Consider the following 72,089-nt stretch of genomic DNA (forward strand, 5'->3'; position numbering starts at 1 on the left):
AGAATTCCATTGTGTATATATACCACATTTTCTGTATCCATTCATCTGCAGTAGGGCATCTGGATTGTTTTCATCGCCTGGCTATTGTGAATAGTGCAGAGATGAACATAGCTGAACAGGTGTCCTTATAATATCTTGGGTCATGATGTTCAGGATAGATGCCCAGAAGTGGTATGGCGGGATCATAGGGAAGGTCTATTTTCAGTTCTTTCCAGAGTGACTGAACTAGTCTGCATTCCCACCAGCAGTGTAGTAGGGTTCCTTTTTCTCCACAACCCCGCCAGCAGCTGTCATTGTCTGAGTTCAAAATCTTGGCCATTCTTGTTGGGGTAAGGTGGTATCTCAGGGTTGTTTTTATTTGCATTTCCTTTATGACCATAGATGATGAACATTTTCTCATATGCTTCAATTTAATACTATTTTTGAGATGGAGACTAGTAAACTTTCAATTCTTGGGCTGGCTTTAAACCTCAGTCTTTTGGATCTCAGCGTCCTGATCAGAGACAGGAGCCTCTCATGCCTGGCTGTGTGAGATGCCTGTCCAGATCTACATCTGGTCTCTTCATCTTCCAATGTGTCTAACCATCCTTCCTTGATGACTGCAGGTGGTTCAAGCTCCTTGTTCTTTTCACAATTATTTTGAAGTTCTAGTTTCTTAGCCCAGCTGCCTCCTCAGGCACTCAGGAGCTCAGCCCTGCTGCCTGCTGAGAGAGAGCCTATGAGAGTCTGCCATGGCCTACCAGCTCATTCCTCCAAATTTCAGCCTCCTCACTAGGTATGATTGCAGCAATGAATCACCAGAACCTGCCCTTCATGGGAAATTCTTCAGATAGGTTTTGTTTGGGACAAGTTCAAATTTCAGAACCAATCTAAACCCAGGTCTTTGGGTTTCTAAGGTATGTTTTATGTGTACCACATTGCCTAACTTGATACCTATTTCTTTAGGCATTCTCCATACTATCAAATAAAAATCCTCTTTTCTCAATTAATATGTACAACATTCATGTGTAATTAAAATTCTCTGCTTTTATTATGCTCATATAAACAATGTAGCACGCTCTTATACAACTAGCATTTAGCTTCTGTGTAAATTGCCTTTGGGAGGGATTGAAAGCTATATAAAACCCCTGTGTGTGAATTCAGCTTGAATGGAGGTGTGTCTCAGAGCAGAAATCTCTTAGAGCACACCTTGTTATGTTTTTTTTGACCTCAAATTGTATGGGCCCTTGTAATAATTAATAGCTAGTGTCACTTCTCTATTCCTGGTCTCTATCATTGCCTCTCTGAGGAGAGGTTTATAGTCTATAATCTTTGCTGTTGTCTTCTCACTGATGTTTTATACCTCAGTGATTCTGTGTTAGAACTGTTTTTCATTTGCTTACTCATCCATGGTGACCTCGTTGGGCTTTGATTAGTTTATTTGTTGCCTGATGATACTTACAAAGCCTTACAGGGACCATTTGACTTTATTTATTGACTTTAGTTGTCATTGCTTCTGAACAGAACCTCTCAAAACAATACCCTTAAAAAGTTGTACCACTAAAAGGTGTAAACTTTCTCACTGATTTCTTCTTTTAGAGCTTTAGAGATTCAAATCTGTCCCCAGTTCTACCCCTTGCCATTAGCAGAGTGCCTTTTTTTTCTTTCTTCAGTAACCTGCATTGATATACATAATAATTTCAGACTGAGGATGTACAACCATGGGAATTCAGCTGGGTTCACCTGCTTGTGATTAGATCAGTTGCTACCAACTTTTGCATCATTTCTTTGTCCTATACTCATCCATTTAAATATGGTAGAGTTTGATGCCAGTTATATAGTAAGTGTCAGATTGGTAATTGCAGAAAACATTTGATGAGTTTATAGACTTATTTAAGAATGTAGCATCCCTATTAAGAAACCATCTCATATTTGTAATTCCTAAGGAATAGTAGGTTACTTCAGTAATGTTTTTAGTATAGAGTTATGAAGCAAATAACTTACATTCCAAGCATATTAGAAAACATGGGGATGTGTTATCTATATATACACACCATAAAACCTTCTCAGAATCTTTTAAATAATACAGCAGAAAAATATTTATTTTGATATTTTAAAAGAGTTGGGGTTGTGTGAAGATGTAGTTGGTGGTTATGCATGAACCTTGGGGTCAGTCTTTATATCCAGGCAAATTCTATTTTAGAAATTGTACTGAGTTTTAACAAATGAGAAGATTTGATAATGACTTCAACTCCACTACTAGTGTATCTTGGGTAAATTCACCCTGTCTGAGTATCTCCTGACCACCTCATACCATGATCAGTGAGATATTGTACTTCAAGGAAAATGAGAACATTGTCACCTAGTACTGCACAGTGATGTCCATAGCATACAAACTACCTACCCATGGTTTACTGTCTCAGGAACTTCTACCTTCTCACTCCCCATTAGGTCTGGTATCCACAGAGTCTATTGTGATGCTGTCAGATGTGTCATTGAAATGATAGAATTTGTAAGCTGTTCAATGAAAATAAGAGTGTTCTTTGTTCCTACAGACATGAATTGATAGCTATGAAACTATGAAAAAGGTGCTTTTGGAAGATGGATTAGGTGTGAATTGGATGAGACTAAGTGAAATGAACTCCAGGATATGGAAACAAAAGGTTTACCATTGTGATTGTTGTTCTTAATGTACTATGTGAAGTTATTTCTTTTTTCTTTTATTCTCCTTGTGGTTTATCTCATGTTGTTATTGCTTCTGTCTTTCGTACCAGGGATATTGTATATACATTTATTTGTTTATTTGAAATAGGGAAAGGAAGGGAAAAACAAGATAATTGGGAGGGGTGGGGGAAGGGAAATTGGGGTATCAGTGTTCAAGAAATAATGTTTCTACTATCTGATGAATACAACTGTAACCCCTCTATATACAATACAATAAAAATTTAAAAAAAGAATTCAGTTTATAGATACTTCAGCCTCTACCTATCTAGACCATTATCTAGAAAATTAAAGACATGAAATTTTGGCATGGAGTGAATTTTGTGATGGAGTGAATTTGGGATGGAAATTGGCTTGAGGAATAGCTTGTGGCTGATTTTCATAGGTGCTTACCTTTTTTTTTTGCCAGTCTTGGGCTTGGGCTCAGGGCTCAGGGCCTGAGCACTGTCCTTGGACTTTCTCAAGGCTAGAGCTCTACCACTTGAGCCTCAGCACCACTTCCAGCTTTTTGTCTATGTATGTGGTACCGAGGAATCAAACCCGGGTCTTCATGCATGCTAGGCAAGCACTTTAACCACTAACTAGGCCAAACTCCTGGCCCAGGTGCTTAGCTTTTATTTCTTCATTTCCCACTTCTCTGCTCATTTCTCCCTATGGATAATCTCCATATGCTTAGGGTGCTGTCCTTTGAGTTCTGGTCTTCTCATTTTGAGAAATTTGACTCGGTTAATTAGGTCCTGAGATTTTATATCAGTTCTGTGTGGAAATTCAGTCCAGACAGAATTTGACTTCTCTCAAGTGAGCAAATAATCTCAGTTCAAGTGTAGTTCTTCACTGTGCTTACTTCTCAGTTGTCCAACTTTCCCTTTGACTCTGGCCTGAGGATTCCTTTTTACAGTTTCAGTTCATTGATGCTATTCAGACAATTTAAAAATAAATTTCAATAAGCACGTTTATTTTTCAGTAGAACTGTTTACAATTATAATCTTCTAAATGTCACATGCTGTGACCTTTCTAGAGGTCACCTACATGTGATTCTTGCTAAGAAGCCTAACTGCCTTTGAAACTAACTTGTCTTGATGGAAATGGCTTGTGTCGATCAAAGCTAAGAATGACATACTTAATCTTTTCCTTAAAACTAAACCTCTGGTCTCCTTTGCATCATTAGTTTGCCTTTAGTACATGAAAAGAGCTTGTATATTTTAGGTGGACAAATAGCTGGTAGGTCATGATTTCGTATCTCTTCTACTTCAAAATTTTCTTTATACCTTATACATTTTTGAGGATACATTTATATATCTGTATGAATACATAAATTTATATATGTAAATACATCATATGCAGACATATTACATAATATACATTTGTATTTTATATAATATATATTTATATATAAATTCGTAAGTCTGAGCTGGGTGCCAGTGGCTCATGCCTGTAATCCTAGCTACTCAGCAGGCTGAGCTGTGAGCAGTGAGGTTCAAAGCCAGCCTGGACACTAAAGTATATGAGACTCTTATCTCCAATTAACCACCAGAAAACCAGAAGTGGTGCTTGGCTCAAGGTGTAGGGCAGTAGCTGGGAGCTAAAGAGCTCAGGGACAGCGCCCAGGTCCAGAGTTTAAGTCCCACGACTGGCAAAAAATATCATAAATCTATCATTGAATATAGTACTTTCCAGTAAATCTTTGAGTAATCTGTAAATTGTCCATAAAATCGCACCTGGCTAGCATAATTTTTCCACTCATTTCAAATAATTTATATATCTGCATGTGACTAGTGCCTCCGTATTGAATCTTGCACATTCTGTGACAAACAGCTTTTTTTTTAAAGCTATGTATGTACGTAGATTATTAAACCAAAGTAGATGTAAATGTTTCAGTTATTTTTCTTCCTGCTGTGATAAATAATCTGACATAAAAAACTTAAAGGCTGGCTCCCAGGTCCAGTATTTCCAGCGTTCTTTTGATTCTGGACCTGTGGTGAGGCAGATTATAGTGTCTAGAGTGTGGGAAGGAGGAAGCTATGGTGAACAGAGAGAGAGAGAGAGACAGACAGACAGACACAGAGAGACAGACAGAGAGAGACAGAGATAGAGAGATAGAGACAGAGAGACAGAGACAGAGACAGACAGAGAGAGACAGAGAGAGAGAGACAGAGACAGAGACAGAGAGAGAGACAGAGACAGAGAGACAGAGAGAGACAGAGAGGAAGAGAGAGAGAGGAAGAGGCAGAAGAGGCAGAGAGGGAGAGATAGAGAGAAGAGATAAGACACTGCCCAAGTGGGCTCAGTTTTTGCTTTTCAATCATCTGGGTCTCACCACAATCAGGGCAAATCCTGTCAGCCTCTAATTATTATTCCTTTCTGGAAATACCCTAACAGACAAACCTAGACATTTGACTTACAAATCTCTAGGTGCTTATCAATCAATCAAGATGATAATCAAGATTAACCATGACAGCTTAAAACAAAATAATAAATACAACAGAATATTAATTCAACAAATATTTGTTGAGCCCAAATTATAAATTAGGTACTATTGAAGGCACAGAAAATAATGCCCTATGCCTGGATATTCTTTTACTTTCTGTATATATTCTGAGTGATAGATGATTCTATTAACAGCTTTCAGTGCAAATTACAACTTCCATTGCTTAAACTCTCCCTGGGTAATTTATTTAAAAATATATAAATAGAGTCAACATTAGTTGTATAAATGCTCGGAAGATGAGAAAAGACAAATATATCATTGGTCAAATTACATGCACACAAAAAGTCTCAGAATTCAGAACAAAAATTTCTTAATTTTTAAAATTCCATGTCTACCAAAAAATGAGCACAAAAGTCCAATTTATCTTTTCTACCTTTTCCCTACTACACAATGCTTTTTATCACAAATTCTGTGGAACACATTTGGTGGCATTATAGATTATATTAGAGAACTTTACAAGGCCTCAGAAACCAAAAGCATTGGACAATCTAAAATAATGTTTCTCCAAATAGCACTGGTGAATTTTCTCAGCAGTCCATATGGAGAATTTTGATATGATGTGACTTGAATTATATGATACCCTTACAATACTACTATAAGCATGTTCTGGATCATGGTAAACATGTGGGATATTGCCAGACAATTTGCTCTTAAGATTGACCCATAGCTGAGTGTGGTGGTATATACTTGTAACCTCAGCACTGGTGGACTGAGGCAGAAGAATCACAAGTTCCTGTCTAGCCAGTTTGGACTAGCAAGACAAATAAAGACTTTCCTGTAATTGTCTTGGGTTAGGGTTTTTGAAAAGCAGAGATGATCTTATGTTATAATGCACACCAAGTGTAGGTTAAATAATGGTGAAGCAGACTGTACTGAAAGTCATTCATAAATAAATATATAAATTTGGACACTAATAATTGAATTTTCCATTATGCATAGATTGTGGATATTTAATATTTATTGTAATTCTTTTCATGACTTAACACGTTTATTAGGTAATGTAATTTTTTTTTTTTTGCCAGTCGTGGGCTTGAGCTCAGAGCCTGAGCACTGTCCTTGGACTTTCTCGAGGTTAGAGCTCTACCACTTGAGCCTCAGCACCATTTCTGGCTTTTTTCTATGTCTGTGGTACCAAGGAATTGAACCAGGGTCTTCATGCATGCTAGGCAAGCACTCTACCACTAGGCCAAACTCCCGGCTCTAGGTAATGTAATTTTAACATGATGTGTCTACGCATTTGATATGTGGACACAACAAATGTAAACACTTGTCATAAAAATTTGCAGCTTTTTAATGTTTTAACATGCTTTTCTATTTGTTTTTATCTCAGTTACCAGAATTACAAAAAATATGTTTTATTGTTACTGTTTTAGGGTTTCAGCATTCAATTTATCTTGTTGTAAAGTAGGAAAACAGAGAAGTCATATTTTGAAGGATCAAGTTTTGGGGTCTTTATTAGAAGGACTGTGACTGTGTGGTGGACGCTTGTCTAAAGGTCAGCAGTTAGAAAATACTTAACACTGGTAGGAAACTGTGCCATGAAGCCACAGAGGAACAAAAGAACAAAAACAGTACCAACAAACCAATTCAGCTCTAGTGGAGAGCTGGATTGGGACTCCTTGGTGACCAGAATAGAACCAGGAGCCAGGAGCCAGGATGAAAGCAAGGAAACACATGGCATGTAGTAATGGTGCCTGAGCTGATCTGGGCCTAAATATGGTCAGGTCAGGGGGCAGGGTCACAGGAATCTCCCAGTCCTAGATTCTGGACTGACAAGATTTAATAACTTATCATCAGTAAAGTGCCCACCGCTGCCTCCAGGAATTAAGGCACACCCATCACTTGGGAGGCAGGGGCTTTACTTTCTCCCACCATGAAGACAAGATGCCAGATCCTTACCATCCACCATGGGGCCATATCTGATCTCCCTATTTCAATCTCAAGTATATTAATATAATAAAATAATCACCACAGAAAGCTTCATAGGGAAGTTGTCAAATAATTGAGCCACTCAGGATAGTAGTAAAAGCATATTTTGTTTCAAAAATTGAATTATTTGGCAAATATTTTCATGTTTAGTTTGAGCATCAATTTCAAGAGAATATCTTTTGCATTACCATTTTTTTTAAGTTTACTAAATGTTCTTGAAAATGCTTTGATTGGTTTTATGGATGTATGTAGTTAAGCTTAAGAATTTCTATGTAGCTTTATGTTTAGAACATTTCAACTCTTATAGGCATATGTGAAATTATGATCAAAACAATTTAAGATAAAACTAGAGGTACAAAAAATTATTTGGGTGGAAACAGTGTACTGGGATATTCCCATTACATTTGTGAATGCATTGTATAGCATTCTCTTTGAATATTTAGCCAATATTTAAAATTGGTTTGCATTTCAAGGCTATGTATCATCTTTTAAATTTCTTATATGGCCAGAGAAAATCTGGGAAGTATTAAAAAGTCATCATGGACAATCATGAGTTGAGTGTATTCAATATCACTGCAGATAAATAATAGCTTTATTGCCATATTGAAGTATGGCAAGGTCAGGAATATTTTTCCTCTCCTATCTCTATTTCCAAAGAAATTTGTATCAGCATATGTATTACACAAGGCACGGTTTGAACTATGTTCTTAAAAATCACTAATACCAGCTGGGAACTGGTGGTTTACACCTATAATTCTAGCTATTCAGGGGGCTGAGATCTGAGAATTCTGGTTCAAAGCCAGCCTAGGCAGGAAAGACTCTGAGACTCTTATCTCTAATTAAATACCAAAAAAAAAAAAGCCAGAAGTGGAGCTGTAGTTCAAGTGGTAGAGCATTAGCCTTAAGTATAAAGGCTCAAGGACAGCACCAAAGCCCTGAATTCAAGCCCCAGAACAGGGACAAAAAAAGTAAAAGAAAATGAAATCAGTAATTACAGATCTCTTTTTGTAGTCTCATTCTTACTACTCTAGTACATGTTCTACCTAATTGTTTAAAATATTTTGAACTCAAAACTTCCAAGCCATCCACCTTTTCACCAACCTCACATCAGTGGTCAAGAAGCTTTGATAATTCTCCCCCTCTTCCTATTGTCTGAGTTCGTGCATACACTATGCCATTTTTCATCTGACTACTGTAATAATTGCCTACCTAGATTCCCTGCCACTGGTTGACTTTCACAATACTCTAAGTTAAATTAGAATATAGCTGACCTCATTGAGAGTTCTAAGTTGACTTGTGTCTGTCTACATGGGCTGGTCTTCTGTGGTTTACTGAGACTTCTGATATACTAGGCTGTTACTTCCTTGATGGTAAGAGGACTGACTCATTCATCTTTGTAGAGCACTAATGAATGGCTAAGGACACAGGAATCAGTATAGCATAGACTTAGGTCACCTCCTCTGTTGCATATTTAGTTGCCAAGTAACCTCAAACAAATTAAGGGGAAACCTGTGATTCCCAAACCTGGCTGCATTAGAACTACTATATGACGACATCAAGATTATACAAGGTACCTACTAAAAAAGAGCCCCAGTCCTGTTTTCAGCTCTATTAAATCAGAATATAGAGAGGGCGGATCACACATCTGGATGTATATAGCATATGCATTATTTTAATAGATTTATGGTAATATATACATCCAGGGTTGAGGATAATCACTTTTTGCCTTAGTCTCTTATCTGCTATTTGATATCCATATCCAAAGGGTATAGACACATGAAGTAAAAATAAATTGTGCACAGTACTTGCAGAGGATAAATGGTCAAGCAAGATATTAACACAGAACCTCTATTTGTAAATTTTTCCGTCTCAATTGCTTACCTCTATGCCTATAGTTAATGAGAATACTTTCCTTTAAATTGCTGGCAGGCACCAAGTTTTTGTTTTGTGCCTTCATACTTGCTCTTCATTCTGCCCTTAGCAGATTCCTCTCAATATGCAAGTCACCCTTGGAAGTATACATGGTATTATCTCCCTCCATCTACCGTTTCAGTATGGAGATGCTGCATCTTCATAGCACTTGTCTCAATGTGTCTGTATATACTCTATAGTATTTCCCCATGAGGCTACAAGCCTCACAAAAGAAGAGGCTTGTCCATTGAGCTTTCTCTAAGGTTGAGTGCCTCGTGTCTGTTGCCAACTAGATTCTTAAAACAGTGCTGAAAGAATGAATAGATTGATAAATGACCCATCTTATAATCTGCAACAGGGACAGTTCCCTTTATGGCATTTCTTGATTATATGTATCTGTCTTAGTCTGTTTTGTGTTGTTGTCATAAAATACCCAAAGCTGGGTATGTTTGGAATAAGAGATTTATTTAGCTTAATTTTGGATACTGGTCAGGTGGCACCATTGTTTATCCCTTGATGAGGAACTTTGCCTATACAAAACCCTTGTTGCCATGTGCCGGAGGCTCACACCTGTAATCCTAGCTACTCAGGAGGTGGAGATCTGACCATCATGGTTCAAAGCCAGGCCAGGTATGAAAGCCCACAAAACTCTAATCTCCAATTAACCTCCCAAAAACTGGAAGTGGAGATGTGGCTCAAAGTGGTAGAGCAGTAGCCTTGAGCTGAAGAGCTCAGGGACAGCACCCAGGCCCAGAGTTCAAGTCCCACGACAAACAAAACAAGACAACAAACAAAAAATCGCCATTGTGCATATCATTATGTGGGTAGCTCATGTGACAAAGAAAGGTTACAAAAAAAAGGCCAGGGAGGGTGCCAAGATTTCTTTTATACAACAACCTGTTCTACTGGGAATGAATGCAATCCTATCAAATCCAGAACAAATTACTCTGAACAACACTGAAACCTCCACAAGGGTGGAACCCCCATGACCTTTAGTCTCCATTCCTTAAAAGTTTCACCTCTTCAACATTACTATAAAGGCATCAAGCTTCCAACAAGTCAACTTTGGAGGCCAAACAGCAGCAGATTGCACATAAAAACCTAATAAAACCAGAAGTAAAAAAAGTAGGACTTTTTTTTCAGTGTTTTTAATTCAATTCCTACTCAATTATTGAGTAGGAAACTTTTCAAAATTTTCATTCAAAAATCTTTTAGATGTTTTTAGTTTGATAAGGTTTTCAAAGCTCAGTTCTTAGAAATTTATTATAAGTATTAGTATGGCATTCAACCTTTGGGAGTCATTGGTGTTAGTCTCACAATACCTTCCTCTAACAAGTCAAACTTTGTTGATGTATTAGTTCTCTACAGAAGATTTTTCTTTCTTTGTAACTTTCCTTTTCATCTGTTCAGTTGAGAAACCAAACAACATACAAAGATAGTGGAAAAAAGTCACAGGATTGACAAATCACTGATATTTCTGCTAGGAAAGAGGACCTTAGTAATGATCTAAACTAATATTTCATTTTACAGAGAAGAGAAAAGCCCAGAAAACCAAATTTATTGGATATGATTACATACAGGCTGTCACAGTGCCAAAACACAATTCAGTTTTCAAGAATCCTTCACCAACCAAACTACTTCTTTTAAAGTTATCAGTTATTAGGACTTCTGAAAGTTTTAAATTTATATCCTGGAATCAAGTAGTTTAATAATTTAATGTTCTAGAAATAAGAGAAATTTAGTCAAAATTTATGAGCTGACATCCAATCTTACATGTCTCATCAAATATGTTTTCTCATGCAGGCTCTGTAATCCATATTTTCCAACTCTGATCTCATAGCATCACTACTATATATACATATATATATATATATATATATATATATATGAATTCAATGACCAGCATTGAAGGGCCATATCTCTTCCAAGAAAAGAATCCTGACACTGAAGCAAAGACAAAGGATCTTTGTTTTTCCTCAGTATTTTATATTCTCCTTTGTAGTACAATAAAGGTAACTTCGTTGGATGTTAACACCCATGAACTGCTGCCACGTAGCTCTTGCTTTCCAAGTCCTAACCCTCTTTGCAATTAATAAATTTCAATCTAAAATAAGTTTCCATTATGGTTTTCTCTTCCAGTTATGATTTTCCTTGAGGTAGTTTTACAGGGCTTGAAAATGATGGATTGGAATAAGCATGAGAGTAACATGTAGGACTCACTGTTGTTTTATACGTCATGGAAGGCTAGGGTTGGGGCTTGCCGACCGTGTACAAAGAAGTCTGGGTTTGAGCTCCATCACTAAAAACTCATCTCACTTCGGGGGGTCCTTTTCTCTTTAAAAATCCCTCACGTATTTAGTATAATAAACCCAGGTCGTCATTTACTAGTAAAAACCCACAAAAATTAAAGTTAAGAGATAGAGAAAACAAAGTTCTTGTAAATTTTGCGGCAAATTTTACCTTCTCCTTCACCTTTTAGAAGTGAATGTGATGAGAAGACCAGAGACATTTAAAATCCATTTTCATCATTTACCAAAGTAAAATCAAACAAAGTAGTTTAACCAACTAATACCCTCTTACGAAACTTTTGGGCGCATAATTTTACGTTCCATAGTTCATCTACTAAAACTTTCCTTAAAATAACCCTGTACTCTGGCCTCCTTCGTGATTCATTTCGGAAAAGGTGATATGAGACAGTCCTGCCACATAATGTAGGAGGAATTCAGCTTTTAGAAACCAAAGCGAGGGAACGAACGCTTTCTAGCGTTTCCCTGTGGCCTGTCAGCTCACGGATTGTGCCATTTTCGTTCAAAAGTTCACCTGCGCGGTCTAGAAGTGTGGTTATTGATTTATTCACGTATTGATTGTTTTGATGTCAACGGAAGCAAGACGTGTGACAAACCGGGGCGGAGGGGCGGGGGGGGGGGGGGTCCGGACCTTCCAGAGGCCTGGTCCGCAGACGGCAGCCGCTCCGCCGCGGCGCGCGCCCGTCCCCGGGAGGGACGGACGGCAGCTGCGGGGTTGGGGTGACGCAGGGGACGGGGCCGCGGTGCGCTCCCGCACGGACCCGCCGGCCAAGCTGGATCGAAGCCCCGCCCGCGTCCCTGGAGGGGAGGAGGAGCTGGCCACCCGCGCTCCGGAGCCCGCAATCTTCCTCCGGCACCCCGGAGGCGCGGAGGGCGGCGCCACTCCGCCTGTGTGTGTGTGTGTGTGTGTGTGTGTGTGTGTGTGTATGTCTGCGTGAGTCCTCGCACGGCTCCCCACCTCCTCCGCGTCGGGCCTCCCGTCACAACCCTAGACTCGCCGGGTCAGCAAACGGCGGCTGCTCCAGCAGCGTCCTACCACCAACCACGGCCACGCCCCCTACTCCCACCCCCATCTCCAGCAGACCGGAAGCTCTGTTGCCCCGGCTCACACATAGGCTAAACGGGAGCCAGCGAGAACCGGAAGTTTCTCTGCCCCGACCGCCTGCGTGGTGCACGTCCGCTGCGCATGCGTAGTGAAGCCCGGGCGGATTTGTGGGAGGGGAGGAGGAAGAGGTGGAGCGAGGGGGGGGCAAGGGGGCAGGTCCCAGAAGATGGCGGAGGCGGGGGTGAGTTGGGGAGTCACCCAGCATAGCTCAGGTGACGTGGTGCCGTGGCGAGCAGCCTAAAGAGGGTAGCCCTTGGGAAGAGGAAGTACTTATGCTGTTTTGCAGGCTGGGATTCCTGGTGGCAGGTGTGGGGGACCGAGGAGCGCAGGTGGGGCCTGCAGATGGAGGGGTTCCTCTCACCTGAGCGAGGTCTAGGGGGGACTTCCGGTTGGAGAAGGCCGCAGGGGAGGCCGAGGCTCCCCGAGCAGTGTGGCCTGGGGGGCCTGCGGGGAAGGGCGACCCTGGGGGGTGACGAGGGTGGAGGTCGGCGAGCTGTCAAACAGAGCTGTCAGGACTCGGGTGGCTGGTCGTCTGGGAGAAGGACAGACTCGGGTTTGAGAGGGAAATGGACCAGAATTAGACCGGTATCAAAGTAAACTTAGTATCCACCGCAACGATGTGGCATGGGGTGGAGAAGTGGGACTTTGGCTGTTTGGATTGGGACTTGCGTACATTGGGAGTCGATCTTGTGGGTACAGCCAAGGAGAACTCTTGCCAGGGCCTAGAGGAAGTCGGTTGGGGATAATTGCTTGGATTTCAATGTCGGTCTGTGGGATGTGACCATCTGGGAAAGAAAGCAGTGTCCAAGATAGAGGTGAGGCGTAAAACTTACACAGTAATAGTGACCCGTGCCCAGTTAATGATGAAAAAAGTTTTAAAATAGTCCTGACTAGATAGTCTAGGAAAATCCTACTGTAAGGGGCTTGATGTTTTTTGTAGGATGGATGATTCAAGAAGGAATCCATGGACTTGGTAGCTGGGTACCTGAAATTGCCTAGCAGCAGCAGCAGCAGCAACAGCATTGTAATGGTATCTAAGACTGCAGGGAAAACAAGCTCCAGTATTAGGTGTAGAAAAATGAAGGCAGTTGAGCAGTGGCTAGATTGTGTTTTCTAACTCTGAGGTTTGACCCTGATAGTGAACCAAAGATGAAAGAGATGCCTTCACTAATCAGGGTCCCATAAAGAGAAAAAATAGCCAATTACTCTTCCCGTCCTGTGGCTTCTCCCCAGCCCCATCCCCCAGCCCCAATTCTTTCTCTAGACATTGTGTTCAGCTCTGTGTTTTGACAGTGTGTTGTGACATACTGAGTTTCCATACCCAGGTTCATATCTAGTGTAAAGTGACCAATCTTTGTATTTGGGAAAAAGGCAGATTCTTTTTAAACTTGACAGTAGTTGCATTTACACACAGTTGCATCGAAAAGGAAAGAATAACATGCAATTCCATCATTCAAAAAGTTTCCTTTCATTGTTAACAGAAAATTAGCCCTAAATGGTAGGGAAACTTTTGTTTTTTTTTTTAGAGACTGACATTGATATTTAAAAGTAGTAGAGGGCTGGGAAGGTGGCTCCGTGGTGGAGTGCTCACCTCACTTGCATGAAACCCTGGGCTCATTAGTAACACACACACACACACACACACACAGGCACAAAAGCAGTAGAGGAATTTAAATGTTTCTTGCTTAACATCTTGGATTTTAGCGTTGAGGAAAAAGATCTTTTCAATGCAAACATTTTTCTTCTTAGAAGTTTAAATGTATTTAGCTTGTGCTTCCTCCATCCATGCTTTTAAGGAAAGCTAAACTATTATGTTGATTTGTGTATGTGTCTTTCTAACCTTACTGCTTATTCTGGTTTGTGGACAATATTATAAATTAAGGGAACATAGGATGAAAAAGAAGTAGTTGTTTGACTATTTGAAAAAAAATGAGACCTGTTTGGAAAATAACCACCCGTGTTTGAGTCTAGGGGTTATTACAGTTGTTAAAATGCAATTAGTTCTCTAGGGGGTATTTCTTAAAATGCAACTGATTCTTAAGGTTGCTATTTTATGTTTGTTTTCAAATGACTATTGACTTTAAGTTGACTCTGTGATCGACATAAACTTCAGTTTTCATCATCAGAAAGACCAGTTTCATTTACATCCCTTTTTTATTTACCATGAAGTAATAATACTGATTCATTACCAGGCAGACATACATAACACTTTTTTCAGTTTTTGTGATTGTCATTGCTCTATCTATGGTATGCGAAGTATTTTCTTCAGTCATGGACTTTATTGCAATTATAGGCAGGTGTGTAGCTATAATTTTTCATGTCCCATAGAAAGGGTTTTGTTGAACATACTGCTTTGGAATGTATAGTAGTTTACCAGTATGACTTAAGGAAAGTTTCTTGTGTGATACTTAACTTTTTTTTTTTTTGGTAGTATTTGCAGAAAAGGCAATGTGGTGAAGTAGAAGGAAGTCTAGAGTTAGAGTGGTTGTGCCTACTGGGAAGAAATTTTGTGTTCTTCAAAAGTTGTACTTGACTTTGTAAAGTGGGAATTTAAAGCATCAACTTTTGTGAAAATTATCAGGAACCATTGTGATACTATCCTTTAAGTGGTGTTTCATCTGAAACTTCTTCCCTGATCAGTATTTTTTTTCAAATAGTCAATTGTAGAATCAAATTTTGTATTGTTGTTAGCAGTATTTAAATGTATAAATATACTTTAAGAAAATGATGCCAATAATTATCAAAACAAATTTAAGCTACATTTGTTCTTCAAAATTTTTTTTTCCCTTTTTTGGGCCAGTATTGGGAATGAACTCAGGGTCTAGGTACAATCCCTGAGCTTCTTTTGCTCAAGGCTAGTACTCTACCTCTTAAGCAACAGTTCTACTTCCAGCTTCTTAGTAGTCTATTGGAGATAAGAGTCTCATATGCTTTTCTGCCTGGGCTGGCTTTGAACTGTGATCCTCAGATTTCAGCCTCCTGAGTAGCTAGAATTATAGATGTGAGCTGCTGTTACCCACCTACTCTTCAGATCTTTTAAAATAATGTCACTAGGGAGTATCACACATTTCTTTTAGTGTGTAATAGATGATGACTTTTTAAAGCAGCTTCATGGTTTCGTTGTATATTCTTGTGGAATTTCCTATCCCTTTGATGATTCTGATCATTACCAGGTGTCTACTGTGCATGCTCATGATGGGAAGATCCAATATATGCACCCCTCCTACCTGCCCACACCTCCAGAAAAAGGAAGTATCATAATGATCCAGTAGTATAGTCTGGGATTTGTCATTTCACTTCATGTGATATTCTCCGTACTGGTAAAGTGACAGAACTCTTAGAACGTTGATTCTTAAACTTTGTTTGGATCCTGGAGCTTTTTTTTTGCCAGTTCTGGGGCTTGAACTCAGAGCCTGAGAACTGTCCTTGGATTTTTCTCAAAGCTAGAGCTCTACCACTTGAGACACAACACCACCTCTGGCTTTTTTCTATGTATGTGGTACTGAGGAATCAAACTTGGGTCTTCGTGCATGGTAGGCAAGCACTCTAAGCACTCTACCACTAGGCCAAACTCCTGGCCCCTGGAGCTTTTTTTTTTTTTTTTTTTGAGTACTTGATATAAGTTGTTATACTCTCTTTTCTGGAAAATACACACATACACACCATTTTTGTTGACTTTGCACAAGGCTCAAAAACAAACCTCTCTGTAATAGATGATCTCCTGGTTCTCTTCCATTTTTTAAATTTTAGGATACAATGGTTCTTAAGCCCTGTAACTGCTATTTTTGTCCCCAGTAATTATACCATTGTGTAGACAAAAAGTTGACTTTGGATCTCATTCAAGTAAATGTCAAACAAATGTTATTTTAAAAGATAATTTGTGGGGTAAAGTAGGCAATTGCAAAGAAGCACTGCCGGGAAAGGTGGAGTAAATAGTGGTAACAAGAAACAAAAATAGCTTAGAAAGTCTTTACTAGCCTTGAAGTAGAATGAGGAAAGACAGCTCTGGCCATGGACAGCTCTGGCCATCAGTGGCTCTCACGGTGAAGACAGTGCTTCCCTTGAGGCATTTGGAAGTATTTTGAGGACAATTTTGGTTATCACAAATAGGGAGGCTAGCATTTAGTGGGCAGGAACTAAGCATGCTAAATGATAAGCAAGGCTTAGATCAGTTACACGCATTAAAGTATTATCTGCTCCAAATGACAGTAGTCTGACAAATCCTGGCAAGTGATGATGGATTGGGGCTATACAACTGAAATAGCTTAAAAACTGAAGTTATTTTGTTTCCTTAGAAAGTACTGTTAAACATAAAGTATCCATTGCTGTTAATTCCCTTTTGAAATAATTGACACATGGAAGCAAGTGATTTGCTAAGTTCATTTTCTTTGACTCCATTGGTCATAAAGTGGGTGCAGTGCCTTCTGCAATGTGCAGTTTCTGAAGGGCATTCTCTTAACAGTGTTTATGGGAACCATTTGATTTTTAAAAATTATCTTTTCCACCAGGTGCCAGTAGCTTATACCTAAAATCCTAGCTACTCAGGAGGCTGAGATCTGAGTATCACGGTTCAAAGCTAGCCTGGGTGGAAAACCTGGTGAGATTCTTATCTTCAATAAAATGCCAAAAAGTTGGAAGTGGGACTGTGACTCAAATGGCAGAGCCATAGCAAAAGCAGCTCAGGGACAGCACCCAGGTCCTGAGTTTTAAGTCATAAAAAGATCCTTTTCTCTTTAAGCTAGTACACTTGTTAAAGTATATTTCAAGGTGACATATATTTATTCTCATCATTTGTGTTACCAGATAGTTTCTTGCTTATATTGGTATTCGTACTTTGAGACTATGTTGAATGTAATGTATTCAGTAACTATTGATTTTATATAGACCTATTTTAATTTAAGAAAAAATTTTAAGTAGTCAAGGAGGGTAGAGTTGCCCTTTGGGCACTAGAGAAATAGAATGGGTTTGAGAATCAGACCTGAGCCAACATTCCAGTTCTGATCCTACGTGTTCTGTGTTCAATTGCTAAATCCCTTTCATGTAGTTTTCTCGTCAGTAACATGAGAGTGGTAGTTCCTCCCATTAGGATTATTCTGAGGATAAGTTACTCTATGTCTGGCAGAGAGTAAGCTCTCAATACACTACGCTTGTCAACAATGATGATGAGGGTTCTATAAGCTGGTAAAGTTCACTCAATATCCAGAACACATAAAAGGCTGATTATATTGATTCCATACCAGGTTACATGGTGTTTTTCTGGGCATTTTCGGAGTTTGTTTCCCTACACATTGCCTCTAATGTACACCATTTTCCCCATTCTAGAAAGCTGTGGAGCTCAGTTATGCTATGAACTACATAGGTTTTAAGGTCTGGCTTGGAAATGGTACTCTCTGTTAAGTGTCTGTCACATAGGATTGATAGGCTATGAAAGTTGGGAGCATTTGGTATATTCTCTTTTACATAATTGTTATTTCTACTAGCCCCATTCATTGCATATAAGTTCCACGATTTATTTGTAAAGTGGCTTGAAAACTAGAAACTCAGTGAATATTAAATGATGATTAGGATCTAAATTTGACTTCTACAAGGCCTTCTGAATCCAGAAGAGTGAGCCCAGTTTAATTAAACAGCTAGGACTGTGTGGAGTTCCTCTGTGGTCTCAGCAGAAGCTCTGTGGGAGATGTGATAGTGAATAAGACCTACATAAAAAGTTTATCATCTGTAAAGCAACTATACATATAATTACCAGGTGGCAAGTAGAAGTACTGTTGGTGGTTTTCAATAAATTGCTTTGAGAATCAAAGGCAATATCACTTATGTACTGACTTGTAAAGATGTCCAAGCTGGATCATAATTGGGTAGGATGAAAGTACTTTCCCAAAAGTAGCCCGTGTGGTAGTTTCCCATTTCAAAACTGCTAGTATTGAGAGTTTGGAAAGGTGAATGTCGTAAGAACAAGGGCTTCGAGGTCAGGCTGCATGGGTTTGAATTCCAGCTCCTCTTACTAGATTGTGTTCCTGATGACCTAACCTTTAATATTTTGACTTACAGTGGTAGTCCTAGACAAAACTTTGCTTATCTCTTAGGGCTTGGTGTTTTTATTTTTATCTTTCGAGTCAGGGTCTAATTATGTGGCTGGTTACTTCAAACTCTCAATCCTCTTGCCTCAGCCTTCCAAGTGCTGAGATTACAAGAGTATGCTAACATACCTGACTCTCTTAGGATGAGGCTTTTATGTAAGTTACCTTATGTCAATGCTTAGAATGACATATATAAAAGCTTTCCATGATGTCTTAAACACACATGCACAGATTACTACATTTGTATGGTTTGTATTACTACATTTGTATGTATTTGTATAATGAAATACTAGGGCAGGCTAATTATAAAGAAAAGCGCTTTATTTCATCATTGTTTCAGAGATTCCAGGATATCATACCAGCATCAGTTCTGCTCTGGTGGCTACACAGTAGAGGCTAGAATACTGGTGAGAGGGAAGATCACATTAGCAAACAGGAAGCATAGAGGCTGGGGTCTCAAGGTGCTTGCGCAGAGCTCCACCTCCCACCATTACCACAGTGAGGACCAACCCCAAACATGTGAATCTCTGGGGGGTAAAAAAACCTTCAAACTCTGATAGTCACTTTACCTAGACTGATTATGCTAGAATGTTTTTGGGTTTTGGGAATCAGGTCATGAGGATAAAACTTCTGAAAGAGTATTGTCATTAAGTTACTCATAGGCCTCCTTTTTCTCTGCTTCCTCTTTTGGCTTGCTTACCATCAATACCATGATTGCACCATTTGGCAGCCTGTGGGAAAGTAGTGTGGGTCACAGCTGTGACCCTGGGGAGAGTGGGGTCAGGTTTTACTTCTCTGATTGTATGTATCAGTAAGTGTTTGCTGCTCTGGTATTTATAGAATGCTTTTATGGAGAAATTAAATATATACATACATGCATTAAAACATTCAAATGGTCATTTTGTTCGTCTGTGAAGGACAGCCTCATGGACAAAGTCGCATTTTGTTGTGAAAAGTACCATATTTTTAGTCAGAATATGTTGCTTTTCTGTAAAGTATGAAATACTGTGCTGTAAGTGATGCGTATGAGTCAGGTAGAAGACACCTTGAGTTTCCGTCTTCCAGATCTTTTTTTTTTTGCTAGTCCTGGGGCTTGAAGTCAGAGGCTGGGCACTGTCCCTGAGCCTTTCTGTGCTCAAGATTAGTGCTCTACCACTTCAGCCAAACACCACTTCTGACCTTTTTTTGTTTCTGTGGTACTGAGGAATTGAATGCAGGGCTTCATGCATGCTGAACAAGCACTCTGCCACTAAGCTATATTCCCAGGCCTGTTTACTAGATATTTTTGCAAGTATTTAAGGTTAGTTTTTTTTTCCTGGAGGAGGGGCTATTTTTTCCATATATTTTTTATTGTAATTAATAGAAGGATTACATTATATTTGCCAGATAGAAGGTGCATTACTTCACATACATTGATACCCTTTCTCATGTCTCATGTCAAGTATTTTTTAAAAACTGTGATTCTAATCTTTCTGTCTCTTACATTACTTGTTCTAGACTAGTAAATATAAATGTGATACTTAATAAAAGTTATGACATATGTATTACAAAAGTACTGTTAAAATCTGTCCTTATTCAGCAAATAGCTAATTTAAATTATGCATACTTATATTTTATTATGTATGTGTTTAAATGAGCTATTGCTGAAATCAGAAAAAGCATATAATCATGTATGAGATGCATATTGATTTCTTTTTTTCTTTTCACTTACAGGATCTCTGGTAGGTCCTACTTCAGGACAAAGATGTACCATTGAAATATTGGTCTGCTTTGCTTCACAGACAACTGGACTTGTCCGCTGGCGAGCTTCTTTTTAATTTCATTTTGTTTTCTTTTTTTTTAAACGGCTTGAACTTATGAAACTATGGCAGAAGGAGAGACGGAGTCACCTGGACCCCAAAAGTGTGGCCCATATATCTCATCTGTCACTAGCCAGAGTGTGAACTTGATGATTAGAGGAGTAGTGCTGTTTTTCATTGGAGTATTTCTGGCATTCGTGTTAAATTTGCTTCAGATTCAGAGAAATGTGACACTTTTCCCACCCGGTGTGATTGCAAGCATCTTTTCCTCTGCGTGGTGGGTTAGCCCGTGCTGTGGCGCAGCTTCAGGTATGTGGAGGCGGTTTCTGCAGTGCACAGGAAGGAAGCAGGACCAATGAGTGCATGTGGTTTGGATGATAACTGAAAGAAATCAATCAGCTTGGGCCTAATTTTAATACACCATTATAGGTGTATTAAATTCACCATTATAGGTGAAAACTTTGCTGTCCCGAGGCTCGTGGATACGGTCATGTAATTATGGCCACAATCCAGCTACAGCACAGGTGTCTCATCCCTCAAACTCCTTAATGCCATCTTTCATCGCTTACCTACCTTACCCTCAGGCTATCCTGATCTGCTTTTCTGCATCAAAGTCCAAAAATGTCAATAGAATCATAGAGTACTTACTCTTTGGTGTCTGATTTCTATCTGACCTGTGAACTTCTACATTTTTATCTTTAAAAAAATCTTGACTCTATTTAGGGTAAAACATTTAGGCCTATTTCACTTAAGTTGTATTTTAAGTTATTGTGATAATAGCCACCACAGTTTGGTTTTAAGTGTTTGATGGGTGTTTCTATGATCTTGTTTTCAGAAGTAATAGAATTTTGAAAAATGGAAAAAATTATTAGCGTTTAAAGCTTCATGTTTAGGCATGAACTCAGAGCCTATGCACTGTCCTTGAGCTTTTCTCAAGGTTAGCACTCTACCACTTGAGCCACAGCACCACTTTCGACTTTTTCTGTGTATATGGTATCAAGGGATCAAATCCAGATCTTCGTGCATGTTAGCCAAACAGTCTATGACTAGGCCAAACTCCCAGCCCCATTTTTGGATTTTTGTATATGCCTTTCTCCTTTACATCTAGTTTTGAAATGTATCTTGAGAATAACAAATGTTATAGAAATCAATAAGGCTTACTTTCTTTCCTTAAAATCATCATTATGCTTACTCTGGCTTATGTTTTGGTTGTAGATAGTGTGCACTGAATAAAGTGGAACATGATCTTCCATAATGAACATCTCTTTCTCTAATGAATCAAACAAATAAGTTAATATAATTTTATAAGATAAAGTCATAGAGCATAGGCTCAATGGTTTCCCTTATTTGTCATAATTAGTATAAAGCTTGCACTCTCCTAGCAGAGGTTTACAATAGGGCAAAACCTAGACGCTAAATGAAAGGACCTCTAGGATATAGAAATAAGAGCCATATAAAGTGTGATTGTTGTTCTTAATGTACTATGTTATTTCTCATCTTACCTTGTTATCTGATATATCATTTATTTGTTTATTTGAAATAGGATAGGGAAGGTGGAAAACAAGATGAGGGGAGGGAAATGGGGACAAAAACATGAGAAGGGGTAGCAATGAAATATACCTTCTATCTGGTGAATATAATGTAACCCTTTTTAATTACAATAAAAAATGAGCCAAAAAAAGGATAAAGTCATAGACGCCAGCCATAAACATGTGGCAGAATATAATCTGGTTCAGAGAGAAAAACTGCATTTTTGAGTTGACATACTTAATATATATATGCATATAATATATACACATTACCACCTTGCACTGGAAGTAGGTCCTTTTATCTTTCATCCAAATGTAGAAGTCCAAAGGTGTGTCCAAAGGTGAGGCTGGTTTGTGAGATATATTTAAATGATCTCATGAAACCTGCTAAACAATCATGTAATTCTGTTGCCTGGGAAGAAAGACATTGTTGTGGTAATGTTTAGTGTGACTTTTATAATGAAATCTAAATGTTACAGTATTCACTTTAAAAAAGAAGCCATAAAGTTATCAACTCTTAGTTTCTCCAGGATTATCATTTTCTAAGAGAAACAGTTCAAATAGACAAAGGAGAAGAAAGCATAAGTTATGTTTGTGTCACTATTAATATCTGCTGGTGTTGATTCATTTGCATTCAGAAAAGAAAAATCAATAGCTTTTTCTAGTTTTGTTATTTTCCTTAAAGGTGCGGCTCTGGCTGGCTGCCAGTAGAAGTCTTTTTAGATTTGGGAGAATGTGCCTTTCAGGACGTATAAGGGGAAGGTTAGTGTTGGGCAAGATTACTTAACTACAGGTCTGCTAATGTGGCAGCACATCCTTTTACCCCAGGGCTCTATAGGGCAACTTTGGGAGAGAGGTGCTGGTATTGTGTCTGGTTTAGGGGATTAAAACTCTGGGCAAAGACAGGAAATCAATGAGGTGAGCGCCCTAGACCAGGGCCAGTATTTGGTAGTGCCGTATACTGGGGAACAGAACAGAGGGAGCTGGTCACATTTTTTTGTATTAACATCATCTCTTTTTAAGCCTTCAGTCAAGATGGCAGGCCTGGATGGAATCTTCTGGTGTGTGGTGTTGAGAAGTTTGAGGTTTCCTCATACCTCAAAGAGTGATGGGGTACATCTGCTGTTGCTTTGCCCCTGTCACAAGGACTCTTTTTCAATAAACTCAAATTTAGGAAGTAAGGTTCCAAATCTTCCTACTGCCACTTTGTCCCTGCTGCGCTTCTAAGCTTGTTAGACTTACAGACTTGACCTCACACCTTTTCACTTAATAGATCTGTATTTACATTTCTTGCTTGAATGTTTCCCCTGTAAATGTGTGCTATACTTGGGCAAAAAATAGTAGAAGCATTCTCAAGTCTAAATTCCAGTTCACCATGCTGCTGGTTTTGTTGGGAGGTCACAATGTTGAATGGATGAGAGTAAAGATTTATGAATGTTTCCAAAGGTAGGAAATGGATTTTTGCCTACTGTCTGCTTCCTCCAGTCTTCATTGCCATTTTAGGACAATATGATGAGGGGAAAGAAGAAGTGATATAAGAAATAGTGTGTGTGTGTGTGTGTGTGTGTGTGTGTGTGTGTAAGAAGAAAGAGAGAGAGTGGAGAGGGAGAGAAAGAGAAACTAATGGTTATCTTTTGATGACATTCTTAGACCAAGTAGCTACCATTTGGAAGGTCTCCAGACTCAGAATTTTCTTCCCATAAGTAAGAACCTCTGGTTCTTTCTACTTACCTATGGCACAGTCCTCAACAGAGCAGATGATGCATCTCCTCAGGACTGTTAGAGAACCTGATAAACTTCTTTTGATGCCCTTTCCATTTCCCAAATACCTATTGTTCGTGTAATGTTCCTGATATTACAAGTTGATTACCTCCATATGTGTGCAGAAAAAAAGAGAATTAGAAAACTTGTTCTTTCCTAAGGCCATGAAGGAATCTTCTAGAGATTTCTAGAGAAGTTGCCACAAAAAACACAAGTAGCAAAGTGGAGCCCCTTGCTGAATGCTGATGCCTCCAGGATCGCCTCTTCTGGGAAGCTCTCTAACAGTCACCACCCTGCCTCCCAGCAGTGCCCAAGAGAAGAGAGTCTGGAACACTCAGAGTCCTGTCAGTGCTTACCACAGCGTTATATTTAATAGTGCCCACTTAGCCACTGGGATCATGTCTTTCTCTTTTTTTCTTTATATTTCCCTACCAAACACAAAAACTAGATACATTGTGAGGTATATTTGCTGAATAAAAAGATAACCTTATCTGTCCTCATTTTTCATAGTTTTCCTTTAATGGCAACTGATAGAGTGGCTCATTTTTCCCAGCCCTTCTTGCAAATACTTAACTGTTCCTTTTAGTGCCCCTCCCCCTTACATTAAGCACAATGCAAGGAAGACGTGATGGTTTACTATTAAACAAACTTCTTTTGTTTTTGGTCTTGTCAGACTATAATGAGTCACTAGGAAAGCATTTAAAAATATCACAAGAAATGTGAATTTGTGCCAGCAAACTATCTGATTAAGCCGGACAGTATTTGTCTATGACTTTACACAGGCATGATTTTTAAGTCTCTCTTTAAAAAAGACAAAAAAATTGCAGGAAATAGAAAAGAAGCCCAGACATATTTTACTGAGCTTTCCAACAGTATCACCTCACTGTGCCTTTATTGAAAGGAAAGAAAGAAGACATTTAATGGGAAGTGACAAGCTTTTTCGAATTCTCCCTCTCAGTGAGCAACCAAGAACCATGCATACTCAATGGATTTGATCTTTATTGGCAAATCCCAAGATTAGCAGTGTGGCAATTTAAATTCCTTTTTTGTGGCTTTGCTTTCTCTCTTCAGTTGTCTCTTACTTATGAGTCTGACATCACATGAATAAGAAGATAGTCGATTTTACTGATTTATATTTTTGCACACATATGTCAGTATTTTCTATGTTATAATTCTTTACCTGTGGCATCAACTGCTGAGCAAAATTGACTTGGAATGCTTTCTCTTAGCAAGATGTAGATAGATAGATACAGATTATATTGAGATATCTGCAGTTATATTGATCTGTGTATCTACCTATATATGTTTTATAGAGAGAAAGAGTTGACATATGGGATCTTGGTTTTATAACCACAGTAAGGAGAAAAGAAATAATGTTTAGATATTTGTATTACTGAGTATGGCTCTTGTCATTTTGATAGTTTACAAATTCAGAAACACTACAAATCACACAAGATTTTAGAAAACTGTCCTTTTAAAAAATCATCAACTTAAATTTTCCAATAGCTGCTGGAGATCTGCATCACTATGATTTGTCTCTTGATTATCTGAGCCATCCAAATTCAGCAAAGGCTTAAGTGAAAAGTATTATGGATAAGAAAATGTGTATAGTATTATAGCACCTCCTTTCTAGATAGAGCTGGTTAGGCAGTTCTTTCCAGTACTGTCCTATTGGTCTATTTCATTTCTGGTTCTTTGATGAAGAATTCAGCACATATAGGATGTAGCTAGCCAATTCCATGCTGGGGGTAGGTGGGGGGGAGAAACATATTTGACCTTTGTGCACTTAGCTTTTGGTATAATTTCATTAGACATCATCGGTACTGTTGGACATTTTCAACATGCTGGTCAATTGAAGTGGCTCGTGTTTATTACAGAATGAATACCAATACCATTCCATTTTGAGAAAGATTAGGAAATCATATCACTCAAGCTATTTCCTGTTAAATTTTATCTGTAGAGGGGTATTATCTTCATAAATTGTTAAATAAGGTTTTGGTTCATTAGTATTTTTGATAACAACTAGCATTCTATATTTTTCTTCTTAAAATGTTAAGATTTGACAAGTATTTGAGGTGAGGATTGGATGAGACTACTTTGGATGACCTTAATTGTAGATATTTTGTATATAGTTAATGTATGTATAATTACATTAGATAGCTTTCAGGGTGCTCTTTCCCAAACTAAGAAATATACCGAGATATTTTCGTCATAACTTTTAATGGTGAACTGAAATTCTCTCTATATATTTGTATTGCTAAATGCCAGGGGCCCTACATTTTTTTCTGTATGCAGAATGAAACATAAACATAGATTTCTGTTGCAAGTTTTCCTGCTTTAACGATATGACCTCAGTCTTACAAGAGGAATGGAGTGTGAGTGTCAGAAAAAGGGGGAAGATACAGAAGACTGAGACAAGAAGCTGGGAGGGACAAAACTAACGTACATAGCAGGACAGCCAGGAGCATTCACACATTGTGTATATGATAAATTGCTTGTACCTGTTTATGCTTCTATCTTCTCTTTAGATGGGTTGCATCTAATAGCGTATCTCAGGGTTGTAGAAATTTCAGAGGGTATTGTTTAACTGTTAAGTGGTTTGGTGCCTTCCAAGTCTCACAGACATTCAGAGCAGAAATGTAGCATTTGTCAATCTCATCCATTTTGCTCGATTGTGAACCACACACTTCAGCGATCTATTCTCATTTTTTGTTTTGGGAGGTAATTTAATTATGTCAGTGACTGTTGTTAAGTAACTTGATTTTCTATAGCAGTATTTAAGGTGGTGGTTATAGTGATTTTTGTACCTTAATTGTTGCCAGGACAATATTGGAGATAACTTAATTTTTTTTTCTTTTCTTCCACAGCTGTGATTGGGTTATTATACCCTTGCATCGACAGGCATCTAGGAGAACCACATAAATTTAAAAGAGAGTGGTCCAGTGTTATGCGGTGTGTGGCTGTCTTTGTTGGTATAAATCATGCCAGTGCTGTATCCTTTACACTATAATGAAATGTGCAATAATAAAGCAGTTTGCAGCAAACCCCAGGTTAAACAGCCCCTTGCAACTTCACTGTAGTTAATTGTGATGTGCCCATGTAGTCATAAAAACAATGTGGACTACCTAATGAATGTAACTGTAACCCCTCTGTACATCACCCTAGCAATAAAATAAAATTAAAAAAAATATGAACTATATAGATAGGCATTAGAGTGGTGGTTGTGCAGTTATAGTTGAGGGTATGGGCTTTATTAAATATTTTTCAGTATCACGTAGAAATTTCACACATTAAAAAATATGTGTTTGGTCTCAATTAGCTTACTTAATTACTTCCATGTAGTTTTGGTAATTCTAAGATTTAAACGTACGTTTTCTTTTTTTTTTTTTTTTTTTTTTTGCCAGTCCTGGGGTTAGGCTCAGGGCTTGACTGTCATTGGACTTTCTCAAGGCTAGCACTCTACCACTTGAGCCTCAGCACCACTTCTGGCTTTTATCTATGTATGTGGTACCAAGGAATCAAACCTGGGTCTTCGTGCATGCTAGGCAAGCACTCTACCACTAGGCCAAACTCCCAGCCCTAAACATATATTTTCAAAGGATTTTTTTCCCCCGTTTTTTGTTTCCACTTAGGATTTACTAATAAATGTATGTGGTTGTTTCAGGTACTATTTTATTTTTACTTTTATATTTTTTTGTAAGTTAAAAACATTGTAACTTTTAAGAAGGCAAACTAATTTACTGATTTTAATCAAGACCAGAAAGCTGCCTAAGTAGTTTTTATTTTGTCTTGTTTCACTTTACTGGTACTAGAGTTTTGACTCAGGATTTCATGTGTTTTTGGCAGCCATGACACCACTGGAGCCATACTTCTAGCCTGACATTTTTGCTTTTTACTTTTGGAGATAGAGTCCTAAAGACTTTTCCAGGTTGGCTAGAACTGTGATCCTCAAGATCTTGCTTGCCTGAGTAGCTAGGAGTGTAATAAGCACGAGCCACCTGTGCCCAGCTTTGTTTTGATACAGGGTCTCACTGTGTTGCTCAGGTGATCCTTCTACCTCTGCCTCCAGGTTACTGCACATTACTGACTTAAAGGTGACATAAGTAGAAATAACCAGTATAGACTAGACCCAAAGTAAGTACTTTACTCTTTCTTTTAATATGTATATGTTTATATACATACACCATTTAAATGTATATATATATATATACACACACACAGTTTTATCATTCAAGAATTCTGATATTTCATGGTTAGGTTTTTATTATGTCTTCAAAAGATAAGGTAGCTACCATTTTCCTTTATCTTCTGCCTCTGCCCATAAAATAAGAAAAAGTCCACCCTAAAGCATATATCCTGCTCTCAGAAGGTTTTAGTTCTATTATTGTTTTTACTTCTCCTCTCTACCTTCTTCCACCCCATGACTTTCTTTTGTATAGCAAAATCTGGGAACTGCTAGTTCTGACCTTGTTCTTCTAGAAGAACAGTTTAGTTTAGACAGTGAGGATAGCAGGACCTTTGGGAATGGAACAGAGAAAGGAGTGGAACTCTGGTTGTCCCCCAAAAAGGGGCCCCTGCACTGGGCACAGGGCTCCAGTGTGAGTCTGAGGTGGGTCGTGTTGCAAGTTCATTCTTGTATTCCTCATCCAAACTTTCAAGCTGTTTTGGAGATGCTCAGGCAAAGAAACTGTGGAAGGAGTCAGGAACCTGGGTTCTAAAGAGTTCCTGAGCCCTGTTTCACTCTTTCCCATAATAAATTTAAAATTTTGTTCCAGGGTTGTTAGGATTTGATGTTTCATTTCCTGTTGTATTAAAAAAAATTTCCAACCTGGTCAACTTTTTGAAGTTTAGGATTTTCTAAAAACAAATATTATGGTTAGGAGAGCTTAAAAAGAGAAACATTATAGGCTATACTATCTAGAAGGGAACTTGTAAGTTCCCTGTTTTTGTTATGAAGATTGTGAGATAGACAGTAGAGGGGCTGGGTAATGAGCCAAAGCCCCTCTGCCCCAGTGCAGCAGAGCAGAGACCAGATTCTAGGTCATTGGGCTCAAAAATGTCTCACTCTCCTCCCTTTAAGCCATTCTACCCTAACTATTCTACCCTAGTAAACACTCCCACACATTTTCACTGTGATTTCTGTTCTTAAGATTTCTGTTTTAAATAGAAATTTATGTTTGAAATCTTAGCATTATGGAATTCCTTCTTTTGCTTTATTCACTTTTTTCTTCATTCTTACTCAGTGAAATACTTAGAGCAAACTTAGCTGTCTTCTATTTTTTAAGCATAATCTGTTTACAACAATTTGTAGCATTTAGGTCATATTGGGTTACTTAGACTTTAGAGCATCACAATATACTACTTTTAAGATTGATATATTTTACTTGTTTTCCCTGGAAGCTTCCCTTGTTTAATCAAGTTGACTGAGCAGAGGTACACCCCATTAGTATCAAATTTCACTCTTTCTATAAATGTTTATTGTACAAAGATTTCAGCTCTAAAGACGTTTCCTTGGAGTTTAAACTAAATCACAAAAAAATGCTTGCTTAGAATCCATACCCACATGAATTGTTGGTTTCTTGATAAATAAGCCTAAACAGACATTAACCTTGACTGAGTAGCACACAGGCTTCAGATGCTGAGATCCCATTAAGCTGTATGCATGTTCATGAAGCTGGGTGTGGGTTTGCTGGTAAACAATGGGTGTTAAAGGAGGTAAAAAAATGGCTTGATACATTTTTTTTTTTTACATCTCTCTATATGTAGCATGGACAGTTAGTTGGGTGAGATATGTAGTCCCCTGCAAGGAGCTGGTTATAGAGCCAAAATGTGGCCTTTGAGACCTAGATAATGCCCTTTTAATGACACTTGAAATTAATTCTTTTAGCATAATCCTCTAGCAAAGAAATGAGCAAATTAAATTTGTAAAGCTTCATTTTGCCCATAGATTTTGGAGTAGGAAAGGGCGGTATGCTGGTGAATGGATGCTTAAGTAAGTGACAGAAATAAAATATCATTTGAGCAAACTGTCTTATGCTAGAAAGTCTCAGGCACCAAAATAGCCTGGCAGGTTGCAAGATAATGTTCACTTCAAGGCTTTATCCTCAACAAATTAAAACTAGAACAGTTGACATAATAGAAAGGGATGCTGTGTCCTTGGTACTCTTGTTTCTGAACTGCATTATTATAAAATGTGTCTGTCAGTAAATCATACAGAGTATGTGCTGTCCTGTTAAATAGCTGTCAACTCTTCTATTTCAAAGTTCCTGTATGATTTTCAAGTAATTTTAAACCTCTTTTTGAGAAGTAGGACTGGTTTCCCTTTTTACCAATGTGTGTTCCTCCAGCCATAGTAGTATTCTGAAGTTTGCAGTTACCTGTTTAGTTAAGAAGTTATTTCTTAAATAATGAGTCTAATCTTACAATTAGAAATATTATTTTTGAGGGGATATATATCAGTAGAATCTGTTAGTTAGTGCCCTCTGAATTTGTATTTTTTGAATTGTATACTTTTAATTCCACCTAAGGTCATATATTATACTGAAAGGCTGAATTACTCAAGAATAAACTATTACCTTGACGTAGCATCTCTTATTTGAGAAGAACGAGCAGGGGATATTCATTAGCTACAAGTTTAAAGATGATTCTTTAACACTAATCTCAGAAGGTGGATTTTGATAACAACATACAGTTGTCGCTTACCCTGGCTGCTCTGTCCATCGGACTGTGGTGGACTTTTGATAGATCTAGAAGTGGCTTCGGCCTTGGAGTAGGAATTGCTTTCTTGGCAACTGTGGTCACACAACTGCTAGTCTATAACGGTGTTTATCAGTAAGTACTATTCATTTCTGTTCTTGTTTTCCATGTAAATAAATGATAACTGAATTCAGAGTGGAGATTTTGAATGCAGTTAGCTAGTCTCTATAGAGTAATTCATTTTCACTGTGTGGGTTGTTGAAATATTTCTGTTATTTTAGATACACATCTCCAGATTTTCTGTATGTTCGTTCTTGGTTACCATGCATATTTTTTGCTGGAAGCATTACAATGGGAAATATTGGTCGACAACTGGCGACGGTAAGCTGATGCTCCTTTGGTCCCTTTTCAGGGTAGGGCACATATGACAGTTTTCTATAAATGACCATCTGTCTTTAAGGGAAAGCAGTTTGTGGAGGCAATGTTTTTCAATTTCTGGTTTGCTTTTTCATTGAGAAAAGTCATTTGAAAGAATTTAATCATGGGAGTATTAACAGTTGAGGAGCTACTACAGAAAAAGCCAAAATATGTTATGGATAGGATAATATATGATTTATTGACCAAATGGGGATTTTTGTTGTGTTTTAACTTACCTCTAGGTTTCTATTCCATCAAAGGGAACAGGTTTAAAAGTGAAAAGAGGTATATAAACACAATTCTTATAAATTTAGACGGTCTCCAATATCTAATCACTATAGCTGTGCAGGGAAAGAACACTGCCCATAACTGTATCATGGTGGCCAGTTGGGGAATAACATTTGGAAGCCATGGCATTTCATAAGTCCTATCACTTTGGCCATTGTAGACAACTGGATGGAGTCAGTTGTTTGTTTTGCTATCTTTTTTGCTATCTTTTTAAAAAAAAAATAACTTGGCCACTGAATTCTAACTCTATTGGTTTCTTTCATTTTCAGTTATGGCCACAAGATTCTTATAGTTATAATTTAATATTGCTGTTTTTGACAGAAAAATTTTAATAAAAATTTTCCTTTGAAAGATTGATTTGAAACAATTCATCTGAATTCAGCCTTGCCCTGACATGACACTGCTATGTTGATTTTGAAATGCTTTGCTTCCTCTCCTATCACAGGATTGATCTAAATCCCATACTGCTAGTCTTCTCCTCTCTTTCCCCACGCCCCACCCCAAGTCTTAAAACTTGAACTCGGCCTGCATACTTCCCTGAGATCCTTATGCTCAAGGCTAGTGCTCTTGTTACTTGAGCCACAATGCCACTTCCTGCTTTTTCTGTGATTTAATTGGAGATAAGTGTCTCACAGGGGCTGGGAACCTGGTCTAGTGGTAGAGTGCTTACCTAGCACGCACAAAACCCTGAGTTCGATTCCTTGGTACCACATACACAGAAAAGGCCGAGAGTGGTGCTTTGGTTCAAGTAGTAGAGTACTAGTCTTGAGAAAGTTCAAGGACAGTGCCCAGGCCCTGAGTTCAAGCCTCAGGGCTAGGAAAATAATGAATCTCACAGACTTTCCTTCCTGGGATGGCTTCGAACTGCAATCCTCAGATCTGAGCCTCCTGAATAGCTAATATGACAGGTGTGAGCCATTAGCACCCAGCCTTATACTGCTAGCTTTGTGTGTAATGCAGAAAATTCATCTTTATTCTGGTTTTAGCACTTTTTAGAATGTGATCAGGAATGGACATGTAGTTGAGTGTCTTATGCAAATAAGGCCCTGGATGCAATTCCCTGCATTGCATGCCCACCCCCCCCCACACACAAATAGAGCCCTTCCTCTATCACATTTTTCATTGAATCCTTTTGTGTAACTCTCAGAAACTAAGGAATAAAGCGGGCACATGTATTAATTTTTGGAACTTTGTGAAGGCAATGTTAGCGTATTTGCAAGTTACCAAAGATATTTTAATCCATTAACCTTTTGACCTTTTAATTTTTGCAGTATGAATGTAAAGTTATTGCAGAAAAATCTCACCAAGAATGAAGAAGGCAAAAGCATATCTTTTATATACAAAGAAGAAAATGGCATGTAAATGATACATACACCAACAAAACTTGGAACTGTAAAATTGCCAATATGCAGTTTTTCCTTGATCGGTGTGTATACACACACGCACACACACACACACACACACACACACACACACACACACACATTGTTACTGCAATCTGTGATTGCTTCATCTGTAAATCAGTTATAAACCTTTATGTATTTGACCTCAATAACTGTAAGGTATATGTGCACTATATTAAAATATGTTGATTACTAGATGAAAATTTTAAATTAATTTTTAAAATATACCATACCATTGTATCACAATGTTAATGTGCCAAATATTCTATTATGGTCATGAGGAGTATGAGAATGCTTTGAAAAATTCATGAATTTAGGGAAACAAAATAAGAAGACAGACAAAGCAAACAAAAAGCAAATGGGTAGCTGGTATTTTCACTTGTTTTGTGGTTACTGTTGTGCCTTTTTATTTTTGTAATCACAGCAGTATGACTCATGACTGCTCTAATGTTTGGTTAGTTACTATTTTGATGTTGTTTCAAAGAGTGTTTTAATATATTATCTTCCATACAATAGGTTTAAACCTGTTACTGGAAAGATCCCAAAGAATAATTTTCTGTCTTTACAGATTTTACTGGAGCTATATGTAGTGTGCAGGTGAGATTATCAATATTAAATTGCCTTGAAACTAAATTTGGAAATGTATACATAATTTAAAGTTAAGGAATTTAATGAGAATAAATATGATTTGGGAATACAAAGTGACCTTCTGCTGAGCCGCAGAGTGTAAAGTGATGCAGAATCTCATTGCTTATGCACACGGGACATAGTAAATACCCAACAAAAAAAATGAAGTTTCTAATTGTATTGGGCTCTGCAATCTATCAGATTCTGTAAAGCAAACAATGTACAAAACATTTCCACTCACTGTAAGTGGGGTGCCTGGACTTGCAAACTTATATGCAGCATGGGGAATGGATGAATACATGAATCCTTGTATACTCATGTCCACCAGGGAAGTTCATGTCTGCTGAAGAATGTATTGTGATGACATTCTGTGCATGTTGAGGATTTGATAGCAATTCTAGGCATATCTTGCTAATTATAGCCACTTAAATATGATTTAAACATATTCTTAGCTCATTCTCCCATTCCCCACCCAATTTTCCTTTTTGAAACTGTTGACAGTTATCTGATGCACGAGGGCAGTCTCCTGAGTACTTTAGTGTGTGTCTGTGTGCACGTGTGTTGAGTGTGCATGAGTGAGAGTATGTATGTATGTATGTATGTATGTATGTATGTATGTATGTATGTATGTATGTATATATGTATGTGTGTATGTGCATGGGCTCCTGTTTAACTAGAATGTCCAATAGATACTTTAAATATTTTGGTTTTACAACAGTTGCTATCAAACAAATCTTCTATGCCAAATTTTAATCTGCTTCTGTTTTCAGGCACAAATGTGAAGATCCTAAGAGGATTTCATATTGAGTGTATATACAAGCGTACCTATAGTGGTGATAAACATATTACTATAATTTATTATTCTATCTTCCAGATAATGTTATTCATTTAGAAAAATAAGGTATATTTTTAGAATCAACTTTGTAAGCATTATAAAATCTTTAATAAGTTATAAGGTCTATGATGCATTTACTTTAAAAATTGCTGTTAAAAGCAAGATGTATTAAATATGTAATTATCAACTTGACTGAGTTTTTTTTCTTCCTTATGACAAGTCTTAGAATATGAGTCAATCTTATGAATAAGTGTGGTTGAATTTGTTCAGAAATTATGAGAGAAAACTAGTATATAATATTGGGGAGATTGAACAGTTGTCATTGGAATTCTAAACTTTTTTCTACACAGTCTGTAAAACATGAAAATGACAAAATGAAATAGTTTCAATATTTTGATAACTATATTAAGTGTCTGATACCTTTTTGCAATGAAAGAAAGTGATGAATTTTGAAAAATATCACTATATTGGAAGTGTTTCTTTGCATTTATTTAACGTTAGAGGAATTTTATCAGCTGAAAATTGGGACCAAATTCTACAGCAACACAAGAAAACAATTCAAATTAAATACCTAGATCCTTGACATTACTTCTCTTGTGAAATTTATTGGTTTGTGCTGTGCCGTTTTACCTTAATAAGACCACAGGACCTCTCAATGGTGCATAAATTTCACATATTTTATATTTCCAGGTAGAACCCACACTCAGGATTACTGACATATACTGAAGTGTATTCTGCGTACAATTCCTCCAGTGATGGTCAGATTAGTAGACTACGTCTGTGTCTGAAAAATGTTTTTCTTTCTTGAAGAACAGGCTAGCAGGCTGAAGTAATCCATACTCCCCATTTTTTTGTTATTCCTTTGGCACTTTGAAGATTATTACCTGTATGTCTCTGTCATCTTGCATTGCAGGCAATTATTCTTTATTTTTATTTTTTAGGGTTTTATTGTTACTAAAAGGTGATGTACAGAGGGATTACAGTTATATAAATCAGGTAATGAGTACATTTCTTTTTGAACACTGTCATTCCTTCCCTTGTAGTTTTTCCGTCCTGTCCTCATCCACAATGTGTACAGTTCATTTTCCACCTAGTATCTACTGAGTACCACTGCTATGTTTGTTCAGGCTTTCTCCTACCATTTCTGTGCCTGACCTTATCCTTCCAAAGACGAAAAAAACAAAACAACAATGAAAAAACCCTCATTTCCATTTCTTGTAATTGGTTTTGATATATATTATTTTATATGATCAGAGGCACATAGGCATTTCACGTTTGTGTTCCTTCCCAAAGAGGATCCTCCTCTGATCTCACTGTGTGTGAGTGTCTTGGTGTCCTGTATCATTTATCAGGCCCCAGGATATTTTTAGCTATCTTCCACATATTAGTGAGAACATTTTGTTTTTCTCCATGGGCCTGGCTTACTTGACATGATTTGTTCTAGGGCCATCCATTTCCCTATAAATGACACAATATTATTCTTTCTAATGGCTGTGCTGTGTAAATTTCCATTGTGTATATACATACATTTTTTATATTCACTCATCTACTGTAGGGCATCTGAACTATTTCCATATCTTGGCTATTGTGAATAGTGAAGCAATGAACATGGATGTGCAGCATACTGGCTCATGATGTTCTGGGTAGATGCCTAGGAGTGGTATGGGTGGGTTGTAGGGAAGATCCATGTTTAGGTTTTTGAGGAGCCCCCAGACTGCTGTCCAGAGTGGTTGTACTAGTTTACATTTCCACCAGCAGTTCAGTAGGATTTCTTTCCCCGACATGTTCTTCAATATTTGTTGTTCAAATTCACAATGTTGGCCAGTCTAACTGGATTGAGATGGAATTAGGATTGTATTGATTTGCATTTTTTTTATGACCAGGAGTATTGAGCTTTCTCATATGTTTTGTTGCCATTCTTTCCTCTTCTGAGAAGTCTCTCTTTAGTTCCTATTTAGTGATTGATTAACCTTAGGAGAACTTCATTTCTTGAGTTCCTTTTATATTTTAGATATTACTCCTTTGTCAGATTATTTCTGATAAAGATCTTCTCCCAGTGTAGTGTGTGTGTGTGTGTGTGTGTGTGTGTGTGTGTGTGTGTGTGTTTGCCAGTTGTGGGGCTTGAATTTAGGGCTGTGGCCCTTTCTCTGAGCAGATTTGCTCAAAGCTAGCTTTCTACCACTTTGAGCCACAGGGTGAGTTCTGGTTTTTGAATGGTTAATTGGAGATAAGAGTCTCATGGTACTTTTCTGCCCAGACTAGCTTTGAAATCTATCCTCACATCTCATCTTCTTTGAGTACCTAGGATTACAGGGGTGAGCTACTGGTGCCCAGCAATTTCATTTTTTATGAATTTTTTATTCTAATTATCTTCCATGATTCTAGCTCAGGGCTTTTCAGTTTCACTCAGATTTGTTTGGTTGTAGATTCTTTTTAATGATTACTTTTAGTTGTTCAAAGAAGTTTCAAGTTCCTAGATTTGTTTTTATTTTTCTTGCTTGTTGCTAAGGATATATTTTCAATTTGTGGGTTCATGTCTTCCCTTTTGTAAATTTCTTAAATGTAGCTCCATGTTGGAATCACATGGAGATATGTAAAACAAAGCTGGTTCCCGGGTTCCACCTGGGATAATTGCCCTAAGGCAGTACTTTAAGCATTGGGATTTTTTTTTTTAAGTTCCCTAGGTATGGCCTAGGTTTTAAGTCACTGGTGTAATGCTGTGTAAAAAGCAGTGTGTCATGTTAAAGGTGTGATGGGTAGTGACATTGGCAAGGATAAGCTAGGGACACTTGGGGGTGCATTTCAAAGTAAACTCATCTGAACTTAGAAACTTAAGCATGAAAGTCAAGGAAGAAGAACCATAAGTGACTTCATTTTCCTATCTTAGGAAAATGACTTGATATGAGGGGGTTTTTTTGGTCAGTCTTGGGGCTTGAACTCAGGTCCTGAGCACTGTTCTTGGGCTTTCTCAAGGCTAGAGCTCTACCACTTGAGCCACAGCACCACTTCCAGTTTTTTCTATGTATGTGGTACCAAAGAATTGAACCCCAGGGTTTTGTGTGTGCTAAGCAAGCACTTTTACCACTAGGCCAAACTCCTGACCCCCTGATACTAGTTTTATAAAGCAAAACAAGAATGCAGAGAAGTAAGTGAGCATATGAAATGAATGGGCTTTGGTTGTTGAGGTTGAGGTATACTTGTCTGGATGTCTGGGTATGTGGGTGTGATCAGCATAAAATAATAATCTGGGGGAGTGGATGAGATCACCTAGGGAGCATGTACTGGGAAAGGAAGGTCTAAGGTGCATGTTTGCAGAGAAGCTGCTGAGGAACCAAGACAGTGTGGCCAGAAAGAAGAAGTAAAGCAGGAGAGAGGGCTATGAATGAATCAAGGCAGGAGGACTCTGAGGCAGAGAGCAGCTGGTTCTCTGAAGTGCATTATCTTTGCAGATAAAGGAGAAGGTGGCATTTGATTATTCTACTTTAACATTTTTTCCTACTCTTTATATCTTAGTTAAAAAAATATTTCACTGGCGAAGCAATGCACCTTCTTTCTGACAAATACAACTGTAACCCCTCTATACATTAAATAAAAACTTAAATGAATAAAAAAACTTGAAAAAAAGTATTTCACTGGGGCCAGGAAAGCCCTGGGTCTCATTCTGGGTACCACATACACAGCAACAGCCAGAAGTGGTTCTGTGCTGTGGCTCAAGTAGTAGAGCAGTAGTCATGAGAAATCCTAAGGACAGTGCTCAGGCCCTGAGTTCAAGGCCCAGGACTGGCAAAAAAAAAAAATCACTGTAGGACTGAGTGTAGTGGCTTATGTCTGTAATACTAGCTACTTAGGCTGAGCTCTGGGGATCACAATTTGAAGCCAGCTTCAGGAGGAAAGTCCAGGAGACTTTTTTTTTATTTGGTCGGTTGTGGGGCTTGAACTCTGGGCCTAGATGCTGCCTCTGAGATCTTCAGCTAGAGGCTACCACCTTACTCCTTGAGCAGCAATGCTACTTCTGGTTTTCTAGTGGTTAATTGGAGATAAGAGTCTCACAGACTTTAGTGCCTAGGCTGGCTTTGGACCACGATGCTCAGATCACAGTCTCCTGAGTAGCTAGGATTACAGGGGTGAGCCACCAAGCCCAACCAGGAGACTTTAATCTCCAGTTAACTACCAAAAATCTAGCAGTGGTTGTGGCTCAAGTGATAGAGTGCTATCCATGAGCAAAAAACCCTGAGGGATAGTGCCCAGGCCCTGAGTTCAAACCCAAAACTTGCACCAAATAAACAAAAATTACTATACACTAATACTAATAGCTCACAAAATATCTTTAAGGAAATCTGATTGTATATTGGGTTCATTCCTGGCATGAGAGCTGGGGACAGTGAAAGGACTTTGACAGCAAGGTGGAGTTTTGGACATAAATGAAGAGTAGACACAGGAGCTTATGAGGGATGGAGAATTACTTACTAGTGGCGAAGCCATTGAGGACCCAGTTAAGAGTTCAGGTTAGTTGCTTGCAGTAGAGCCGACCAACACTATTTTGCCTGGGTTGAGTGGTTTCTGCAGCTCAGGAGTATATTCCGTAGTGGAATGGGCGCCGTGGGTGGAGGTGGACTGATTGTAGTTAGGATTCAGGGTTGGTCACCTTGTCATAAGATATCTGAAAAAGAATGGAGGCTGCTGTCAAGAGATCATGCCAGAAATCTTTGGATGTTTGCAGGGAATTTCACACTCTTATGGGAAGATAGGAAGTGTGGAGTTGGTAGGTGGAGAGGAATGTAGGGGAACAAATCTAGATCCTTATTAGCTTGAGCAAGTGATTTGAATGTTTACCTAGCTTTCTGAAGTAGGGGAAGAGAAATAGCAGTGGAGTAGACATGTAATTCTGGGGCAGCCAAATGTTCATACTGATGCTGATATCATCTAGATGATCTCAGAGATTGGGTAAAAAGAGTCCAGTGAAATGAGGCAATTATCCTGAGGTCCTTGTGCATATGGGATTTTAATTGGAATCCCTTTCCTTCTCTGATTAAATTCCTTCTTAAGGTGTTATTAGCTTGGACATTCTCAAGATTTACTGCAATATGAAGAAGAAGTATCTAAGCCTTGTTCGGAGACATTGTGTGTATGTGGGCAAGGAGGCGATGGCATTGAGGTTTAAACTGAGGTCCTTGCACTTGCTGGGCCAGTGATCTTCCAAGTAAACCATGCCTTCAGTACTCCCTTCCCCCAATTTTTGGATAAAGTCTCATGGTTTTGGCCATGTAAACTCAGACTGTAGAATTCTCTTGTGTCTACCTCTCATGAAGGTGAAATTACAGACATGCACCGATAGAGAATATTCCGCTGTTATTCTTGGCAGGCAGGGCCCACATAGCCCTTTTGATTCAGTAGCCTATGAAGACTAGGCTTGAGCAGACTTGAAGGAGGCAATGCCTGCTTAGTACCGCATGCTTTAGCTCAGGGTACACAGTGCCTACTAGGGTGGCAGTTCCATTCTGCACTGCTGTGGCCTCCTTAGGGTTTATATTTTAAGAGTTTGATGAGATCCAGGATGATGGAGGATGAATGTGAAGATCTTTATTCAGAAAAGATGTATCTAGCTTGTAAGCTGCTGTTACTCTGCCACTCTGCCAATCATCCGTCCTTTCTTCAGAAGGGTTCTTTGTGTTCCTATATCTGAGTCTAGGTTTTTTTTTTTAATGGTCTCCTCCTCCTCCTCTTCCTCCTCCTCCTCCTCCTCTTCCTCCTCCTCCTTCCCCTTCTCTTTCCCCTTCCCCTTCTCTTTCCCCTTCCCCTTCCCACCCCCTCCTCCTCCTTTTTCCCCCTCCTCCCCCTCCCCCCCTTTCTCCCCCTCCTCCTTCTTTTTTGATTGTGGGGCTTGAATTCAGGGTTTTGATGCACTAGCCTAAGGCTAGTGCTCAATCCTATGAACCACAGCCCTGCTCCTGGTTTTATAATGGTTAATTAAGGATAAGAGTCTCATGGACTTTCCTGCCCCAGCTGCCTTGGATCCACAGTCCTCAGATTTTAGCCTCCTGAGTCGCTAGGATTACTGGTGTGAGCCATGGACCCCTGGATCTGGGAGGTCTTACATCCCGGGTTGTGTCCGGATTGTTTGATCCTATTATAATTAGGTGTTTGGGAAGATAACACCGTATTGGTTGGGTCCTACAAAATTCTGGTCGGTTGTTAATTCCTAATCAAGAACACTGAAACTAGAAGAGGATAGGGAGGACTAGAGGCAAGATGTTCTGAAACACAGTCTTTTGCATCTGGTTTTGACCAAGATGCTGTTCCAGAGCCCGAGATCCACTTGGCTTATTGGTTGAGATGGAGGGGTGAGTCCTATTAACTTTTGGTCCAGGTGGGCTTCAAACTGCTCTATTCCTGATCTCTGCCTCCTGAGATCACAGAATAGATAGGATTACAGGCATTTACCATCACTGCTGGGCCCCCAAAGACACTTTTAAATTCTGGACAATTTCCTTCTATCTTTGCTTCTAGTATTCCTTTGCTCACTGTCACTCCCCCCCCCTTTTTTTTCTAAAATTCTTCCATGAGATCATGAGCCATTTGTGTTTCCTGAACATCCTTTAGCTGTTCTCTGTTGTGTATATTCTAGAATTATACAACTGAATCTTCCTGAGAATATTAATTACACTTCTGAAGTGTTGCACTCTTCTAAAGCACAGTTACAGGGATGGGCAGGATAAACAGACCACCAGGTAGCCTCTGGATGTGAGTACTGCTGCCATGCTTCCTGGAACTGAGTGTAAGCACTGATCACTCACATGGGAGAAGATATTGAGTTGTCTACTCAGGCTCAGGTTGACAAGGAGGAGCAGTGTGGAAGGATTGGCTGCCCTGTGCTCTCCACAGAACCCAGTTGCCCTAAGCATTTTCAACTCTGGGTTTTTAGCTGCCTCTGAACTTAGAATGCCAAACTTCTTGAATATTTCAAGCTGTAGATTCCATTTACCTATTTGTTCTGAAATTTTCTTTCAAGAAATCCTTGTGTCTGGTACAGGTTCTTACTCTGGTATAACCTCTTACTCTGCAGTGTGGTTGTGGATTCCTTTTCTTTTAAAAAATTTTTATGGAATTGTGCTAGGAGTAAGAAACCACACCTGCCTAGTTTGCTGATTTGATTCAAGCTTTCCCATTATATTTTATTTTGTTTGATTTTTGTCTTGAGGATTGAACATGAGTAGTGGTATTGACACTTTATTTTTTGTACTGGTTCTTGAGCTCAGAGCTCTCCCTCAGTTTTTGGCTCAAGGATGACACTCTATTTGGGGGCATTTTGCTGGTTAATTGGAGATAAGAGCCTCTTGGATTCATCTGCCCAAGCTAGCTTCCAACTGTGATTCTCAGATCTCAGTCTCCTGAGTAGTTAGGATTACAGTACTTAACCACTGATTCCTGGCTTACTACGTTTTCTATTGTAAAATTATATCATCTTAATTTAATCTTTTTTTTGCATTTCACTTAGGAGCTAAGAAATAGGTTAAGTCTACAATGTCCTATTGGCTCTCAAAAAAATTGAAACACATTGTTCAGAGAGAAATGTACTTTTTTACTATATAACTGTAACTCCTCCATACATCACCTTTATAATAATAAACAAAATTGGAACACAATGAACGTCTCCACTCCTCGGCCCCACACAGTTGAAATATCCATACTTCATTGCTGGCAAATATTCCAGCATCTGCTCCTGTGTGATTTCTTTCTTTTATCCTTGATCGGGTCTGGGAAACCTGTCATCTTCGGCTGTGATTTACAAGATAGACTTTTCCGGACTGTGTCAACTTTTCTGAAGACAATGTTGTTAGGTATCAGCTTTGGCAGATCAGATAGATAATGATGTGCTTTGGCAAGACGGGGCTATTGATGAGTCTTGTGTCAAAATGGATTGCCACATATAGGTGATTTTTCCCTTTCACTGTTCCCTGCTTTCCTCTTTAAAAATCAGGATTTCCATTAACAAGGGACAATTTGACTCCAAATCCTAGTTGCCATAGCAACTATGTCCACTTCTGTTTTTGGATGCAGGATTTGTACCTGCTAGTTCTGTGGCCTCCCCAAAGATGGCCTTAAAAGTGATGAGCAGTGAGGGGGGAGGGAAATGGGGACCAACATATGAGGAAGGGTATCAATGTATGTGAAGTAATGCACCTTCCATCTGGCAAATGTAATGTAACCTTTCTATTAATTACAATAAAAATATATGGAAAAAAAGTGATGAGCATTTGGGAATATACTGCCATTTAAAAGCAATCCTTTTGACTGCTATTCTGAAAACAGTAAATTCATTCAACTCCTACTGTGCTTCCATGAGACTTTCATTTACACCTCTCCTTTAGAAACACTTTTTGAGGAAATTTGCAACCTAGGCCAATTCACAGTGATGGGTAATAGAGTAGATGGAGAGAAGAACCCAAGTGCTAAATCCGTTTTCGAAGAGAAATCTCTCAAATGCATTCCCTAGGACATTGTGCCATTGAATGAAACTCATTTCTGTTCCCTTTGTAGTCATCACATGCCATTCCTGGATCTTCTGGGAATGTCTGAACAACCAAAGTATGACAGTGGCAGTTCTGCTTCAAAACAGAATCTGTCTGTTTATACAAAAGCTTGGGATTTTTCCAACAGGACATCACAGCAAACAATCTGCTGCTTCATCATCATCGTAAGGTCAGCTGGGTATGCCTCTCTTGCCTCTGCATATTTTGGAAACCTGCAGGCTGACACATTGAAGATGAACCTTAGAGCTGCTCATAAAGACACATCTTTGTGGAATTTCTAGTACCCCACACTTAGTGCACATCAAGATCCTGCCTGTCCAAGACAAAGGCAAATCAATACATGTTAAAGCAAGTCTTTCCAGAATATATGTAAAATTCCACTTAACATTCAATCCGGTATTTTTTTCACCACCAGAACAATAAAAGTAATGTCAAATAAATGCTTGGTGTTTTTGTCTGACTTTCAAATGACTACTTGTTTTCATGAGTATATAACTTGGCTGGAGTGTTCAGTGTCTGCTATAAGAAGTCATTAATCCTTAAAAATCTCAGTGGCTTTACATAGCAAGGTTTATTTTATGTGGCATAGATAGCCTGGATTATGGGATGCCTGTATTCCATGGCCTGTGGTAACCCCACTGTGAGTATACAGCTCTGTTTATGGTGAGATGCAAAAATGGAAGAGTTCTCGGCCATTCACTTGCCTTTTTAAACTTGAACTCAGAATTGATGTGCTACATTTTTGCTCCTTGCTGTGACCAGGATTTATCCTGTGTGACTAACAGGGGAGGTAGGTGATTGGCAGACTGGCCTCTAGAAGGAGAGAATAGCAAGACACTGCTGATCCCTGGTCATATTCACCAGCACTGGTAGGAAGCAGAGAGCTCTGTTCTCACTAGAATATTCTCTGTTAATGTTTCACTCTAAGCAAACTCATAAAATATTTATGTGGCAAAATTTAAGAATTTAACATACTTCAAATATATAAAATGCAAACGGGGCACCCAAGTCCTGGGGTGATGAGAAAAGAAGAGTTTGCTTTTGCTTTGCGCTCTGGTATTAGGTGTAGACCCCCTTGGATCACTAGGCATAGTCAGGTGATTTTTGAATAACATAATAGTTTCAGACCCTGGTTTGATTTCATTCTATTGACCAAGGAGTGTCTTGTCACCACATGGTCTACTGTCCCTGTAAGTCTCTTTGCTATTTGTGACTCCATGTGTACAGAGAGGATTCCTGATACCATCACAGAATAAATAGCTTTGGTACAGCCAGCATTGTTGGTGTGAATGCAGCCTTCCATTTCTAGTCAAAAAATGAAGGACTCTGCAGACATACTTAGATTAATTTGTTCCACCACCTGTGACCCAGATTCCTTTAGGGAGTTAGGAAACCTTCCTAGAAAGTGTAATGACCTTCCATAGCCTCAAGTGCCTTAAATGTGAATATTAAGTTTCCTCCCATGGCAGAAACTCCATCATGCCCTCCATAGACTCAGTTCCATATGGAAATCTGACAGAACAGGGAAGAATTTTAACAAGTTTTGACTTCTGCCCTTTTCAAAGGCAGAGTGGCCGGAGTGGGAGCCATGCAGATAAATGTGTTATACAGATGGTATGTTCTCTTAGAGGAAGAACTGTATTGCCACACTGGTTAGGAAAACCTATCAAACCGTAGGAACACCTTTTGAGGAAAGGCAAGGTCTACCCATAGCCCTTCCCTTGGATGGTATGCCAATCAGTGGATTTTGTTTTTTAGTTTTGTTGTTGTTGTTGTTTGTCAGTAGTGGGGCTTGGACTCTGGGCCTGGGCACTGTCCTGCAGCTCTACCCCTACCCCTACCCCTGGGCCTGGATGTTGTCCCTGAGCTCTTCAGCTCAAGGCTACTGCCCTACCCCTTGAGTCACAGTGCCACTTCTGATTTTCTAGTGGTTACTTGGAAATAAGAGTCTCACAGACTTTAGTGCCCAGGCTGGCTTTGAACTGTGATCCTCAGATCTCAGCCTCCTGAGTAGCTAGGATTATAGGTATGAGCCACCGCACCCAGCTGTTTTTTAGTTTTTGTTTCTGTGCCAGTCTTGGGGCTTGAGCTCAGCATCTGGGTGCCGACCCTAAGCTCCTTTTGCTCAAGGCTAGTGTTCTACCAGTTAGCCACTTGAGCTCCACTTCTGCCTTTTTTATGTAGTTGATTTGAGAAAAGAGTCTCATAGACTTTCCTGCCCCGGCTGTCTTGGAACCACAATCCTCAGATCTCAGCCTTCTGAATAGCTAGGTTTATAGGCATGAGCCACCAGTGCCCAACTCAGTCAGGTTTATGTCCCTATACAAAATAACAGAGGTGGGACACTTATAAAGAAAAGAGGTTCATTTTGGACCACACTTTTAGGGACTGAAAGTCCAAACAATGTGGTGAAGATACATTTCTCCTGGGTTGTATCACATCATAACAGAAGCATGCGTGTAGCTCCCATTCAGTGGTTTATTTCCCTCTCCTTATAAAGCCACCGGACTTCCATCATGATATATCTTACGTAATAACACAATCTAATCATTTCCAAAGTCACATGTGTCTATACCATTGTCAGATTGATGATCTCTGAGTACTATTGAAATCAGATTTTGGAGATTAAACTCCTGAGTGAGGTTTTTTTGTTTTGTTTTGGGTTTTTTTGTGAGGGAGTGGGTATGAATAGACAGGAAAACAAAATGCACAAAAAGGTAAGCACCTTGTCTGGTAGCAGGAAAACATCATATAGAGGAAGGAGAAAAAGTAGGACCTAACATTGGCTTTCTATTGGCAAATTAATGGTTCTCAAAATCTATCATCAGGGCACCCTTCTGCTGGCAGAGTACCAAACTGTCCACAGAAGTTTGCTTTTAGGAGGCCTTCAAATTGGGACCAAAGCTTATGTGTCTTCAATTAGTAAGTCTTATCATTGTCAGACTTGTATTGAAAACATTCTGGCCAGTCATGTTGTCTTATTCCAGTAATCCCAGCTTGTTGAGAGGTAGAACTAAAAAGGGTTACAGTTCAAGGACCAGAGAAAAAATTGAGATCCATATCTCAACAAATAAATGGCATGGTGGTGCATGCATATGATCTCAGCTATACAAGGGACAGATCCCAGCCTAAGGGTAGTCCTAGAAAAACAACAACAAAAAAGACCCCACAACCCTCACCTGAAAACAACATATAAAGAGCTTGAGACATGGCTCAAGTGTAGAGTGCTTTCTGAGAACAAACTCTTGTACAGCCAAACAACAACAAACATTGAATCTTACTAAGGTGTGATACTTAGCAGGTAGGAGGAGTAAGCTTTGGGAATCACACTTCGACTCCAGATTGAGTTTACCTATAGACTGGGACCCTGGACAAGTGCATCTAGATGTGTAAACTTCTGGCTTCTTACTGTGAAGATGGAGATGCAATGTTACCTTCTGAGAGCTGTCAGTGATAAAAAGTGATGGTATAAAAGGCTCAGCTCAAAGGACTGCACAGTTAAATATTAGCTCATTTCCTTTCCCTCTCTCCTATTCATTTCAAAGTATGAGCAATGAGCTAGCACACTGGTGCTTCCTTTGGATTCCAACTCTTTGGTCAAGTTGACCAAATAAGTTGTTTGAAACACGGATCTACTGTACCTACTGGCCACCTTGCCATGCTTCTTTCATCAGGTTAGTTAATAGAGAGCAGGTCCCTAAGGATGGAGGGTTGAGGCTGGCCAGCTGTCAGCATACTGATTAGCAAATCTAGTGGTAGTGTGGCTAGGGAAGGTTGTGAGGTGACTGCTCAGACGGGGATGTTCAGATGAAGTAACACAAGGTGTACTGAGATCTCCAGAGGGACGGAAAGGGCTAAGAGATAGGAGATGAATTCTGTCTGCATCTTATTTTGCTTAAGGATGATGGTGGTCCTCATACTTTATAGTGTCACTTTGCATGAGCGCACTTTCCTGAAAGAGGAGTTACATTTTAATTAGTCATAAGGTCCTTTTCTACAAACCTCATCGTTTGGATTATTTTTGCCCATGTCCACCACTTGCTTGTTCCTTTCATGTGTATTAGAAGGAAACCACCAAGCTGCCTGGAAATCCTATTACCTAGACCTCAGGATATTAATTGTCGCACTCTCCCCCACTGTTACGAGTTCCACAAGTGCTGAAAAAGTGGTTCTCTTTCAATAGTGTCTTGTCAAAATGCCAGGCACAGTTTGTTTTTGACATTTTCTGCTACTGTTAAATAATAGTCTTGCTTCTGTCATAGCTAATGTTGACTTGAAGGCATTTGGAGGGCATTTCTCAACTCCAGCCTTAATGGCAAGACTCAGACTTGACAGGTATTTTTCTTGCTTGCCCAAGGCGACTGAATGTAAGGATTGTGACATTTGCTTTCTAAGCTCCAGGAGAATTTCCAGTGGGCACACACCTCCTAAAACTTTAGGTCTAATTGGACATACACACGAGACCTAATCCTGACCTCCTTCCACATGCACAGGAATTCAGACTAGAATTCTTGAAGTTTTGCTATCCAAGGATCTGGTATAAGCAGTGTCCCGTTTGAGGAATCCTCGGAGCTGACTGTTTCTACCTTGGTAAATGTCTATCAGTTCGAATGTCATAATTAATTACATTACTGATCTCTTTAAAAATCAATAAGCATTTTTACTGTTTCTGTATTTGCAATGGAACAAGCCCATAAACACTGCCCAGCTAGTTGCCTGTGCCCCATGCCATCTGTCAGGGAGAATCTGGCTCTTCATGTTAGTGCTTTCCTGTGTTGCTATGTCCACTTGTGCTTCTTGTTTTACCCTTTCATGCAAAGATATCTTTTGAGATTTTCCTTTACATTAAGGGACTATTATTCCTGAGCTTCCCCATTCATGAGGTAATGGAAGGGAGGGCAAGAAAAATAAGTGGGCAGAACAAGTGGGGACTGGATCAGCATTCTGTAGAATTGCAAGGGAGTTGGCATGATATCTATGGGGGGGAGCCAAGAAATGAGCAGTTGGTTTCAAAATAAATACCACAAGAACAGTTAATTGCCCAAGACTTTTGTTTTTACAGAGTAGAAATCTATCAGTCCCTAGAATTTCCAGTAACAAAGGCAACTTGAGTTCAGAGCTTTGCATAGGGAGCCTTACTCTACATCCAGCGGATGTGTGGTCAGAATATATTTTTCTTTAACTCTATCTATATCTTAAGAGTCAGTAGTGGTACTTACCAAACAGTGTGGAAAATAAACTACACAGCTTGTGGATGGGGATGGGAGGGAAAACTTGGGAGAGTGAAGGAAGGAGTGACAGTGTCCAAAAAGAAATGTGCTCTTTGCCTGACTTACGACTATATCCCTCTGTACATCACCTTTATAATAACAACAAAATATATGTTTTAAAAAGAGCCGACTTCACCTTCATATTTTAAGGAACACACGAGTTTCAAGGTCTAAGCATCTGGGTTTTTCTACCATTAATTCTCACATAAGTTCTCTTCTTATGCTGATGCTGATAGATAAGTGACTATTTTGAGCTAGCAGCAATTGTTCTTTTTTAGAGAAGAATACAGAGTCTTTTAAAATTAAGATGTATTTATCTCATATATTCCATGGCTATTCAGCTGATTAGAAGACTCCAGGAGGAAAAAAAATGGAACAGCTAGGAGGAGACTCAAACTCATGAAGGATAATCTGTTCCAGTCATTTCTCCAAACACAAAGGCAAAGACACACATTGGCTAAGTGCTTGGCCCGCATCCTACAACCAGCCAGGGACAAAATCTGATCTTTTAGTTGCTTAATTTGGCTGTTAACATTTAGTGAGTAAGCAATAGAGGTTTTATTTTAAAACTATGCAAAATGATTATAAGGGAGATTATATGTTGACAACTGGTAGGAACTGGACATTCATTAATTACAAAGGACAATTTGTGGCCTTCATTAGTAGATGGCAAATAAGATGTATTCCACATTCCACACCTAGCCCTCACCCTCATTCTTCCCAGGCTGCTATGGGAACTATGGTTGTCAGCACAAAATTTAATAGAATTGTTTGTGTGTGTGTTTGTTTATTTATTTATTTATTGCCTGTCCTGGGCTTGAGTTGAGGTCCTGAGCACTGTCCTTGGACTTTCTCAAGGCTAGTGCTCTACCACTTGACCCTCAGCACCACTTATGGCTTTTTTTCTATGTATGTGGTACCAAGGAATTGATCCTGAGTTTTCGTGCATGGTAGGCAAGCACTCAACCACTAGGACAAACTCCCGGCCGGGAATTGTTTATTTTTATGTTCGATGTGGAGCTTAAGCATTTATCTGAAAGTGATGCCCTTGTCCTTTCTAGACACATTTTAAATTTCACTAGAGCGATAAACAACTTCACTATCACAATTCTTAGTTTTAAACCAGAGATGTATTGTTTTGTAATACAGTAAATTGGACGCCTTAAAGGAGGAGATGTTGCAAAAAGATTATTTGAATCAGGACCTTAAAATAGAGATGTCTCTAAATCAAAGGTTTGGGTTACATGATCTTCTAAGGAATGACTTGGATATTTTCAGTTTAAATTAAAACTTGAACCTCTAAACTATTCTAGTGTGCTCACTTTAAAAATTGATGTCCACAGGACATGGTGACTCACATCTCTAAACCTAGCTACTCAGGAGGCTCAGATCTGAGGATCACGGTTCAAAGCCAGCCCAGGAACTAAAAAGTCCATGAGACTCTTATCTCCATTTAATCACCAGAAAACCAGAAGTGGCATTATGGCTCAAGTGGTAGAGTGGTAGCTTTGAGCTGAAGAGCTCAGGGACAGCACCCAGGCCTAGTTCAAGTCCCATGACCAATGACAAAAAAAAAATGATGTGTCAAAAACCCCCAAACAGTCTTGAAAATAAAATATCAGATTTATTCTGGCATTGTGTGTATGCAAAAACAAAGGTGAACTAATCCAGCGGTGGTACTCATTATTCACTATGTTGGAAATGAACTTCACAACTTGTAGAGGAGGAGGGTCAGGAGGGAAAAAAGAAGGAAGAGCTAACCCTATTTAAAAAGAAATACACTCATAACCTGACTTATGTAACTTCAACCCCTCTGTACATCTTTTTTTTGGGGGGGGGGCTTGTCTTGGGCTTGAGCTTAGGGCCTGAGCACTGTCCTTCGACTTTCTTTTTTTTTTTTTTTTTTGCCAGTCCTGGGCTTGAGCTCAGGGCCTGAGCACTGTCCTTGGACTTTCTCAAGGCTAGCACTCTACCACTTGAGCCTCAGCACCACTTCCGGCTTTTTGCTATGTATGTGGGGTACCACAGATTCGAACCTGGGTCTTTGTGCATGCTAGGCAAGCACCCTACCACTCGGCCAAACTCCCGGCCCCCATGTCCTTCGACTTTCTTAAGGCTAGAGCTCTACCACTTGAGCCTCAGCACCACTTCCGGCTTTTTATTCTATGTATGTGGTACAAAGGAGTCAAACCCAGGTCTTTGTGCATGCTAGGCAAGCACTCTACCACTAGGCCAAACTCCTGGCCCCATCATTTTTACTATAAAAAAATGATGTGTCCACAAGAGAATAAGTATGAAATTCACCTGCCATTTTCTAGGTTTGCTTAAGACTTACATATGATTTAAAAAAAAACTCTCAAACATTACTAAAGAATTTTGAAGGGGGTTCTGCTTATTTTGATTCCTTATATTTTGTTATTTTTGACTTTAAACAGGATAGGAAAATATAATTGGACTAATTGTCAGATCAAGCACTACAACTGATGAGCAGACACTCAAAATGTCAAGTACCCCTCCATGTCATTCATTAGTTATGGAAAGTATGGTCCCTCATACACTCTAAATGCTACTTTCCCCTGAGCATGACCTTCCTAACGAGGCTATGAGGAAAATTAGAGCTGTGAGCTCTTGTGGAGGAATAAGGTTGGCCCAGGGCTAATCCAATATGACACTTCTATTGGGTAGTTTCCAAATAATCTTAGGAGCTGTGTATGACAGAATATCTATCTGACCCAATGACTTGAGCAAAGAAGAAAATTGTTAGTTCATGAAACTGAAAGCAAAGATTAGTGCTGCATATTGCTGGGATTTAGATTTCAAAAAGTTGCAGGAGGACTTATCTTCTCTCCATACCTTCGACACAGGGCAGCTTCAGCATCTTTGGCCCATGTCCTGTCTCATTCAAGTTCCACTTCTCAAAAGTCTTAGTCAAAGCCTTATCAATATATTGCCTCTTGTGATGGCAGAGTGGGTTACCTCAAATCAATCTACATGGTTGGATCTGAACAGAGAAAATAGAATATGATAACAAGCATTCATTCTATATTGGAGTACAAAAGTCAAAAGTGAAATAGCAACTGCAAAAATGAGGAAAAAGAACAAAATACAGAGAGAAAATGAGAGAGTTGGCCTTGAAGAAAAGAGGAAGGGAGGAAAGGAGGGAGAGAGACAGAGACAGAGACAAAGAGACAGAGAAAGGAGAGGGAGAGAACACAGGAGGGAAAAAGAGAGAAGAAATTTCTTCCTGAGTTGGACCACAAGAAGCCATACCAGTCTCTTGTTTGAAATGACCACTAGCAATACAGGAAAAGGAAATTCCAGAACCACTCCAAGAAATTCAGCTCAAAATTTCAGTTTCTCCCATGTTTGTTTGCTTTCATCAAATACTAAATTAGAGTTCCAGGGGGGGGAGAATAAATTTACTCCTTATAGGAAGAATACAGTTTATTCAGTTGAAGCTGCAGCAAAGTAGACAGGCTATAGAACCTTTGGACAAATCTGCTCATGGTGTCACAGTTTAAGAGGAAGTCAGTTTCTTTCTTTCTTTCTTTCTTTCTTTCTTTCTTCTCTTTTCTTTTCTTTTCTTTTTTTTTTTTTTTTGCCAGTCCTGGAGCTTGAACTCAGGTTCTGGGCACTGTCCTTGGACACTTTTTGCAATCTGCCACTTGAGCCACAGCGCCACTTCCGGCTTTTTCTGTATATGTGGTTCCAGGGAATCAAACCCAGGGCTTCGTGCATAGTAGGCTAGGCCACTCTCCCTGCCGGGAAGATTAGTTTCTATTGCCAGATATCACAAAGATTCTATATGAAGGCTTGTTGATCTTGTCTAGCTGGCTGGAAATGAAGGGTTCGTACTAAAACCTTAGTAGCCCAGCCACAGAGCCCTGTTGGAGATCTCTTGTGTGGAGCAGTCCAAAAGCACTGCCTCCAGGTGACTGGCTCAGCTTCCTGTCCCAGCTAGTTGAACAACTTTCATCTTTGGCAAGTCAAATCTTTCTAAGGAAATTGTATTATGTTACCAAAACTATTCATGTTTTTCTTAGTTCAGGTAACACATGGAGTCAGTTTCTTCCAAAAATGTGATGAACTCTTTTTCCCTTTTGATAACTACGAGAATGAATATAAGATGGAAAAAAGTCTCTTCATCAGAAGGCAAGCTATGCACAATCACAAATCACTTGGACCACATGGAAGAGCTCTGAGCCCTGGAGTTAGTGATTAGTAAGAGTAGCTTACTCCTCCACATATTGTCTTTAATCACTGTTGTCTCTCCAAGGGTTGACTAGTATTTGTTACTTTTGGCTTCCTTTAATTCTTACTACAGAGAAGGTATCTGTTTCCAAAACTGACACCCACGATCCAGACACACTGAAAGTCCTGTTCACAGGAACTGAAAAGTATCAAGACAATACAAACACATGGTCTTCCGGCTCATACCAGTTTTATAAAATGTTACTTTGTGTTTCTTTTCTTATACTCTCCTGGTTCTATTTTATCTTTCCTAATTTACACACACACACATTTGGTTTTGTTTTTGGTGCCTGTTTTGGGGCTTGAACTCGGGGCTTGGGTGCTGTCCATGGGCTTCTTTTTCTCAAGGCTATCTACCACTTGAGTTATTGTGCCACTTTTGGCTTTTTCTGCACTCAGAAAAAGAGATAAGAGCCTCATGGACTTTCCTTCCTGGGCTCGCTTTCAGCCACGATCCTCAGATCACAATTTCCCAAGTAGCAAAGATTACAGGTAGGAGCTACCATAGCCTGGCTCTTCTTAGAGAATGAATTTATCCTTTCGCCTAGTGATTTTTTTTTAAGAACTGAGAAAGCAGGTATTTTTTCAGGTGAAATTTCATGGTGTTGGCCTGTGAGGAGACTGGTTTGTATCACCCAACAAACTACAGTCTTTTTGTAGACAGTCCTGCTTTGTTGTATAAATGAGAGTTAGCGCCATATAATGGGAAGGGGATTTAGTTTCAGCTCTGCTGGGAGCTTGGTGGCTGACTCAAAAACTTCAACATTTTGTTTCTTCATCCACTGGTTAAAGGCACTAGACAATTTAGTCTCTAAAAGAGACTAAAGTGACTAAGAGACATGTGACTAAGTTTGGGGGTCCTAGCTGTCCTACAGTTCTACTAGTTTGGCCTTTAGGCAAGTTACCTTATCTCTACTTTGCCTTGCTTTCATAAAAAATATATAAAAAATGAGGACATTGTGAGTGAACATATGCAAAATACTTCCCCACAGCAAATACTCAAATGCTATTATTGCCAATAATCATAATTTTTGGCCTCAAGGCAAGAATAGGACCTTGTCCTATTCCCAATCATTAATATAGAAAAGGCAGACTGAATTTTACAATGTTATTTAAGAAATAAAATCTATAAGGTGAATTTAAACACAATATTAAATTGCCTAAAGAAATGTGTACGCGTGAAGGAAATTTTTCTTCTGCCCACTGAATACTCATGGAAATGAACTTAGACATATTAATTAGTAATGCATAAAAGGACAAATAACAGGACAGGGGAAAATCACAAGGGTGTGATCTCCAACATGATTTGGAAACTTTTTTAAAAAAAAATAGGGAGAGATATTTCATAGGGAGAGACCTAAGCACATTTCTATAGGGAAGGGGAGAAGGAGAAAGACAGTTTTTTGTTTTGTTTTTTGCTTTTTGCCAGTTCTGGAGCTTGAACTCAAGGCTTGGGCCCTCTCTCTGAGTCTCTTTGCATTCAAGGCTGAGCACAAGTACTCCTACCACCTGAGCCACAGTGCCATTTCCAGCTTTTTCTGAACTGGCTTTGAACTGCAATCTTCAGCCTCCTGAGTAGCTAGGATTACAAATGTGAGCCACTGGAGCCTGGCTGAGACTCAGTTTCTAGGGGAATAATGCATGACCAATATCCCTGTGTGTAACCTCTGATGTACTTAAATGATGTGACTTATAATTCCTAGCACAATGTAAATTTTTTTTTTTTGCCAGTCCTGGGCTTGAGCTCAGGACCTGAGTACTGTCCTTGGACTTTCTCAAGGCTAGAGCTCTACCACTTGAGCCTCAGCACCACTTCCGGCTTTTTTCTATGTATGTGGTACCGAGGAATTGAACCCGGATCTTCATGCATGCTAGGCAAGCGCTTTAACCACTAGGCCAAACTCCCGGCCCTCACAATGTAAATATTATATAGTATTTTCACTGTCGTATTTTTATAATACTGACAAGCAGCCAGTTTGTGTTAAATACAGATGCAAGTATATATGTATACGTATGTATATATGTATATGTATTATATATATGCATATATGTATGTATGTATCTATTTGGTCCACATTTGGATGAACCAGTAGATTTGGAACCTGTGGATATAAAGAGCTGCTCTGCTTCCTGATCAATTTTCCTTATTGTATGAATGCATGGTCAGGTCATCAAGACAGATCTATGAAGAAAAATCCTTTGATGACTTCTATTGATCCTAAAAGTGTTTTTGTATTTCTGTACAAAATTCTAGCAGGACAGCTAAGGAGTCAACGATACAACAATCTCATGGAGGCAAGAATAGGCCAGAGTGGAGAACAGATAGGATTGTAGACTAGCCGGGGTGGTGGCTCATATCTCTAATCTTAGCTACTCAGCTACTTAGCTACTCAGGAGGCTGAGATCTGAGCATTGTCAGCACAGGCACTAAACGTCCATGAGTCTCTTATCTCCAAATAATCACCAGAAAACCCGAAGTGGCATGGTGGCTCAAGTGGTAGGGTGTTAACCTTGAGCTGAAGAGCTCAGGGACAGCTTTCAGGCTCAGAGTTCAAGTCCCAGGATCGACCAAAAAAATTTGTAGATGAGGGCAACTTTCTTCACTATTTTATTTTGTATCACTTCATTTTCTGGCTATAAGATCATTTTTCTTATTCAAAAATTAAATTGCTAAAAAAAATTAAATTGCTGGGCAAGCATGAGATCCTGATTTAAGACCCTAGTACTCCCAAAAAATTAAAAGTTCTGTCTTTTAGCTATCATTTTATTCCATGCCAGATACTCTACACTTGGTTAAAATGATGAAAAAGTAAGCTTCCAGTAAATCACAGACAAAAGCAAAGGTATGTCATGGAAATTTAGGTTAGAGTTAAGATTGTTTTTTCCTCCACTAGATAGACTACAGATAGGGACTAGGCATGGACTTGCCTGAGTGCAAGTGACTGAGAGCATTGGCTTAGATAATCACATATCATGCAGACCTACAGGGCTGGCCTCATTGTACTACCAGATAGTCTTTAAGGCAGAAGTCACTTGGACTCAGTCTTAGCCCTCAATCTTTCCACAGTGCATACGAAATGGAAATACAGGCAACTAATGTGCTTTTAGACATGTACCCCAGCATGCTGCAGGAATTAATTATTCAGAAATTCATTGGCCAGGGACTCTCAACCTATCTTTCCTTTGCTCTGAGCCTCTGCACTCTGTTGTCTATAAAAGTCCTCCTCTGCCTGAAACCCAAACATTGATATGAAGAAAGTCTTCAGGTGAAAATATCTGGGGTCTGCTGGTTGGCATTATCCTTGACTGTCAGGAACTCCACATATTTATCTCACTGCTCCTTATCTTTCACTGTGTAACTTTTGGTGCCCATGTATTTTCCCCAGGCTTCTATTTCTGCCTCTTCAGAAAGATAAATGGAATATCCACTTTGTTTATTGGCCTTGTTTTTAAAACCCATGAAAGGATACCTGGTGCATAAGAGAGGCTCAATAAATGGGAACCAAGTCCACTGCTGTTATTATTGGTGATGGTGGTGGTGTGTTTCATGGCTCATTCATCAGTCTCAACACATTGCAAATACCAGTCTGCAGAACCTCCTCTGTCATTCCCTATGTCTATGTGTGCAGAGAGCAGTAATGAGAACACAGAAATATTGAAAAATTAATTAAATGGTACTAAATGAGTGGGGCAATGAAATGTGACATCTTGGCAAAGGAAGACAGAGAATTAAAACAAGGCCTTCTAGTATCGCAGGAAAAGCATTCTCCTTTAGACATTCAGGCCTAGGCTTAAGGGCACAGGGTGCTTATTGGGAGAAAAATATTGGCATCTAATCTGAATCTTTTGCCCTTCTACACTTAAATTCTTGGCAATGCATTTGCTTTGTTTCCTCCTTCCCATCTGCTCCCTCCATTGGGTTTCTCTGGGCCACCATTTCCTCTGCCCTTCCATGAATTCTGCTTCTTCCCAGGTTTGCATCCTCAGAGTTTGGCACTCACAATCAACTGGGCTAGCCACCCAAAAGCATCCCTCTTCCTCCCTGTTGGATCAGCTGTTCACTTAGTAGTTCTCAAATGCCATTACTGATCATGCTATCTTCAGATAGCAATGATCACAAATGGCTTTCTTTTTATTTTTATTTATTTTATTTTATTTTTTGTTGTTGGCTTTCTGTGGCAGCTCCTCAGCTGCATGCTTGCCTTCAGCTATTGTCCTTACCTACCTCTCCTGGTGTTTCATCCCCACTCAGATAGTGAAAATCTTTTCACCCAGTCTCTGCTGACCTCAGACAGTTAGGCTTCTCAGAATGGATTCTCAAGGCCCTTCAGGATGTGGTTTCTGCCCATCTCTTCAGCTGTGTCCTCACCCTAGTTCCAGGCTGAGGATAGAAGCTCCGCATTCACCTTTAGAGGTTTTTGCTCACAATGGCCTCTGTCTGGGACTTCTTTCTTATTTCTTAGTATTCCATTCAGGGGACTATCCTTCCTAAGCTGGCTTATGCTCCCAGTTCACCCAAACTCTTGTTCAACCCTGCCCCACCTCCCCACACCCTCATTCCCCCCCCCCTTTATTTTCCCATGCAGTACTTTTCCATTGCAACTCACTCATTGTCCTTAGGACATAGTATCACAGTTGCCTCTTCTGGGTGTCCATTTCCTAATTGGGAGTCATAGTGAGGAATGAGTCTCTGGGCCAGCCCAGCTGGGTTCCTATCTGAGAGCTGCCATCCATGTACTGTGGGGACTCACATGATCTTGTAACCTCGGCAGGCATACATTACCTCTGCAAAAAAAAAATGGCTTGGCCCATTAAGTCTGGTGGTCAGGGCTCAATGCTTGGTCCATCACCTTGACTGGTGATGTCATGGTGGCCAACAGCTACATCCAGAGCATCCTGGGCCAGGAGACCTTGGGACAGTTGGACAACTCCAACCTGGTGCTGCCCTCATGCTAAGCTGAAGCTGGCGGGCAAAGGCAGCCACAACCACCAAATGGCCAAGAGCCTGAGAATCCACAAACAGGTATAATAGACCCTAGCCCAGAAGGTCAAGGACTTGGTGGTTAATGGCTTAGAACTGGGATCCTCAGATCTCACAGACACTGGTGCTTTTTTACCCATATTGGTGAAATCTTCCAGAGTCAGGGTTCATTTGCTGATCTGGAGAGTCACTGGAGCCACCTTAGCTTTGGGACTGCTGAGACTGGACTGTAGGAAGAGTCTCCACAGAGAGGATTACTGTCCCACTCACTCCCCCCACCTCTATTCCTTCCTGGATTGAATGGGGATCCCAGATCTCCCTCACCAAGGAGAGGGAGAGTTATGGGTCTGGGAGAGTTTGCAGGATAGGATGGTCAATTTTAAGACATGAAATCATGGTGCTAAATCGTGAAATGAATGCAATGCATCTAGATCAACATCTCCCCTTTCAACATTCTCCCCAATCTGTCCCAGACCCACCTCTTCCCTCATTTATATCCGTGACTGCCCTCTTTTCATCTTTACTCATCTGCTGTTCTCCACTTGACCTCATCCTACCTCTTTCAAGTACCCATTTCCTAGTGTTTATGTCATTAAATTTTGACTTTGCCTTTAAAAATATTACATAGCCTCTTCAACAAGTGGTGCTGGCAGAGAACTGGTTAAGCACCTACAGAAAACTAAAGTTGGATCCTTCTTTGTCACCCTGCACTAGAATTAACTCCAAATGGATCAAAGACCTCGAGGTCAAAGCCGACACACTGAAAACTTTACAAGAAGGAATAGGAGATACACTAGGCCTCCTTGGCACAGGTCGAAACTTTCTTAATAAGGACCAAGAATCACAACAAATCAGAGAAAGGCTGGATAAGTGGGACTGCATTAAACAGCACAGCTTTTGTATGGCAAAGGACATAGCTAGTAAATTAATTAGGAAGCCTACAGAGTGGGAGGAGATGTTCACCAACCAAACAACGGACAAAGGCCTCATATCTAAAATATATCAACAGCTCAAAAACTTGAATCACTCCAAAACTAATCTCCAAAGTAACAACCATCCCATTTAAAGATGGGCCAAAGACTTAAAGAGAGTCTTCTCTGAAGAAGAAACAAAAATGGCCTATAGACACATGAAGAAATGCTCAACATCTCTGGTCATAAAAGAAATGCAAATTAAAGCAACTCTAAGATTCCACCTTACTCCAGTTAGAATGGCCAGGATCAAGAAAACCAATAACAACAGATGCTGAAGGGGATGTGGCCAGGAGGGATCACTACTACACTGTTGGTGGGAGTGCAAACTCATTCAACCACTATGGAAAACAGTATGGCAGTTTCTCAAAAGACTAAACATAGAACTCTCCTATGACCCAGCAATTCCACTCCTTGGCATTTACCCAATCATCCAGAAACAAGGACATACTAAATCCACTAGCACAACAATGTTCATTGCAGCAATATTTACCATAGCAAAGATATGGAACCAACTTAGATGTCCCTCAGTTGATGAGTGGATCAACAAGATGTGGTATTTGTACACAATGGAATTCTATGCTGTTGTCAGAAAGAACAACATCTCCCCATTTGTTAGGAAATGGAAAGACTTAGAAAAAAATCATATTAAGTGAAGTAAGCCAGACTCAAAGGAACATAGGCTTCATTTGTCATAATCAGTAGAAACCCTGGGCTCTCCTAGCAGAGATTTGCAATAGAGCAAAACCTTGATACATAAGGCCGTATAGTGTGACACTAAATGAAAGGACCTCTAGGATATAAAAACAAAAGCCATATAATGAATGATTGTTATCCTTAAGGTACTATGTTATTTCTCATCTCTTTTGCTATCCCTTGGTTATCTCATATTGTTACAGTATCTCACTTTGTTATCTGATATATCAGATATATTTGTATTTGGTTATTTGAAATTGAATAAGGAAAGGGGGAAAACAAGATGAGGGGTGGGGGTGGAGGGGAGGTAAATGAGGACCAAGACATGTGAAAGGGTATCAATGTATGTGAATTAATGCACCTTCTATCTGGCAAATATCATGTAACCCTTCTATTAATTACAATAAAATATATGAAAAAATAAAAAATGACACTATTTGAGTTTTCTCTTGAATCTACCATATTTCAGTCCATACATTTGTATACACTTGCATATCCCCTAACATATCTAGTTTATCCCATAATTCTGGCAATTAATCATGTATTACCCTTTTGTTGAGTTTTGTACTGTCTATCCATTTTCTCTCAGCAAATGTTTCTTTTTTTAAGTTTCATAGTTTTATTCAAACAAATTTGGACAAAACAAGACTCACAGAGGCGTTTCCATAGATAAACAGCAAGCATTTACCAAGTTCACCTATGCTTCTAACTCTTCCCCCTCTTTCTCTCCCCTTCCAATTTTTTAATAGTCCCTCTTCCTGGCATTTTTTTTTCAGTCCTGGGGCTTGAACTTGGCCTGAGCACTGTCTTCGAGCTTTCTCAAGGCAAGCTCTCTACCACTTGAGCCACAGCACCATTTCTGGCTTTTTGTGTATGTTTCTAAGGAAATAAACACTAGTCTTTGTGCATGCTAGGCAAGCACTCTACAAGTAGGTCAAACTCCCAGCTCCTTTAACTGGTGATCGTACCTAACTTTGTCTTCTAAGTAACTAGTATTATAGGACCCATGGATGAAAAAACAAGCAGTGCTTGACTGAGTCTGTGGCTCCATTTCCCTGCAAATAACAGGTTTTTACTCCTCAATTAAAGCTCCATTGCATTTTAAAATCTGTTCTGTTGACACTCAGGATGATTCTTATCTGGGTTATTGTGGACACTGCCAGGGGGCACATATTTATGTCCTTCCTGTATGGTGACATCTGTATGGAATGGAATCTCCATTTTGATTTTGCAGTGGCTGTACCAAGTTACATTTCCAATAGCAGGCAGAGGACCACTTGCTCCATTCTTCCTTTTTTTTTTTTTTTTTTTTTTTTTTTTTTTTACAATAGTAGCTGTAAGAATTTGAATCTTACTGTAGTTTTCATTGGCAATTCTCTGATGGGCAAGAAATTTTTTCTTAAACTGACCATCTGATTTTCTTGAGAAAGATCTATTCAAAACTTTATGCATTTCTGAATTTTATTCATTTGTGGGTATTATACCACAGGGATAGCAAAGTCTTCCCCTAATCACCATTTCTCTTCACGGTTGCCTCCTTTGCCATGCAGCTTTCATTTGATATAATCAAAACAGTCAATTCCTTTCGTTTCCTGTGCTAAATTCTTATTTGGAAAACAACTATAAGCACCAACTACTACAATTAAGTCTCTGATCCATTTGGATCTTCGTTAGGGAGAGAGGAGGGAAGTCTCTAGTTTCAATATTTTACATGTAAATATTCAATTTTTCTAGTAACACTTTTTTGAACACCATCTTCTGCCTGTGCTCTGTGGCATTGTGTTACAGCACCAAATAAACCCAGACCCAGATCGAGGATTCCCAACTCTATTGCCCCTGATCGGAAACACCCAACTGATGCAATTATTCTGGACTCAGTGCTATAGAACAGAAAACTGACTCAAATAGGCTTTATCAATAAAGGACCCATAGTGTCATATACATACATACAAGGCCCAGTGGCACAAAGCTCTTACTGGTATCTACTTTGATTATATATCCACTGCTTTTAGGATTTTTGCCACAGAATAAGAAATTAAGACCACCAGTGTTGTTATTAATAGTTTTTTTTTAAAGTGATTCACTGGTTTCCTTAAACTGGCTTAGTTTTAAAGGAAGCTTTCAATCACTACTTTAAAGGAAAACCAATGTCTTTTGCCATAAGGAGGTAATGCAAAAGTCAGTACAATAAAGGTGAGCAAATTCTACACCAATGGGTTTGACCTCAGCCTCTGATTCTGAAACCAGCTTGCTGTTATATAAAAGAGAAGCTAGACATAGTTGTAGTGGGATTTTAGCCACTAAAATAACTTGCTCTATTTAATATACCCAAAATTGAAGAATGAATTATTTTATTGCTGTAGGATTCAATGTTACTTTAGAGTGTCCAATCTCTACCTAAAACTGACCACAAGTGAATCATATCCAATCTTGTAAAAAGCCATAAAATTAGAATATAAAGTATATACAGGCTAGGCACTTGTGGCTCATGCTTGTAATTCTAGCTACTCAGGGGACTGAGATCTGAGAATTGTGGTTCAAACTCAATGCTATTAGCCATTGATTGGCCTTGACAAGAATGTTCTTGAAATTCTTCTTTTTAATTAACCAGAAAAAACCCTGGAAGTAGGGGCAAGGAATGTCGCTTAGTGGTAGAGTGCTTGCTGAGCATCTATAAAGGCCTGGATTTGATTTTTCAGTATCCCATAAACAGAAAAAGTCAGAAGTGGTGTTGTGGCTTAAGTAGTAGAGTACTAGCCTTGAGCAGAAGAAACTCAGGGACAGTGCCCAGGCCCTAAGTTCATGCTCCCCTCCTAACAAAAATAACAAAATACCTGGAAGTGGAGTCTCCAGTGGTGGAATGTTACCCTTGGGCACAAAAGCTCAGGGACAGGACCCAGGCCATGAGATCAAGCTCCAGTCCTGGATCACACATATATTCCTATCCAGCTCACACACATGTATATACAGTGGCACGTTACATTGGGCAGGTTGTAAGGACTCATGCTAAGGGTTGTAGTGGTGAGATGCTCACGTGACATGAATCAGGAAGTACAGACATGAGGTAGGTGGCATTGAGGGTATTAGTAGAGGGGAGATGGAATGACATCAAGGCATTATTTACATGTTAGAAATCTGAGTCATGTAATGTGGGCTAGTGGCATCTCAGACGGGAATCCTACATAGTAATAGAGCCAAAAGCTAGACCCAATGAAGATAGCAAAGAGAAACTGGGGTTAGTAAGCCAGTGTTATCAGCATAGAGTAAATGGGATAAGGGATAGGAGCAATGGTCAAGGAGTTAGGATTCAGAGAATCAGGGAGCAATCTGGCATATATTCTCCCTACCTAGGTAAATGTAGGAATGTCAGCTATGTTGAATTCAAACAGCTACATGTGCTGGGATGATATGCAAACAAGTTCTTTGGTCTGAAAAATAAGAGGGGATTAATAGCGTCACTTAAAGATTCTTGATATAGATAAAACAAAACAATACTTGTTGCCATTCTCAGATATAAGCTTCCTGAGTGTTTAGAATTATAGGTGTAAGCCACTGGCCCCTGGTCTTTAAAAAATGAATTCATTTATTATTATAGAGTTGATACCCAGAGGGGTCACAGTTACGTGAGTCAGGCAATGAGTGCAGTTCTGTCTGAACCATGTCTCCCCTTTGCTTGCTCTCCCCCCAGGTTTGTCCTCCTGTTCCCATCCACAAGATGTACAGTTCATTTTCCACACAGTGTCTAGGGAGTACCACTGTAGTATTTGTCCACCTTTGTCTCACCTTTTTTGCTGCCCTCTTCCTTTCCCCTCTCAAAACCAACAACCTAACAAGACAAAAATGGCAACTAAAAAATGTCTCTTTCTCTAGCTGTCCTTCAGTGGGCAAATAGATCAAGAAAATGTGGTATATATACACAATGGAATTCTACTCATCCATTAGAAAGAATGAATGATATCGTACCATCGTAATGAAATTGAAAGACTTGGAAAAAAATTTATATTAAGCAAAACAAGCCAGAGACAAAGAAACACAGTCTGTTTTTCTTCATTTGTGATAAGTAGAATGTACCTATAAATCTACAAGCAAACATAGTAAATGATTAAAATACACACACACACACACACACACACACACACTGTGATATGATAAATTATATAGACATCCACACACTGAGGCCAAAGGAAGATTTACATAAGAGTGGTTGACAAAGGCTCAATAGCTATGTGCATATAATTGCATAAAATACTATATTATGGGGGTTGGGAGTTTGGCCTAGTGGTAGAGTGCCTGCCTAGCAGGCACGAAGACTCGGATTCAATTCTTCAGTACCATATACATAGAAAAAAAAGCCAGAAGTGGTGCAGTGGCTCTGATGGCAGAGTGCTAGCCTTGAGAAAGCCCAAGGACAGTGCTCAGGCCCTGAGTTCAAGCCCCAGGACTGGGAAAAAAATATTTTATGAAATGAACTCCTAGAAAAGCAGTAATCTTATTAAGTTCCATGGGGTTGGGCTCTTCTTTAATTATTTCTAGCTGCTCCCATATCTTTGATATATTGCACAGTATTTGAGATTTTGAACTGTGCTGGTTCAAATCCTCTATCAGGGGATTAGATATGTAGGAAAACTATGAGGAGAAACAGCTACAAAGGAAAAGGAGAGACGGGCAGAATGGGTGGGAATACCTTCAGGCAGATCCAAGTCTGCCATCTTGGAAATGGGAAATAGGAAAAGAAGAGTAAAGGGCAGTAGGAGTCTCAGGTTACGGGGCTGTCCTAAGAAAGTATCAGGGTAATGAGGAAGGGTGCGGTGTACAGGAATGGAACTGTTATCTATCCCCTCCATATTTAAGTATTAAAACTATGAATAATGTGACTGAGGAAACTGAAGGTTAATCTTGATTTGGATATGAACATTGTAGCTCGCAGGATTATCTATCACATGACCTCATTCTAGCTCCCAGGAGGGTCTTCTCAGTAAGAGTAACCAATAGGAGATTGGAGAGTAGGAAAGTAAGTCTTATTTCCTCCCTTCCTGTGTGTTCATCCTGAGTCCTGTGTTTTCTACTAAAGGGCTTAGGTCTTGGCTTAGCATTCTTCTTCTTTTTAAAAAATTTTTAATTGTATTTTATTGTAAGGATAATGTATAGAGGGGTTACAGTTACATTTGTCAGGTAATGGCTATATACTTCTCCCCCTTTTCCCTCTTCCCACCCCTTTCCAATCATCTTGTTTTCCCCCTTCCCTTCCCCATTTCAAATAAACAAATAAGTGTATATACAGTATATCAGGTAACAAAGCCAGATACACTAACCACATGAGATTAACCACAGTGGGAAAAAAGAGAAAAGAAATAACTTCACATAGTACATCAAGAACAACAATCACAAAGATAAACCTCTTGTTTCCATACCTAGAGTTCATATTATTTAGTCTTTATGTCACCACCATTTACCAGGGTCAAGAGACACTTCCTTCCCCAGCCTTTGCTGATAAATGCAATGTGTTGGTGGCAGATTGTGTCTAGGGATGCTGCCCATATGGTTGTAAATAATTCAACTCTGCTTACTTGGGTTGTGTGTGACATTGACTTTCTGCCAGGACTATTCCTGAAGCTGGCTTGTTTTCCATTGGAATAATGTTTATAATATTTATGGGATACAATGTGATATTTTGATATATGTAATATATCAGTAGAGACTGGGGGAAAATCTATATGAGATTTGTGTAGAATCAAAAGACCTCTAATAACCAAAAATCTTGAGCAAAAAACAAACTTAAGACACCACACTACCAGGCCTTACAAGGTACCATAAAACTGTAAGAATCAAAGACCATTGTATTAATATTTAAAACAAAGGACATACAGACCAGTGTAGTAAAATAGAGAATCCAGACATGATCACACTTTTATAGCTAAATGGTTTCTGATAAAGAACCCGGAACATGTAATGAAGAAAGGCTGGTCTTTTGATCAATGGTTCTGGGAAACATGAGTATCCACATGTAGAGAAATGAAATGATCCCTATCTCTTACCAATTACAAATATCAATTCAAAATAGAAAAAAGACAAAGTACAAGCTTTGAAATGATGAAACAAAGAAGTACACACTTTAGAAAAGGATTTGTCAATAACTTTTTGGACAAGACTACGAAAGCATGGCAGTATTGGTACAAAACAATGATGTGACTTATGGAATAAGAGGAAGCACTTGGAAACTATACAGCTGACACAGGGTTTAAATCCAGAATATATAAGAAACAATGCAATAGCAATAATAAAACATCACCCCAAACCCCAAATTGTCAAATTAAAATGGCCTAAAAATCTCAAAAGATGACATGCAAATGGCAATTCAATTTATATTCAATTTATAAAAACTATTTCTTACTCTTTCACTGTTATTAAAAGCAGTCCTAGTTTCCTAATTTTACCTTATACAAAGCAAAGAGGAGTGCAAAGATATGACCTATGGAATGAGAAAAATATTTGCAAACTATTCATTTGATGAGGATTTAAATCTGGAATATATGAGAAATTCCATGTGCAGTGTCTGTTTCCCTGTAGTCTCTGTTTCCTTGAATTCTATTTCCAAGGCTGCATTTTCTATTTCCTTTCTAAAATATCTGTTTATCCTTAGTTTTCCATTAATTTCTAAGACTGGATAAATTGAAACACAGCTTTAGTATGTGTGGTTATCTTTTCCTCTCAGATGTTTGTTTATATTCCACTGCCAAGTATTTTTTTTAATGTAAGAGAAGTAGATGTACTGTCAGATTCTGTGTATGGGCCAGGTCATATATCTACTAAGAGCTTCTCCTAGGCTAAGCAAGCAGGCCTTTACTAACTGCCCTGCCCTTCCAAGTACAGAAAATTATCTCTCCATGCAATAAAAAATGTTACAAGGTTGTTTCCAGTGGAACGTAGCATATTGTTTAACAGTAAACACTTTTTTGACCAGCTGTAGGGCATGAACTCAGGGCCTGGGCACTGACCTTGGACACTTTTTTTGCTCAAAGCTAGCGCTCTACCATTTGAGCCACAGCACCACTTCTGGCTTTTTCTGTGTATGTGGGACCAAGGATTCAAACCCAGGGTTTTGTGAATGCGAGGCAAGCACTCTACCACTAGGCTATGCTCCCAGTCCAACAGTAACCATTTTTAATGAGTACAATGGGCACACTGTAAAGCAGTGATTTTAGCAAAAAAAATCATAGCATAATAAACACACAGACACAGTAACAGATTATTTATTATTATAATCAGGTATTATGTACTCTACATGATTGCCTGTGCTGCACTTTAATAAAATAGGCTTCTTAACATAAGCATCATCACTAATACTTGAGCAATGTATTGTATGATGACATTATAGTGGCTATGTGTCACTAGCTAACAGGAAATGTTTTGCCGGTCATATATGCAATCAATTGTTGACAGAAACATCTATAATCAAATGACTATAATCAAATTGCTTCAGAAGAAAATTTTTTTAGTAGTAGAGGCTGGAATCAAGCCTGGTACCTCATTGAAAAGATCAACTCTTTCCTCTGTCCTTCCTTGTTTCACCCTATGTACTTTGTTTGGATTTGAGCATCTCTACCTTGACATACTGACTGACATTCTGCCAAAGGTGGTGTTCCTCCTAGTCCTTTCCCTGTTATGAATTGTATCATTTGAGGTAAATTCATGGCCTCGGTTCACCAACTCAAGATGGATGGGAGCTGTCAACACCTGTACTCTGAGAGTGTCAACTTCAGGTCTTGACCTCCATACCACTAAAACTTCCCTCCCAGTAGTTTTACTGAAAAGAATTCCGATAATTTGCAGAAAATATCCTCCTAGTTGAAAGTTTTACATGGGCAGACAAACATAACTAGTTGTGTGTCTGAGTCTTTACTCTGCAGTATTGTACTAGACATCATACTAAGTCTTCCATAAACAACTTTTGACTAGACAAATGAGTGATTTAACAATTCACTCAGTCATTCATGCAATGGAAACAATGTCTGAAAGTGGATAATATAGTGCTCCCTGAAAACATACATGAAATGGCTGATACACTTTATTCTTTACTACTACTATTATTATTATTATTATTGTTATTATTATTTGCCAGTCCTGGGGCTTGAACTCAGGGCCTGAGCACTGTCCTTGGGCTTTCTCAAGTCTAGGGCTCTATAACTTGAGCCATAGTACCACTTCTATGTATGTGGTACTGAGGAATCAAACCCAGGTCTTTGTGCATGCTAGGCCAGCACTTTACCACTAAGACAAACTTTGGGCCCCTTTAATTATTTTTTTGACATGTGAAGTCAAGGCTGGCCTTGAATTTGTGATCCATCTGCTTCAGTGTCTTGAGTACTGGAATTACAGTCATGCATGCTGCATGCCTAGCATACTTTTTTTGGATTCATTTGTTCTGCAGGAGTAATGCACAGAGCCTAGTTTTGAAAATGAATATTCACAAATCTATATGTCAAAATAATGTAAATTTAAAAATAATTGTGTTGGACCAAGAGCATGGCCTAGGGGTAAAGTGCCTAGCATGAACAAAGCCTTGGGTTGAAATCCTCAGTACCACATACACAGAAAAAGCTAGAAGTGGTGCTGTGGTTTGAGTGGTAGAGCTCTAGCTTTGCAAAAACCCAAGGCCAGTGCCCAGGCCCTGACTTCCAGCCCCAGGACTGGCAAAAAAAATGTATCAAAAGTTTCACCTTTTCTCTGAGGTTATTGCCATTGATGAATTTTTGGGGGGTTCTGTTTTGAACTTCTATTTAGACCCCGTATACATTTTTTAGTTTTCTCAGTGGAGGCAATATTTCTTTTTTGAAAGTATATTTAATTTTTATTTTTTTGTGCCAGTCCTGTGGCTTGAACCCAGGGCCTAGGCACTGACCTTAAGATTTTTTTTTTGTTCAAAGCTAGCATTCTATCACTTAAGCCACAGTTCTCCTTCCAATTTTTTGGTGATTAATTGGCAATAAGTGTCTCATGGACTTCCCTACCTAGGCTGGTTTTGAATCATCATCCTCTGATTTCAGCCTCCTGAGTAACTAGGATTCCAACCATGAGCTACCAGTGTCTGGCAGTAAATCTCATTTTTTTTAAAATAGCCAAATAGTTGTTCTATGCTCCTTAGACTCAATATGAGGGATAGAGTGTTTTTTTCTGGTCAAAACCATTTGATAGGCAGATCTTTTAACCGAGTTGTAAAGTGAAATAACAATTGCAAAAGAGAAGGTTCTTTGCATACATGCACACACATGAGCATAACAGCTGCAGTCCATACAGATGGCAGGGTGCTACCTGAGCCTCACTGCCTTACAGTCATTCTCCACACATGATCTTACTTGCTGCTTATGCCAGTCATTGCTGGAAGGTACCGAATAGTGATAGCCGTCATTAACAAGGGCCTGCTAAAAACCCAGAAACTTCACATACTGATTTATTGTATCTGCCATGACCTTAGATACGAAATAAAATGTAGGAGTTTCCAAGGGAGGAAATGGCAGAACTAAAGTGGAACATCAAGTCTGTCAGACCAATGCTGGACTCTTGCCACCTCCCAATCCTTACTGGATAAATATTCCTTCTCTTTTGTATGTGAGGAAACTGAGACCCCACAAGGCTCAGCCACATGGCCAGGGTGATAGTCACAGTGATTTGGTTCTGGCTCCTAGCCCAGCTCTCTCCGTATAACTTTCTCCTCTTTCCACTTATTTGTCAAAATCTTTCTAGGCCAACGGTGGTCTCCAGATCCTATGTCTGTCTCTCCGTGTCTGTGGCAAGGCTCATCTCTCATTCATGTCTAGGAAGAGCACATAGTTATCTAAATGCTCATGCCTCACTCACATGCCCAGTCTCACAGCAAGGTGAAGGGCGGCAAGCTGAAGGGAGTTGTATCCAGCAACCCTTGGTGTGCTGGTGTCTTGGTCTTTGTGCTTATTTCCATTTCCTCTTATTTCCATTGCCTCTTGAATCTCTGGCTCTAGTTTTTCTCTTTTGCTTCTGAAGTAGAACTGCTCTTTCCTACAGACACCCAGAAGGAACAGAGACTCAGGCGTTTCCTCTTTGAGTGTCCCTTTAGGGCTGTTTAGGCATGGGGGTGTGTGGGGACTTTCTTCTTCAGCAGTTGTGCATTGGTAATCAAGACTGTGATTAAATTAGTCTACTTTCCAAAGGGTGTGTTGCGTGAGTGTGTGTGTGTGTGTGTGTGTGTGTTGCATGGATAAAGGAAGAGGAAAAGATCTAGAAAAAGAATCCTAGTCTCTCTCTCTCTCTCTCTCTCTCTCTCTCTCTCTCTCTCTCTCTCTCTCTCTCTCTCTCTCTCCCCCACTGTGTGTGTGTGTGTGTGTGTGTGTGTGTGTGTGTGTGCGCGCGCGCGCGCGCACGTGCACATGTGTTTTGCCGGTAGTTGCAGTAATTAGAGAACTCAAAGACTGAGACTGGTAACTAAATTCTACCACTAGGCCCAAACTGTGCAAAAAGTCCTGCTCATATCTAGGCGTAAATAGTGCTCTGCAAAACAAGTCTGAGAGACCCAAGCAAATGGGTACTTGGCTACAATTTGACATCATAACACGTGAGTGGGTACTGCAGCCCTTGGGCACAGGATGACCAAAATGTATTTCAGGGCTGGGAATGCTTGCCTACTAGCATCCACAAAGCTCTGGGTTGGATTCCTTGGTATAACATACATGGACAAAGCCAGAAGTGGTGCTGTGGTTCAAGTTTAGAGTGCTAGCCTTGAGAAAACTCAAGGACAGTGACCAGGCCCTGTACTCAAGTCCCAGGACTTGCAAAATATTAATACATAAAATAAAAAAATGTATTTCTAATGTTTTCTAATGAACTCAAGACTCTATAGTGACACATTTGCTTCCTATTATCCTAGAAGGAAGGTACAATCATCTTACCATGGCCATGGCTAAAGTTGGTACTCAAAGGGACTGGAGGCAATTGGCACTGGCGAATGCCAGAGAAGATCCCATGCAGAACCTGGCTATGTGCTCAGCAAGAGTTTAACTGAACACTTGGACTGTTTGGGGGACATATAAATGTTTAAATATATCTATATCTTTCTTTTGTGTGGTCAGAAAATTCTGAAGATTGGTTGCAGAGTTGTACTTTTTCTTGTTGGAGTGTGGATTTCTTATCCAGAGACTCACAACTCTATACCCCAACTCAGCGAAAGTTGCAGGTTTTCAAGATCTTCTGTAAAAGAATTATTTATCTAACGGTGGGTTTTGTTCAAGTTGTGGCATTGTTCCACTGTTAAAATCTTCATCACATGGAAGTGGATGGGTAGGCTCAAAAATGGCTTGTCTTCGTTGTGGAAAGTTTGAGTGTGCTGGGCCTGGGGAGTTGAACTCAGACCACAGGGAGGACTTGTACTACACAGTTTATACCAGCTGGTGGTGATTTTATGCCATGATATATGTTCTCTCCAGTGGGGCCTTCTTCCCAATATTGTGGGAAATATCAACTTGGACTCCCAGAGACCACTGCTCTCTTTTCCCTTCCCTTCCCCTTCCCTTCCCTTTTTGTCAGTTGTGGGACTTGAATTCTGGGCCTGAGCCCTTCAGCTCAAGGCTACCATCTTACCCTTTAGCTACAGTGCCACTTCCACTTTTCTGGTGGTTAATTGGAGATAAGACTCTCATGGACTTTAGTACCCAGGCTGGCTTTGAATAGTTAGGATTATAGGCATGAGCACTGCATCGGGCTTGCCTGCCTGCCTGCCTGCCTTCCTTCCTTCCTTCCTTCCTTCCTTCCTTCCTTCCTTCCTTCCTTCCTTCCTTCCTTCCTTCCTTCCTTCCTTCCTTCCTTATTTCCTTTATGTGCCAGTCTGGAACTTGAATTTGGCACTGGGGAATTGTCCTTGGGCTTAAGTTTAGCACTTTACCACTGGAGCCACAGACCTATCGCTAGATTTTTGATAAATTGGAGATAAAGGGTCTCACAGACTTTTCTGCCTGGGCGGGCTTTGAACCTCAGCCCTCAGATCTTGACCTCCTGAGTAGCTAGGATTACAAGTGTAAGCCACTGGCACTTTTAAATGAAGAATTATGGTTGATCTGTAGGCGACATGGAGCTATGACATACCTTTGTACAAGGATCTAGAATGCTGAAAGCCTTCTCTAGAACCCTGTTTCTTACTTTCCTTACTCTTGACAGGTATTCTGATCCTTTAACTGACTCTTCTCCAATGTCCTAGTCATTTGGTCTTAGCCTTTCCTTTCTGTACTGTTTTCTAGCAGCAGCTTTTAGTGACCTTAAATTGTGGAAGCAATAGATAATTTCTCTTAAATTCTGGAAGTCATAAATACAAAAGCATGGTGTCTGCAGAGCCATACATCCTATGAAGGCTCAGGAAATGATTCTGCTTTACTGTTTCTTGACTTCTTGACAAAAACCTGGCATTGTTTGACTTGTAGCTGTATCATTCCAATTCTTCCATTTTCTCAAGTATCTTATCTGTGTGGGTCTGTGTCTTCACATGGCCTTTTAAAATTGACACCAGTCCACTGTGCTTTAGTATGACTTCATTTTAACTAATTGTGTTTGTGATTACCTCATTTCTAAATAAGGTTACATGCCAAGAGGCCGGGTGAAAACAAAGGGAACTCTACTGTAACACAATTTACTTACAGTTATCTATGGACTATGTATGGATTCATTTCCTTTTGTAGAAATTAATATGCCCTATTGTTAGCTAGAATCTTTGCAAGAATTTCTACTATGTGAGATCTGGAGTTCAGAATTTCAGTAGAGTAACTGCTAGGTTCTGTCCCTGGTACTGTTATAATTAGGTTACCTTTATTCCTCTATGAATCATTAACTTTGAGAACTGCTGGTTCTATCTGTGACAACCAGTGATACATCATCTTTAACCAGTCTGTATCCCCATAAAAAAATTGCTGCTCAAGTTCTAATTTATTGCTCCATGACACAATCAGTGCATCTCAAACAAACTCAGCCAATTTTAAGGATGATTTCTGGGCTGTTTAAAAAGGCTTTCTCTGCCAGCTTTTGGAAAATGTTGCTTCAGAAATTATTTTCTGTTTTAGGACAAATCCATGAATTTTGGCCCATTCACATTAGCAAAAGTATGATGACAATGCATCTCTTACCCATAAAACTTGAATGCATGGGTGTCATAAGTGATTTTTGTGAAGTTAACTTTTCCCATACTTTGAGTTATCAGTTTCTGTCAAGCTGGTGTGCATTTCAGTTGAGGTTTTATTACATTGTGTTGGCAGCACATTATGTTTTTTACACATGGATTTGATTGAGAAATGAAACTGGAATAAGAATGAAGTAGCAGCAGCATCTGCAGCAAGACTCAACTATTGCTGTTGTCAATCAGCCTGATTGATTAAATATGGTGATACACGTTTTCATTAAAATGAAATACTTCTTTTGAAAAAAAGGATCATCACGCTCATAGATTATATGACTCTCCTGAAGAATGTGCTGGAGGAGGTGTGTTGCTGCAGTTTGTTGTAGCTA

The 72,089-nt window shown here is 39.4% G+C and overlaps 1 protein-coding gene across 6 annotated transcripts; it reads left to right on the forward strand.

Annotated features, from left to right (window-relative positions):
* Window positions 1–2,565: 2,565 nt before the first annotated feature.
* On the forward strand, window positions 2,566–34,459 carry Insig2 (insulin induced gene 2). Of its 6 annotated transcripts, none has more exons than XM_090342933.1 (6): window positions 2,566–2,642; window positions 20,233–20,627; window positions 26,476–26,600; window positions 30,273–30,439; window positions 30,586–30,685; window positions 32,281–34,459. In XM_090342933.1, the coding sequence occupies exons 2-6, from the start codon at window positions 20,384–20,386 to the stop codon at window positions 32,320–32,322; spliced, it is 678 nt and encodes a 225-aa protein (XP_090199059.1). In that variant the 5' UTR covers window positions 2,566–2,642; window positions 20,233–20,383; the 3' UTR covers window positions 32,323–34,459. The 6 variants fall into 6 exon arrangements, with proteins under 6 accessions (XP_090199059.1, XP_090199061.1, XP_090199056.1 ...); XM_090342935.1 differs by lacking the exons at window positions 2,566–2,642; window positions 30,273–30,439 and adding exons at window positions 12,589–12,620; window positions 29,237–29,323; XM_090342930.1 differs by lacking the exon at window positions 2,566–2,642 and adding an exon at window positions 12,589–12,620.
* The last annotated feature ends 37,630 nt before the right edge of the window (window positions 34,460–72,089 follow it).

The sequence above is a fragment of the Megascapheus bottae genome, chromosome 12 (assembly GCF_031878675.1).
Source record: "Megascapheus bottae isolate mThoBot1 chromosome 12, mThoBot2.hap1, whole genome shotgun sequence".
Taxonomy (NCBI): Eukaryota; Metazoa; Chordata; class Mammalia; order Rodentia; family Geomyidae; genus Megascapheus; species Megascapheus bottae.

Bases quoted from the DNA above. Each gene is read 5' to 3' on its own strand.
- Insig2 (XM_090342933.1), top strand. From the start codon at position 20,384: ATGGCAGAAGGAGAGACGGAGTCACCTGGACCCCAAAAGTGTGGCCCA. The intron at 30,440-30,585 runs GTAAGTACTATT...CTGTTATTTTAG, and splicing joins GTCTATAACGGTGTTTATCA to ATACACATCTCCAGATTTTC. The intron at 30,686-32,280 runs GTAAGCTGATGC...TAATTTTTGCAG, and splicing joins TTGGTCGACAACTGGCGACG to TATGAATGTAAAGTTATTGC.